Source organism: Arachis stenosperma, chromosome 1 (assembly GCF_014773155.1).
Source record: "Arachis stenosperma cultivar V10309 chromosome 1, arast.V10309.gnm1.PFL2, whole genome shotgun sequence".
Classification (NCBI taxonomy): domain Eukaryota; kingdom Viridiplantae; phylum Streptophyta; class Magnoliopsida; order Fabales; family Fabaceae; genus Arachis; species Arachis stenosperma.
In genome coordinates, this window is record NC_080377.1 from 126,787,736 (window position 1) to 126,843,923 (window position 56,188).

Here is a 56,188-nt window from a genome sequence, read left to right on the forward strand (position 1 = left end):
TAACAAAGAGTGGGGGAAAATGAACCTAAAGCCTTGGAAGATCAAGACAGGAGAGAATAAAACAACTTAGTCAAAACCTTCATTCCGCCTATACCTCAAAGATCTGGAACAGCAAAATGTAGAAACAATGGCCCGATGCAGTAAGGGATCTAACTCGGTTAGTAATGTTAACAATTTCCATTTCCTTAGTTATGTACTTATGTTATCCCATATGAGAGTATTTTATTGTTATGCACCTATTAGAAACTAGAAAGTGCATTTTTCCCCCCCCCCCCCCCCCTCCTCCTCCTCCTCCTCCTCCTCCTCTCCCTCTTTCTCCTTTAGACAAGGCGAATTTGCATGTTAGTTTTCTAGCAGAAAGAGAAGAGAAAAGGGCATCATATTGGACAACAAATAACAGGTAATTTACGGAAAGCATGCCCGTGAACTATTCTGCACAAATATAATTAGAAAACAAAGATAAAGACAACAAAAAACTTGTCCATCATTTCTTCCTTCATCTTTTCCCGCTTTTCTGCAGCAAGCGGCTCAAGTCGGCAAATACCCTTCCTGGCTTGATCATTTGACGGATCAATTTCTAAGATCCTTTTCATATCTGCCAATTATTGTCAAGGAAAAAAAAAGTAGAGAAATGGAAAAAGTCAATTTAGAATTAAGCAGAAAATTAGTAAAAAATTGAATGTCATCAGTAAAAACATTCACTTCCTGAAGGGAGGCAAGTATACTAAGCCCCAATATAAAATTTGAACTCACCAGCAATGGCCTCTTCAAAATGCTCAAGCTTGTCATGGGCTTCTCCTCTTCTTGCCAATGCTTTAATAATGTATGCAGGGTTCAGTTCTAATGCTTGTGTGCATTCTTTAACTGTGCTGTCATATTTTCCCTGGATATATTTGGCAGAAGTCAACAGAAAATCAGGTTCTAAAGTCTAAACTCAATCACCTTCAAATTTAGCAGGGACATAAATTAGTTTATGTCAAATTAGTAAATAGCCTAAAAAGTAACATCAACTTAGTTGACCAAATTTTACCTAATATTTACTCTTACTTTGCGCAAGAGTTCACGGGATAACAAATGCAATTCTAATTAACAGGATAAAAGAACAGCATACCAGTTTCTGATAGCATGCAGCACGATTTGCATGGCAGATCAAACGTACTTCCACCGATGAAGACATGTTAAGTGCAACTTGTAGGGCAAGTTCATACTGGGATAATGCCTCCTCATACTTTCTATCTACAAAAAGTATGGTGGGAGTCACATGCTCCTCTTGCTGAATGATGTCCTCTGTTGCTTCTTTCCCTTGTTTGTCACTGGACTCCTTGGTTTCTTCCTTCTCTTCTCTTACTACCTTTCCATTTCTCAAATAAATAGCCTTGCATTCTTCCTTTGGGTTTGGGATTGTATCACTGGAAAAAAAATTTGTGGATTTTTCCATTCTTTGAGCAAGTTGGCCCATTTGTATCTCTAAATTTCTCATTGAAGCTTCTTGACTCCTGGTGAAAGAGGTGGTGTTTTGTGAAAGTTTTTCCAAGGCTAATTCAAGGTTAAAAAGCCTCTGTGAGTCTTGTTGGGTTGTGTGTGTGCTTTGGGAGAGTTTTTCTAGTGCAAGTTCAAGGTTGGTAAGCCTTTGGGAGTCTTGAGATGGTTGAGTGAAGGATGGTGATTGTTGTTGGTGAGAATTGTTCTGAGGGTGGTTGTTTTGTTGATGGGGGTTGAAGGTATTATGTTGAGGTTGGAACTGGTTCTGTTGATGGTTATTGTTGAAATTATTGGGTTTTTGATTATGATTTTCTCACCCAAAATTTGGATGATTTCTCTATTCAGAATTATAGGTCTTGGAAAAGGGGTCATTGTGATGCTTATCAATGTAATTTACTTGCTCTATGGAGGAGTATCCATAATCCATTCCTTCACTTTGAGATAGTCCATTACTCACAGCATAGGAATTTTCTTGCATTCCTCTTATGTATTGAGTAATTGCATTTAATTGTTGAGATAAAACTTTATTCTGAGCCAAAAGGTATCCAAAGTGAGGCAAGGTATCCAAAATAAGGCATCACCATTCAATCATTCTCTTCATCATCAAAAAGCATCGTGTTTGTGTTTTTGGACTTAAATGCATATGCATGTTTTAAATGCCACAATCAACATCAAGACTTCACTGCTTCAAATTTTTAGTGCAGTTTATAAAACATTGCTTAGTTTCCTTTCTGTCAAAAGTTTGATTATAAATTATTTTGACAAACTAATTGAAAGCACTAGAAAATGAAAATAAAAAAAAATGATCATTACTAAAAAAATTATGATCAAAGGAGAAAGTTGTCGAAAAAAATGCAAAAATTTCCCAAAAGATGAAATTTCGAAACCCAACCAGATTCAATTCCTCATCGATGGAGAGATCATTACTCGGAGAACACCATGCTCCATGCTCCATGCTCCATGCTCCAGCTCCGCATGCTGGTGTTGCAACTTCGGCAGCGGTTGATCGTTCTTGACAGCAGCTAGCTCTGCCATGCTCGCCTTCAGCATCGCTGCCAAGGTCCGTGTCACTCGCAGTTTCAAAACCATCAAAAGCGGCAGTGTTGAATGGATTCGCATTTCGATCTAGAGTATCACGCTGCTCTATCACCACCAACATTGTCTCCTTCAGCTCTCAACTACCATGCCTGTACCCTATTCTCTTCTCTCATCTCTTTAGTAAAATCGTAGTTTTTTTTTTTAATTCAATATTTAGACTCAAAATTAATTGACTAAGAAAATAAAAGTTTATATTTTGAAATTCTGGTCACCACTCAGACCAGCCATCATTGACACCAATAATGGTTGTGGTATAGGTAGGGATGGCAAGCGGGGAAGCCCGCCCCACCCCGTCCCGCCCCACCAGAAGCCCGCCCTTAGGCGGGCTGGCCCGCCCCGCCCTGGCGGGCTAAGCCCGCCAAAGCTCCTCTTTTTTTTTTACTATTAACTACTAAGTAATATATATAATTTCACAACCATGTTAATAAATTTAATAATTTCTAATGGCATAAAAAATTATATTTTTTATATTAACAAACATTAAAGTCTTTGTAATTATAAATATCTAAAAAATATAATTATAAACCAAATTTTCATTCAAAATATAAGTATAAATATTCTCTCCAAAACAAAATAAATATAATCCAAAACATAATTATAAATATTGTCTCTAAAATAACATAAACATAATTCAAAACACTCAATTTTGCCCGCCCCGCCAAAGCTCGCCAAACCTCGCGGTTTAAGCGGTGCGGGTTAAGCGGGCTTTTGTTATTTGGCGGTCCCAATTTTCCAGCCCAACCCACCTTTTTTGGCGGGTTACGCGGGCCGGCCCAGCAGGTTTAGGCCCGTTTGCCACCCCTAGGTATAGGTATGAAAATGCCATACGCTGACATTTTCGCTACACTAATCAGCCAATTTAATTCATTCAAGTTATGGTCCTACATTAAGCGGCACCGTTTGCGATAAAAGCAATGTGAACAGACCAATTTAACCAATTTGATGAAAGCACACCAATCAAAGAAGATGGGTGAGAAACTAGAGATGTTGAGAACTTAACTTTGACTTTCTTATAGTACATATAGCTGCAGTGATTAATTCTAGTATTGACTTTTTATTGCTTTGAAGCGGTGGAGGGGAGCAATACCTCAACGGAAGTTTCAAGATATTCAAGAACAGCAGCAATCTTGGCGTATGTTCAACGGAGAAGGTGTTTTCAGACTCCTCTAAGACTGTCACCAAAATTTTTCCTACAAGGCCTCTTTATTTTTGAGAAGAATGTTGGAGAGGAGGAAGTAGTGGTTTTCATATATAACCATTATGATGCTGACTTATGTTTGAGTTCGAGATTAAAAAAATTTCAAAGTTTATATGAAACACATTTTAAGTAGTTTGTCAAGTTTGTATGAGCAGATAGAGATGTATCATGGAGATATAAGCTGAGAAAGTAGGTATAAGTGTGTAAAATGTGGTGATAGAATACTGATTACAGGAGTGGAGGAAAATTTTTTCTCTGATTCTACTAAGCACAAAAATGTTATCATTGAAGGAGATGGTTTGGTTACGTAAAGTTATTACGTTCATCAAATCTTGGGAAACCTCCAACAGAATGTAAAATGTTCTTCAATTTTTTAGAATGGTAAATTAATATGCACGTTTAAAATTAAACGTGCATATTAATTTACCATTCTAAAAAATTGAAGAACATTTTACATTCTGTTGGAGGTTTCCCAAGATTTGATGAACGTAATAACTTTACGTAACCAAACCATCTCCTTCTTAGTGATAACATTTTTGTACTTCGGGAAATCAGAGAAAAAATTTTCCTCCACTCCTGTAAGCAGCACTCTATCACCACATTTTACAAACTTATATCTACTTTCTCAACTTATATCTCTATGATACATCTCCATCTGTTCATATAAACTTAACAAACCACTTAAAATCTGTTTCACATAATCCTTGAAACTTTTTCAATTCCGAACCCAAACATCTTTTAAGTCAGCGTCATACTAGTCATGTATGAAAACCACTACCTTCTTCCTCTATCATTCTTCTCAAAAAACAAAGAGACCTTGTAAGAAGAATTCTGGTGATAGTAGTCTTAGAGAAGTCTGAAAACACCTTTTCTGTCTTTCAACTTCTTGGTTGTCCTCCTTTGATACTTCAAACAGTTTAATCTTTCTCCCACCGAACAATGTTGCATCTGAAATGATTATCCTATCATTTAATACTCGTTTTTATTCAACCTTATTATTATACCATTTATTCTCATCTATTGCTACTGATTCCAATTGACTGGTCATAATTAAATAAAAATATAAAATTATAAAAATAAAATTAAAAATTAAAATGCATGCGTTCACAAACATATTAATAAATCAGGTATCAATTCTTAGACATAACTAATAAAGCAAAAATATATCCTAAATTAGTCACTAATATAAAATACTTTTTCAATTTAAATGATCAAAAAAATAACAAATTCAAAGTTCAGTGATGATTTTTTTAACAACAAAAAAAATTAACTAAGTGATTATTCAGCAAGACAATCTACACATATTCTAAGGTTCTTTATTACATGGCAGAATCAGTCTATTTTCTCCTCTCAATTTTTTTTTAACAATTGAGGGAGTAAAATGTGATCTCTCACCATTAATTTTGTAAGTGGGACCAAAAATAAATACGAGAGAGATGAATGAAGGGTTAAAGTTCACACTTTATCCCATCAATTTTTTTAAACAATTGATAGGATCCATTCCTTCTATTTGCAGCATTCAAAGGAAAGCAAGAACAGGGCAGTCACAATCTGGGCATTATTAAGTCACAAAACAGAAACACAAAACAAGACATCACCCGCAGCATATCACTACCCAAAAAAATCACAAACCACAAAACAGCAGCAGAACCAATGTGAGTGCGGTAAAATTAAAATAAAATAAGAGAATTCAAAGCTTAATATCAATGTGATAGAGAAGAGAACATAACTATTGTAACTTTAATTCAGTCTATGAAATAATCCAAACCACTACCAAATCAAATAGTTACTTATCGTAATAGAAATCAGAAGTTGCAGAGTTTGAAGCAGAATATTGGTGTTGGTGTTGTGTGAGTATAGTGGCGGGTTTACGGAACTCACGGCTGCGACAAAAGAGAGCAGTTCGACGGCTAGGTAGAGCGCGCGGGTTGGTCGCAGTGTTTGAAGCAGAGCAACGTGGCTTCCAGACGAACACGAATGCAAACTCGAACGGTGAACAGCGAGTGAACGCGAACAGTGAACGGCGAAGAACACGAACGGAGACGCGAACGTGAACGGCAAACAAACGGCGACGGAAGCGCGGCTAAGCAGACAAAGACGACGGACGCCGAGCTCGAGGAAGCAGCCGCGATCGGTGACAGCGAACAGGAGTTGAAGACTTGGATCACGAGGGAAGCTAGATAGACGGACGGATGGCGAACTTTGAGTGCGACGGACGCGGCAGTATGCCACTCCTTGCGGCGGTGGTGTAGGCTTACAGTGCTAGGGTTTTTTGGCTGGGGTTGCTTGATTTCTTTCTGAACGAAAGAAAGAAAGGGGGAAAGGGAGAAAGAAACGAAGCTGCTTCCGTTTTTGTGTAAACCGGGCAGGTTTCGGTTCGGTCCAACCGACTGATTCTTGTCTGCTTCAACGATTTTTCACCGGTTTTTTATACAACGGTTTCACTTATTTAACCAAACTATTATTATTATCGGTTTGCGGTTAAATCGGTTCGGCTGGCCGGTCCCCTTTAATTTTCAGAACATTGTGTTGATCAAGAAAAATGGTCCTGAAAATGAATTTGTCACGATAATTCAATTTGAAGAAGAGGACGTTATAAAAATAGTTCTATTTATTATTAAGAAACCATCATGTGGTCACCAAATATTTTGAGTTGAGTCAAAGTATTAGCATAACAATGTATAAGCAAAGAACAAAAATGTACGAGGAGATTTGAAATTATTGATTATTAATTTTTTTTTTAAATTTAGCTATACTATCATATATATAATATACTAAATTAATAATGTAGGTTTAATTTCGTAGTATAAGGTTAATGTTTTAGAAAGAGAGGGGAAAAAAATCACATGGGATTAAAAAAGGTTTGTATAATTTTGAGTTAAAAATATTAAGCTTCAATTCAATATTTGTGCAAGCTCCTATTTGAATATACAAATATACAAATTAATAACTAATATAAATTATAATTAACATAATTAAAATCAGAAAATAATCAAAATCAGAAATTAAAAATATAAATTATAATTAACAAAATTAAAATCAAGAATAATCAGAATCAGAAATCAGAAATATAAATTATTAGGAGTATTCATGGCTGGGTGAAACCGGGTTTGAAGTGACCTAGACCCGACACGAAATATATACAGGACTTATTTGTTAGACTCGAACCCAACCCTAGATCCGATAAAATCTACACACTTTTGGGCCACGATTATACCAGGTAAAAATCGGATGAAAACTGGGTCGTTAACATTACATTACCTTGATACCTTCTTGTAAATTAATATGTAAAAATATCCAAATTTCCATTACTCCAACCATTATTTGACATGGTAAAATTCACTTAGAAAAATATAACAAGAACCAACCCTTCTCTAAAATTAAAACATAACCACAATCAATATTAATATTGTCTAATAACACCAAATATTTAAATCAATACAAATAACACAATATTATATATTAGTCTAAAGTCTTATGCATTTTAAACATAAAACATTAACTTATAGTCTTATAATGACTAATAACACAAAATATTAAAGTTTACAATACTTAAATTCATCATAAGAATAGTCTTAATTTGTGTATGAGGACCGGGCCACCGGGCCGAGTTCGGATGATCGAGCTATGGCCCGACCTGACCTGAAATAATGATCGGGTCTACTTTTGAGAACTCTTACCCGACCTTAGATCCGGTAAAATCATACCAAATTAGGCTCTAAAATGTTCGGGGTGGGTCAGGTCTTCGGGTCGGGCCATGCACACCCCTAAAATTATAATTAACATAAATCACATAAATCAGAACAATACTATAATAATTAACAAATTTTTCAAAATAAATTAAAATTACAAAGATAATATGATAGATGAACCCTAAAACCACAACTGAATGAATTTAAATAGTAGTTCACATAACTTATCGGGAGGAAGAGCAGCTGAGCGGACGACGAAGATCGGTGACGAGGCATAGAGGCAAAGATGCAGAGACGCTCAGAGGCTCTAAAGCGATGCTGCTGCCTCGGATGGGTCAGGAGGCGACGATGATGTTCTCCTCGGGTGGGTCAGGCAACGACAGCGATATTCTCTTCGACTGGCCAGGCGCGACAATGATCTTCTGCTTCTTCTCCACAGGATGACCGATGAGACTCAGGCACGCGAGGAGAGGGTGGGAGCTTGGCATTGCCAGCGGTGAGGGGGTAGGAGATGGCGGACGGCGGTGGTGACTGATAGTGATCAGGAGCAGGAGGAGAGAATAATTTTTATTTATATGGAAAGACAATAATACTTATGTGTATATATATATATAGGTCAGTTCTCTGGTCGCTATGGATGTGGTGTCTAAAGGTGCCTAGTGGTTGACCAGCTAATAGAGAAGTGACACATGTCATTGTTGATTATAGTGATAAACATCCTCTGAAGCAAAAATGAAGGATTACTTCAATGCTAATAATATACGTAAATTTTAAATATTTACTGTTATGACAAATGGGTAATTTTGTCACAAAAATGGGCTTTTTTTGTTTTTCGTATGGGCTTTCCACTGTCTAGTATTGTTAACAAAGTTGACAGAACCAAGTTGGGTTGGTCTAGTGGTTAGCTCACTAGTCGCTTAAACAAGTGTTGGGGGTCGAATCCCGCCTTGTGCATGCAGCAACCCATTGGCCAGCGGCAAACCCTTAAATGGAACTCAGTACCGCAGCGGATTAGTCTTTGACCTGCCGGGTTTGGGATACCGTGGGAAACCAAAAAAAAAAAAAAACAAAGTTGACAGTGTTGGGATTAGGCTACTGCAACTTGAATGGTAGCATACCATTCGGGATTGGTGAATTGAAGAATCTGGTTTCTCTTGATTTGCAAAGTAACAGCTTTAGTGGCACCATACCTGAAGATATTCAAGGCTGCGAAATGCTCGAAAACTTTGCAGCATCAAACAACATGCTTGATGGGAACATTCCCTCATCTATAGGCTCTCTTAAATCATTCAAAATTTTGAATGTGCCAACAATACTCTCTGGGTCATTCCTAAAACCCTGAGTCATCTTCCAACTTGACATACCTGAATTGCTTGGAAACAAACTCAATGGAGAAATTCCTTCTGAGCTCAACAGTCTAAACCCAGCTCAGACATTAGACTTGTCCGAAAACAACCTTTCGGGACCAATACCACTCCTCAATACCCCTTGGAGCTACTCGACTGTTCCTCAATCCAACAGTTGGATCTTTCTGACAATAGCTTTGAAGGAGAGCTTCCATCCAACCTTGACATGCTGCAGAACCTCACTGATCTTGTTCTCAACAACAACAGCTTTGTTGGATCTTTACCTCCGGAAATCGGAAATATTACTAGCTTGGAAGGCCTTTTCCTGTTTGGTAACTCTTTCCCAGGTACAATCCCAGTGGAGATCGGAAGGCTTCACAGATTGAACACCATTTACCTCTATGATAACCAGATGTCTGGAACCATACCGAGAGAGTTAACAAACTGCACAAGCTTAAGGGAAATCGACTTCTTTGGAAACCACTTTACTGGGCCGATTCCAGAAACTATAGGCAAGCTTAAGGACTTGGTTGTTCTTCATCTGAGGCAGAATGATTTGTCTGGTCCAATCCCTCCAAGCATGGGGTACTGTAAGAGTCCTCAGATATTAGCATTAGCAGATAACAGCTTGTCCAGTTCGATATCACCCACGTTCGGTTATCTTTCAGAACTCTTCAAAATTACCCTTTACAACAACTCCTTTGAAGGACCTCTCCCTCGTTCACTTCTTGCTCTCAAGAACCTCAAAACCATAAATTTTTCCCACAACAGGTTCAGTGGAAGTTTCTCTCCTCTCACTGGCTCAAATTCTCTAACTATTCTGGACTTGACTAACAACAGCTTCTCAGGTCCCATTCCTTCTACATTAGGCAATTCCCAAAACCTCAGCCGTCTCCGGCTCGCATACAATAATCTCACCGGAGCCATTCCTTCAGAGTTTTCCTACCTTACTGAGCTTAACTTCCTCGATTTGTCATTCAACAACTTAACAGGAGACGTGTCACCTCAACTCTCGAACTCTCAAAAAATCGAACACATGCTCCTGAGTAATAACAGGTTCACTGGCCAACTACCTCCGTGGTCGGCAATCTTACAAACACTTGGTGAGCTAGATCTCTCATACAACAACTTCAATGGCAGGGTGCTTTCTGAGCTTGGTAAATGCTCAAATTTGCTTAAGCTCTCTCCATCTACAAAGCAATAGTCTCTCCGGCCGCATACCCTCAATGATTCGGCAATGCAGCAAGCTTTATGAGCTCAGGCTCTCAGAGAATTTCTTGACAGGTTCCATACCAGAAGAGATAGGGGATCTTGCTGAATTGCAAGTGATCTTAGACTTGAGTAAAAATCGCTTCACCGGTGAGATTCCATCTTCACCTGGAAACCTTATGAAGCTAGAAAGACTAAATCTTTCTTTCAATCAGCTACAAGGCAAGGTTCCTTCATCACTGGGAAAACTCACAAGCCTCCATGTAGTGAATCTTTCTAGCAACAATCTTGAAGGCCAGATTCCCTCAACATTTTCGGGGTTCCCAAGAAGCTCATTCCTCAAAAATGAAGGCTTGTGTGGCCCACCATTGGTACCATGCTCCACATCACAGGGGAAAATGCAAATGCAGCTATCAAATATGCAAGTGGCGGCAATCATAGTAGCAACTAGTAGTTTTACCCGTAATGGAATATAAATATTTTAAAATTATATTGGTTTTGTTCTAATATTATAGATTATAGTACAAAAAATTTATAAAATTAAACTACTTTTATAAAAAAATTGTAGGGGACAAAAGTCTCTTTGATTAAAAAGATCAGGATTTCCGTGGATAAAAAATTAAATAATAAGACTTTTAGTTATTATTTTTATGTGAAAGAGTTTGATTTATTACTAATAATTAATTTTAATATTTGTTATCTCAAATTTAAAACGATTTAATTTGTATACTTTTGATTAGGTGTTAAGTTTGTTACACAAATAGAAATAATTAATTTTTATGCTTGCTATTTAAAAATAATATATTTTTCTCTGTATATATATATAAAAATATAATTAGATATTAGAATGAAAAAAATTATATTGATAGTTATAAAATTAACTCAAAATTAATTTTATTTAAACAATTGAATCTTAATTTTAACTTTTAATTATAAAATTAGCATACTTTCTAAATTATATTTAATAAATATTTGAAAGAAGAAAAATAAAAATATAGATTAAAAAGATAAACAGTGAAAATTTAAAACTAAACAAAAAAAACTAAAAAATATGTATATAATAATAATATTTTTTATTTGAATTATATTATTTTGTTAATTTTATTTTTGTAGAACAAAAAGATAGAAAAAATAGAGAATGAGAGAAAAGAGAGAGAAAGATAAAGATGAAGACTGAGAGAGAAGATTTGTTAATTTTGAAAAAAAAATATTTTAATTATAATAAAAAATATCCCATGACACATTTTGATTTGTCAAATTACTAATATAAAATATAAATTACAAATATATATAGAGTGGGAAGAGTAGAGAGAAATAGAAAAAGGGAGAGAGATAGATGAGAGAATTTAAGAAGAAAATTTATTAATTTTAGAAGGAAATATTTTTTCTCAATTTGAATAAGAGAATGTCATGTGGCACATTTGGTTATTAAATTAGATAATAATATACAAATATATCAGAATTATATATAAAGTGAGAAGGGTAGAGAGAAATAGAAAAAATGGAGAGAGGTATATGAGAGAATTTAGGAAGGGAGTTTATTAATTTTAGAAGAAAATATTTTCTCTTAAATTTAATAAAAATGTCATGTGACACATTTTGTTATTAAATTAGATAATAATATATAATAATACAATATATAATATAGTTATATTTTAATTTTAATTTTAATATTTTAATTTTAATTTTAATATAATTAAAGAATGTGATGTTGCACATTTTAATTGCAATGAAAAAATGACATATGGCACATTTTGGTTGTAAAATTAGTAGGAATAAGGAAAGAATTCTTTAATTTTGGAGGAAAAGATTTGATTTTAATTGTAACAAGGGAGTGACATGTGGTACATTTTTGTTGTAAAATTAGTAGGAAAGAGGATAGAACTAGGGGTGTGCATGGGTCGGGTGAAACCGGGTTTGATGTGACCCAGACCCGACCCGAAATATATACCGGGCCTATTTATTATACCCGAACTCGACCCTAGATTCGATAAAACCTATACACTTTCGGGCCACGATTATACCGGGTAAAAACCGGGTAAAAACCGGGCCGTTAACATTACATTACCTTGGTACCTTCTTATAAGCTAGCATGTGAAAATATCCAAATTTTTAATACTCTAACCATTATTTGACATGGTAAAATTCACTTAGAAAAATAAAACAAGAACCAACTCTTCTTTAAAATTAAAGCATAACCATAATCAATACTAATATTGTCTAATAACACCAAATATTTAAATCAATAAAAATAACACAATATTATGTATTAATTAGTCTAAAATATTATGCATTTTAAAAGATAAAACATTAATTTATAGTCTTATAATAACTAATAACACAAAATATTAAGGTTTACAATACTTAAATTTCACATAAGAATAGCCATCATCCATCACTAATAACACAAAATATTAATTGTGTATGATGACCGGGCCACAGGGCTGATTTCGGATGACCCGAGCCATGGTCCGGACTCGACCCGAAATAATGATCGGGTCTATTTTTGAGACCCTTATCCGGGCCTAGACCCGATGAAACCATACCAAATTAGTCCCTAAAGTGTTCGAGGCCAGGCCGGGTCTTCAGTCCGGGCCAGACCATGTACATCCCTAGATAGAACTCTTTAATTTTGAAGAGAAAAATTTGATTTTAATTGCAATGAGAAAGTGACATGTGCCACATTTTGGTTGTAAAGTATAGTTTTTGTCCTCAACGTTTGGGGTAAGTCCTATTTGTGTCCCTAACGTTTAAATCATCCTATTTGTATATCTAACGTTTATAAAAATTATTCAATGTCATCCTACTATCAATTATACTAATTGTTCTTGCCTGGATACGGCCGACTTGTGACTCGTCCTTTGAAAAGCTGCCAGCCGATCTTCTTCTATATCGCTACGAAGCTCGGCGATCAAGTGAGAGTAATGGGGGGAGTACCTGAAAAAAGCACTCCGACGCTCAAGTCAGCTTTTAAGGATTCTTTGGGAAGAGATTATATTTTGAAAAGAGAACATACCTTGATTGAGCCTGATTGCTCGTTTTTATAATCGAAAGGCGGCGATGGCCGCTTAGGTTTGAATTAATTGTATCGTGCGTAACCGACCAACGGTTTTAATGTCATAAAGTCGGCGGGGTAAATGTGAAAGATGGTAACGTGCCGATCAATATGGTAATGTGCCGATCAATTAAGAGGATTGCCGAGTTATAACTCATAGCCGATTTATAACGGTAATATCACAGCCCCCAAGCTTGGCCTGGACTTCGGATGAGTCAGGTTGAGCTTTTAGATCTTCGTGGCTGAGTTATAACTCGGAATATGGAGCCCCCAGTTCAACTTGACTCGTTTGAAATGAAAGGTCTAGTGAGTGACGTGTATTGGGAAGTGGGGAAACACTGTTGCGGTGATTTGACAATTAATGCTTTTAAATAAAAGGTTCGAGTTCCAAAGTGGCTTTAGAACCGTTACAAGTGTTGTTCGAATTAATGGTCATGATTGAAACTTGGAACTGAAGCGGTTTAATTAAATGAAGGTTAAAGTTCTTACCTTTGGGTTACATTTACGGTGGAGTTTGCTGTTGGTTTGTCTTCGTGCTTCTTCAAAAGAAATGAGTGGAAGAGGTGAGTAACCACATTTCTTTACCTTGCAGTTTTCTTAAGTTTTTCTTTTCGAGAGAGAAGGATGAGTGACAAAAAGGGGAAATCTGTAACTAAGATAGTGGATGATGATTCGTATGAGTGGGTTGATTCGGATGTAAAGATAAGGGCGTCGTTGTTTTTTGATAAAGAGAGTGTTGCAAAATTGTCTCTGTCAAGGATAGTGAGGCCTGGGTTTCGGGTCGATTTATTGCCATGCAACCGCATTGATCGTGTTTTTCATAGAGGAAAGGGTTTTGAAAATTTTTATATGTATAGTTGCGTGCTTGAGGAATTATGTGTTAAGCTTCCGTTTACGACATTTGAGTGTAAGTTGTTGACACAAATGAATTGTGCACCGTCTCAGGTTCATCCTAATGGGTGGGCCTTTGTTAAATGTTTTCAAGTGTTGATGGAATTTCTGGGAATTGAGCCTGAGTTAGAGCTATTTTTTTCTCTGTTTCAAGCGAAAGCTGTATGGAAAGGTCTTTGGGTTAACTTGAACAGTACTCCGGGTTTTTCTGTGTTTAAACTGTATAAATCTTCTTTCAAAGATTTCAAAGAAATGTTTTTGAAAGTGAAACCCTTGGACGAGGATTTTCCTTTTTATCTAGATGAAAATTTAGGAGAAAAGTTTCCCCTTTATTGGTGCTGTCAACCTAACCATATCTTGGGTCCCGAGTTTATAACACCTCGGAACGAGTGTATAATTAGTTTCTTGATGGAAATGGTTGATCGGGGGGGACTGATATCTGTTTCAGAGTTGCTTCCCTGGGAGGAAGATAGGGCTTCCGTTATAAGATATTTTGGTGAGATGTTGTTTTGTTTTTGTAATTATAGTGTGTTTTATTTTGGTATTGGTGGACTGTAATTGGGTTTGTTGTTGTTTTTTTTTTTTTTAGGTGGCAGATTTCCAGGGGTTTCGGCGTCGAGCATGAGAGCTTGGTTCAAAATGAAGAATTTTGAGACTTCCTCGTCAAATCCGGAAAAGGTGGAAGGGGAGGCGGAGGTGAACCAGCCGGCTCAGAAGAAAAAGGGGATCATTTTCAAGAAGAGGAAATCTGAGGTCGTTAACTTGGATGGAGGCGAAAAGGTTGGTCAATTGGATGAGGGTGAGAAGGTTGTTCAATTAGATGAATTATCAGCCTTTTCTATCAAGCAGGAGAGACTCCACTCTTTCGTGGAGGAAGGTGACGGGTCGTCTGTCTGGGATAAGAAGTTCCCGTTTAATGTTGTGGCGGACGAGATTGTTCAATCTGCCTCCGATGTTGCCCGGATCGAAGAAGTTGGTGATGTTGGGATAGACCAATATATGCAGGTCGGTTTGGTTTTGTTTTGTGTTTATAAGTATGTATATTTATTTGATTTGAGCATTCTGTGCAGGTTTTAGGCTTCCGCTTGGTTAGTATAGGGCGGAGCCAAGAGAAAAGACACAGAAAGATGTCAGAGGCTGTGGCAGGGGTGGACGAACTAAAAGAGCAAATTAGAAAGAAGGATTCTATGATTGCTGATCTGAAAAAGGAGTTCTCTGTTCTGAAAGAGAAATTGAAGCTTGAAAAAGAGGAGCATGACAAGGCAGTGGAGTCTTTAGGAAAAAAGGTAAATGAGCTGTCTACTATGAGTGAGCAAATTGTTGAAGTTACCTCGAAGTTGAAGCAGATGGAATCTAGCAGAGAAGCTGATGTCATTGATGCATTTGCGGAAGGGTTTGAACGTGCTGTTATTCAGGCAAAGTTTCTGCACCCTGGAGAGGACTTTGCGGCCATGGACCCGAGTAAAATAGTTCAGGATGGTCAGTTGGTGGATGATGAGGAACCTGCTGAGGAAGAGGGTAACAACAATCCAGATAGTTGAAAATGGCATTGTTGGATTTTATTTTTGTAATGGTTAACAGACATGGGAATTTTGTTAACTTGTTTATTTTGTTACCGCGTATGCACTTTTTGATTATTGCTATACGATGGTTGTTTGTTTTTATATTTGTCTGCTATGAATGTTCGGCTTGTACCCCGTATAGGGTTTGATCGTGATGTTTGCGCTAAGGCATTCAGATATGCGCATTCGAAAATAATGCGACTTAAGTTTTGATAGTTCGTTGGTTTTGTACTGGCAAGATTAAAGCAACTATTTTGGAGTAAATGTCTCATAAAACCGACTATATTGAAAGAAATTGACATGTATGCAGTACCTTTACAACTTTGAATAGGTAAGCTAGCCTCGTTAAAACCTCCTCGAGCAAAACCTAAATTTTTGGGAAAAATCTCCAGGTAGGAAAAAGAGTACTAGCATTCTGCAATTAGCTATAGTATTGTTTCAAGGAGTTAACATTCCAAGTGCTGGGTAACTTGGTTCCGTCCAATTGTTCCAAAACATATGCTCCTTTACCGAGTACTTGCTGAATTCGATAAGGTCCCTCCCATGTTGCTGCTAGCTTGCCATGCGAGGGGGGTTTTCGAGCCTCTTCGGTCTTTCTTAGTACCAAGTCGCCGACTTGAAAAGACCTTAGTTTTACCTTTCTGTTATGCCTCTGGCCGAGCCGTTGTTGCAGGGCTTTTTGTCGAATTGCCGCTATGTTACGTACCTCTTCAATTAAATCAAGGTCGGCTCGCCGAGCATCATCGTTGGAGGCTCCTTCTGTTCTCAATGATCCTTGTGATATTTCGACCGGGATCATTGCTTCCGATCCATATACTAGGCGAAATGGTGTTTCTTTAGTTGAGGAATGAACTGTGGTGTTGTAGCCCCACAAGATTTCTGGAACAAGTTCGGCCCATAACCCCTTGGAATTGTCGAGCTTTTTCTTTAGAGCCTGTAAGATAATCTTATTTGCTGCCTCTGCTAATCCGTTAGACTGAGGATGCTCAACTGATGAGAAATGCTGTCTAATTTTCAAATTCTGCAAAAAATTCTTGAAATTATGGTCAATAAACTGACGACCATTATTAGTAACTATATGACTTGGTATACCAAATCTACAAATTATTTTTTGCCAAACAAATGATATCATTTGTGACGATGTGATTCGAGCTAATGGCTGAGCTTCAATCCATTTAGAAAAATAATCGATTGCGACTACTAGGTACTTTACCTGTCTCGGAGCTGTAGGAAAGGGGCCGAGAATATCGATTCCCCAATGATTGAATGGCCAACTTACCATCGATTGATGTAAATTTTCAGCTGGGACATTGATGCTTGGCCCATGCTTTTGACAGTGGTCGCAGTTCCGGACTTTTTTCTTACTGTCGTCCCATATGGTCGGCCAATAAAAACCGGCTCGGAGGATCTTTTGTGCTAGGGTTCTCGCACCAGAATGTGTTCCGCAGATTCCTTCGTGAACTTCGGCTAGGGCTAAGTCGGCTTCTGACCTGTTCAAACACTTTAGTAATGGTCGGGAGTAACCCCGCCGATACAATCTATCATTTATCAGTGTGAAAAAAGATGCTTGCCTCTTGAATTTTTTCAAATCTTGGTTATTCAAGGGGAGTTTTCCATGCTTTAAATATTGTATGTATGGGTGTTGCCAGCTATCAATACTGTCTGTTTGAAAAATGCCGATGATATTTATGCTCGGCTCATGCAATGTTGATTGTAACAATGATGCAGTGTGTGATTGCGTCGTGGCTAGCTTAGATAGTATATCTGCCCTATGATTCTGATCCCTAGGTATGTGAGCAATTTCAATATTTGAAAAGCTATTCATTAGATGTTTTACAATGTCTAGGTATTTTAACAAAATAGGATCTTTTGTTTGAAAGCATTCATTTACTTGTTGAACGACTAGGAGAGAATCACAAAAAACCTGTATGTGGAGAGCTTTTAGCTCTATTGCTAACCTGAGCCCAGCGATTAGGGCTTCGTATTCGGCCTGGTTATTGCTTGCCTTGAAGGAAAATCGAAGAGAATGTTCAATGACAACTCCCTCGGGATTTTCCAGAAGTATCCCTGCACCAGATCCTTGTGTGTTTGAGGCTCCATCGACAAATAGCCTCCATATTGAAATGTCAGAGTTCGAGCTTTCTCCTGTGAATTCGGCGATGAAATCTGCCAGGTACTGTGACTTGACAGATCCTCTTGGTTCGTACTGAATGTCAAATTCAGAAAGCTCAATAGACCATTTTATTAGTCTTCCTGCTAGCTCGGGCTTGGCCAATATCTGGCGGAGTGGTTGAGAGGTTCTGACGTTTATTGTATGGCTCTGAAAATAGGGGCGAAGACGGCGTGCCGAGAAAACCAGTGCAAAAGCGAGCTTTTCCAACCTCGGATATCGAAGCTCGGCATTCTGTAGTGACTTACTCACGAAATAGACTGGTTGCTGTGCTTTCTCATTTTCTGTAATAAGAACAGAACTAACTGCCATGTCAGTAACGGATAAATACGGGTATAGTGGTTCTCCAACTTTGGGTTTTTGTAAAACAGGAGGCTCAGAGAGAAATTTCTTTAAATTTTGAAAAGCTATTTCACAGTTTTCATCCCATTGAAAAGTTGTACTTTTTCGCAAACATTTGAAAAATGCCAGAGATTTGAATGCTAAGCAGGGCAGGAATCGAGATAATGCCGCTAAGCGTCCTGTTAGTCGTTGGACTTCTTTGATGTTCGTCGGACTGGTCATGTTGAGAATTGCTTGGCACTTATCCGGATTCGCTTCAATTCCTCGGCTGGTGAGAATGAAGCCGAGGAACTTTTCGCCTCGGACGCCGAAGGCACACTTTTCGGGATTAAGCCTCATATTGTAAGCTCGGATCTGACCAAAAACTTCAGCAAGGTCGTCGACGTGAGAGTGGCCGGCTTTTGTCTTGGCGACCATATCATCTACATATACTTCAATATTCTGGCCTATCTGTTGGTCGAAGACCTTATTCATCAGTCTTTGGTAAGTTGCACCTGCATTCTTTAATCCGAAGGGCATGACATTATAACAATAATTACCATACTCAGTAATAAAAGCTGTTTTCTCTTGGTCTGATGGATGCATGAAGATCTGGTTGTAACCAGAGTAAGCATCCATAAAACTCAAGGTACCATATCCGCAAGAGTTATCAACTAAAGTGTCGATAGAAGGTAAAGGATATGCGTCTTTTGGGCATGCTTTATTGAGGTCGGTAAAGTCGACACACATACGCCATTTACCGTTGTTTTTTCTTACCATGACGACGTTGGCTAGCCAAGTCGTAAACCTGATTTCTCGAATGAAGTTTGCGTCGATGAGCTTCTTGGCCTCGGCCATGGAGGCTAATCTTTTCTCTGTGCCGAGGTTCCTTTTCCTCTGAGATATTGGTCGGGCTGTAGGATTAACGGCCAATTTGTGAGTGATAACGGACGGATCTATTCCGGGCATGTCCCCCGTTGTCCATGCAAATAGGTCTGCGTTCTCACGCAAGAAACGAATGAGCTTGTCCTTCTCTTCACTTTCGACGGAAGTTCCTATGAAAGTGAATTTTGTGGGGTCGTCTGTGAGGGAGAGCTTTGTCAATTCATCGTTAGGTGTTGGACGATCTTGGAAATCGGCTCTGGGATCTAGCTCGGTTAGCTTCAGGTGTTCGGCACTAATGGAATTAATCCGCTGATCATTGCTTCTTTTGATCGGCTTGAGGCTTGTGTTATAACAGGACCGAGCTTCTTGTAGGTCGCCATGTACTGTGGCAACAACATCGTCCTGCACAGGAAACTTGACACAAAGGTGGACAGTAGAAACAATTGCAAAAAATCGATTTAAGAAAGGTCGCCCGAGAATGACATTGTAAGGGCTAAAACAATCAACAACAAGGTATTGAATGTCTCGAGTTTTAGAAAGTGGTTGCTCACCGAGTGTGGTTTGTAACCACACTGAACCCATGACTGGAACCCGCTCTCCTGAAAATCCGACCAGATCTCCTACAGAAGGTTGCAGAATGTTAGTACTTAATTTCATCTTTTTAAAGGTATCGAAAAATAATACGTCGGCACTGCTGCCTGGATCCAGCAGTACTTTTCGAACTATTAAGTCTCCCAATTGAAGAGAGATAACAACAGGGTCATCCAAGTTTGTGTCGATGCAATTGTAGTCGGCTTGACGGAAAATCATCTCTGGTATGTCTTGTACGGGTCGAGGATTGTTGGTGGTATCTCCGAGAGTCAACATTGCTCTATACGTGCGCTTTCTGGCCGAGCTTGTGCATCCGCCGCTAGCGTATCCTCCGGAGATGCAATTTATGATCCCCCGTGGTTGAGCTGGAGCTTTTTGTTTGTCTCTGGACGACGGCCCCACAGGAGATGGATCCGGCGTGGGAGCATTCCTTTTCTGTATATGCCCTGCAATGTATTTGTCAAGATGTCCTTGTCTTGCCAGGCGTTCAAGAAGATCCTTTGCGATCACGCATTCGTCAGTTGTATGACCGTACTTCTGATGAAATGTGCAGTACTTAGTTTTGTCAACATTTTTTGACTCAGGGTAACTGCCAGCCTTCCGAGGTGGTTTGATTAGTTTGGAATTCAGTATTTCCTTGATAATGTCATCCCTTTTTGTGTTAAACTGCGTGTATGAGTCATATCGTGGGGTAGGTTTAAAAGTCTTTTTGCCATCCCGAGATTTGTCGTCATCTTTTATACTTGCCGACTTTTCAGCTTTCCTGGCCTGCCGAAGCTCTTCGATATCTATCTGCCCTTTGGCCTTCTCACGAAACTCGGCGAGCGTCTTCGGTTTTGATACGGCAATGGTTTCTTGGAATTTCCCTGGACGCAAGCCGCTTTTGATTGCATGTAAATGGACCTCCGGGTGAAGGTCCGGGATTTTCATGGCGATCTTTGTGAAGCGGGTGATATAGTCCTTCAGGCTCTCCTGGGGACCTTGCTTAACAGTTGTTAAGTAATCCGAATCGTGTAGATATATCGCTGATGCCGCAAAGTGGTCCTCGAATTGCTTTGCCAGTTCTTGGAAACGTGAGATGGAATCTGCAGGCAAAGAACAAAACCAGTCAAGTGCAGGACCATCTAAAAAAGAGGGAAAACATCGGCACAAAATAGGATCGGATGCACCGTTAACGATCATAATAGATCGGAACTTTTTGACGTGCTGTTTTGGATCACCCAAACCGTCGTAGGGAGTCAACGTTGCGGGCAAGGTAAATTGCCGAGGAAGCTGAAAGTTCATTATGTCAGCTGTGAATGGCCCTGCAGAATTGTCGGGTTCATTATCTTCATCTTCAGGAGGGACCTCATTATTGCGAGGGCCGCCTCCTTCATCGTCTTGAGGTGTTTCCGATATATGTGTCGGCGCGGATTGCCGTTCGTCGTTTTCTTGTCGCTCATGGGAATCATTGTTGTGTTGGATACGAGCATTAGCCAACTGCTGGATTTGTTGTTGCATCCTTTGATTCTCTTCCACCATACGCTGATTTGCTTCAGCCATCCGCTGGTTCGCCTGTTGAAGCTCGGTAACCATCCTGAGAAGCTCGGATGGAGTAGGTGGAGGTACGTCAGCCATTGGGGCCTTTCGGGAATGAGCAAGGAAAAGTCTTTAACCCTTCGGCCCCACGGTGGGCGCCAAATGTTCTTGCCTGGATACGGCCGACTTGTGACTCGTCCTTTGAAAAGCTGCCAGCCGATCTTCTTCTATATCGCTACGAAGCTCGGCGATCAAGTGAGAGTAATGGGGGGAGTACCTGAAAAAAGCACTCCGACGCTCAAGTCAGCTTTTAAGGATTCTTTGGGAAGAGATTATATTTTGAAAAGAGAACATACCTTGATTGAGCCTGATTGCTCGTTTTTATAATCGAAAGGCGGCGATGGCCGCTTAGGTTTGAATTAATTGTATCGTGCGTAACCGACCAACGGTTTTAATGTCATAAAGTCGGCGGGGTAAATGTGAAAGATGGTAACGTGCCGATCAATATGGTAACGTGCCGATCAATTAAGAGGATTGCCGAGTTATAACTCATAGCCGATTTATAACGGTAATATCACTAATAAATAAGATTATATTTTTCAATTATTCTCACTTGGATGTATTCATTCTCAATTAGGTCTCACTTGGATGTGTTTGATTTTAATATTATACTTAATATTTGTGTTTAGATTTAATTATGTCTCTAGAAAAGTGAATTATGTAAATATTGTAGGAATTAATTTCAATTTTTGATGAGCTATTTTTTGGAGTGGATCATCGATTCTATCCCAGACATTTGTATTCTAATTTTAAGAAGAGATTTTTAAAATTCAAACTAAAGCGTTCATGATGTGTAATTGACGGCAGAATAACATTGAATCACTTTTACAAATGTTAGAGATACAAATAAGATGATTTAAACGTTAGGAACACAAATAGAATTTACTCCAAACGTTGAGGACAAAAATGATACTTATATATATATATATATATATATATATATATATATATATATATATATAATAGATTGTTTTCACTTCCACAGTGATATGTTTGGTTTTATATATATAATAGATTGTTTTCACTTCCACAGTGATATGTTTGGTTATGATTTACATCATGTTGAGGATATGGTGCAATTGGAGGAAAGTTTCCATTTCAAGTTCAGATGGTGGCTGCAAAATGTGCTAATAACAATAGGGAAAGAGAGAGATAGGTCCTAACTTTTTAAATTTTTGATAAATATATTTCTGATAAAATTTAAATATAAAAAGTCTTTAATTTTAACAAACGGAGGATAATTTAGTCATTTCGTCTATTTGCCTCTCATATACCAAACGGAATTGGCTGACGTGGCTGAAACGGTGTCCAGGTGTCCGTTACGGTGCCACGCTGGAAGGGGAATAAAGTTCGAAGGACAAATAAGTCCTTGACGTCATTTTACAAATAAAGTTCGAAGGACAAATAGGTCCTTGAGAATTTTTTTTTCAAACTTAATAAACTCCTTTCCTAAATTCTCTCATCTACCTCTCTCCATTTTTATATTTCTCTCTACTATTTTTACTCTATATATAATTATATTTTATATTAGTAATTTGACAAATCAAAATATGTCATTCGATATTTTTTTACAATTAAAATATTTTAAATGTAAAAGTATACACATTAAATTATTTTAAATTTTAGATAACGAATGTTAAAATTAATTATTAATAAAAAAATTAGACTTTTTCATATAAAAATAATAACTAAAAATCTTATTATTTAATTTTTTATCTGCAGATATATTGGTCTTCTTAGTCAGAAACTTTTGTCAACTTACGACTTTTTTGTAAAAGTAGTTTTATTTTATAAATCTTTTGTGTCATGTATAATTTATACTGTTAGAACAAAGCGAACTATAATTTTTAAAAAAATTATTCTCGTAATGTTATTATGGATAAAAATATCAGTTCTAATATAATACACAAATGCACTAATGCTAACTTAATACATGAATGATGCACAAATGAACTAATGCTAACTTGGTGCATAAATGAACTGATGCTAACTAATGCCACTGGTATGATGAAAACTGAACTAATGCAATTTAACAAATTCTAATATAATATACAAATGCACTAAAACTGAACTAATGCAATTTAAGGAAAAAAAAAAGTAAAAACAGAACAAGTCCAATTTCTGTAATTTTAATACAAATAATTTAAATTGCAGAATACAACAAGTTAACTAGATTTCAAAATACAAGCATAATTTTATAAACTAAATTCTCATAATAGAAGCATAATAGAAGCATAATGAAAAAAAATTCTCAAGGACCTATTTGTCCTTCGAACTTTATTTGCAAAATGACGTCAAAAACTTATTTGTCCTTCGAACTTTATTCCCCTTCCAGCGTGTCATTTCACTCACGTCATCCAATTCTGTTTGGTATATGAGAGACAAATAAACGGAAGGACTAAATTGTCCTCCGTTTATTAAAGTTAGAGACTTTTTTGTATTTAAATTTTGTCAGAAATGTATTTGTCAAAAATTTAAAAAGTCAGACCTATCTGTTTTTTCCGATAACAATAATAATAAAACAGGGAATGGTGAGTATTGGAACACGAACGTGAACTCTTCCTCCTTTGGGTTGATTCCTTCACCAGATAAGAAGAATAATTCAATGGCAACAACAGCAGCAATATGCTTCTTTGATATCAAAAACGAAGGTGTGGATAATACAAACATATAAACTGTTAAGTTTTTTTTCTCTTTTCCCACAAAGTTTGTGTTTTTAAACATTTTAGTTAGCGGGAACAGTACTGGTACATCATCAAACGCTGACTTCAAGTTCAAACACACTAGTGAAAAATTGTGTGATACGCCATTGTTTGTATGTATTCATTGTTGATTCCAAATTTGTGTCTTCTCTATCATTTTCCCACGACAAAGTTCCTAAATATAATAATTTTCAATATATTAAACTGTTTTTGGTAAAAATAAACTTTAGTTGAGGTTTTGTTAACTTTTTTCTTTGTTATACAAAAATGTAAGTCCTTATATTTTAGTTCCCCATAGATATTGTTTTCAATACTTGAATATTTATGATAATTTAATTTTAAAAACTAATATTTTAAAAAGTTTAAACAAAACTAACATTTTCTTGGATATATGATAAATTTCCACCAAATCAACATGATACCATTATACCAATAAGATGAATAGCAAATTAGCAATAATAGTTGCCGACAACTTGATTTAGCAGTATTAAATAAGTGTCAAAAGCTTGTTTAAAAAACTGTGATATCAATTTCAATATTTTAAAGACCAAACCAAGATCTTGGAATTCGGATGAGAAAACCAAACATTTTTTCTAGAGATGAGAAAGCCATGTGCATTTAGTACAAACCGTTTCACATGATCCAACAAAACCATAAGAATGTAACTTGTAAGGATCCAAAGGAATCCCTTTAGGGGGAGTGGTAGAGAAGCTCAACTCTATCCTCATTTATAGAATGGCATTAATTACTTAAAGCTCATAGTATCATATATCTACAAAAAGCTAGATATTAGGATGTATCTTACTTTCATATAATTACAGGTAAAAATAGCTATCTATATAGACTGGGCTAAACTCTCACATAACTTTCACTATATATTATATTCTCTTGCGAGAGCTATATTTGGGGCCAAAAAAATCTGCACATGACCATGTTTATATTTTCACATGAAGAATCCATCCCCATATCATACAACATTGTTTCAAACTAGAGAACCTTCCACCAAAAAAACAAATTCTGGAGAAACAAAGCTAGGCTGCAAGAGGTGTACCATCTACACTACATGTTAGCATCAGGTCCTGGTTGTGCACTTGAGACAAAAGGCTATTATACTCAAGCTTAGCGTCTTGAATTTTGCTTCTAAGCTCTGTCACCTGTAAAACCATGATTCCTCTTGATAGGTCAAAATTGAAAAGGTCGAACAACAAGATTTTCATTCTATGGAAGGTTCTAAATTTAACAGATTCCAAATAAATGCACAAACTGAAAAAAATTGGCTAGATTTCAATCCTCTCGTGAGATTTCTGTACAACTGGGTTAGAGAGACATTGACAACAACCGACTGAGTGGGGCAATTGTCTATAGATAGACATTAACACAAAAAACATATGAACGGTAAAACTATGGGGCCATCTCTAGAAACTTTGGATCCCTACAGGCTACGGCTTCGGCTACACTGTTTTGTCTCTATATTTTGTGGTGATGGTTATGTGAAACTACGATGTAAATTCAGCAACGTCCTTTGATAAATATGAAAAAGAGGGAAGAAAACTGAAAGGGAGTTTTCTGATTGTATCCCAGTACCCTTAACTACCTTGTGACAAAGTTCTTCATTTGTCTTTTCAAATTCCAAACACCTGCAGGCTGCAGGGGAAGGGGAATAAAGAGAACGAGTCTTTGCATCATAGAGCTGCCATGCTATATTTTAGATGCCAAGGCAAGAACAATGGGTGTTGCTCAATTCCAGATAAGGTAAGAATTATAAATGTGGCACGTAGCAACAAGAATTGTATAACTGCATTCCAAGTAATCAAGTACTGGCAATGACTATGTAAGTAAATTTTTTTTTATTCACCTTGCACGGAGTTCTGTGTTCACTTGTATCAAGTGTATAGCGCCTTGGTCTTCAGAACATGCAGTAGTCTACACAAAAAGCAAGGGTGGAAGAACCATTAAAACAAATTTCAATGATTTACAATGCCAGAGCATGAAATCTAAGGAAATCAAGTGGAACAAAAGGAGAAATGGCAGTAGTTCTCCAAATAATAATAATAATAATAAAGGACAAGATAAAAATGACTAGAATATAAAGACTCTTTGTTTGAGTAGTATTACTTGTAATTAGAATAATAACTTGGAAAATGTTTGGATAAAAAAGTTTCCTAAAATAACATGCATGAATATCAACAAACCAAAGTCAAAACATTACAATCAACATTCTAATGCAGCCCTGTATATTCTCATCATTGCAACCAACACTTGTTGAGAAATCCTGTTTCCTTGTTTGCTTTTTCATCTTATGAAGGTCCATAGATCCATGTCTCTCTTTCCTCTTAGTAGGAGATACTTGAACCACAATGAGAAATCATCAGTTTGGATAATAGTGATTAAGCTAGCAATGGGAAATCTTGTTTCTAAAATAAGCAGTTACCTTGCTCAAACGTGCTATGTGGATAGGTACTTTTGTTCAATGCCACCGGTATTTCAAAGCCAGGTGGTTTTGGCGGCAAAGTATCAATGGGGACCTGAGACTTAGGCCTCTTTTTCTGATACCCAAGTAGTTGACAATGACAATCCCTACAAAATTTGATAAGTATCCAGGCATGACAAATATTAATGCTTAACAATTGTTAATTCAACAATCCTCGAGTGCATAAATCGGGAGTATGGATTATACATCCAACAACGAAATGAAAATTCAGACTTGACTGCATTATCGACTATAGAGATTATTTTTGTAACTATATTAGGATAAAAGCATACCAAGTTTGGTACAATATTGTATAAAATGTTTCATTATAACAAACGGTTATCCTCACACTATCACTAATAATTCTAATCTAACTTAAGCAACTATGTAACTAAAAGTAAAAGTACAATTAATTTGAGAGAATACCATTAAACTAGACCTTTATTATTTTAGAGCTAATTACTAAAAGCTCTTTTAATTATTTGAAATTATAAATTATATTAAATATTATATATGATTTATTTTAATATAGTTAATATCCTTTTAACTAATTTAATGAAATTTAAAAGTTGAACAATATATGATCCTCTATTTTTGTTGGTTATTTTGATAGTTTTGCATTTTTCATTATACTATATAATAAAGAAAACTATATTCTAAACTATTCAATATTAAGTTTAACAATACATCAAATCAAACACAACCTCACTATCATACTGAATTCACTTCCAAAAGGAAGAAAGAAATGCGAGAAAAGACATTGAAAAATATTAAAATATATCAATTTTCATAAAATAATGAGAAATGAAGTAATAAAATAGAGATATATAAAATCAATTTGAAGATACCATCATGGATATGATGTAAGATATATTGAAGATATTTTTTGTTAATGGATATCAAGAAATTAATAACACTTCATTTCTAAGAGTAGAATATACAACCAGGAGTATATTATTTCAGCAACCCATGATGTCAAATGACCACCAACACAAAAACACCATACCAGTATTCCCACGTCATTTCAAGCGATGTTCAAGCTTTGCAAACAAGGAAGTCCTCTCAAAATCTTGCTTATTATGAGTAGGCTGAATAAAATCTGCTTTCAGGACACCTGGCACAAGAGTAACATAGTCAGGCACCTATCCACCACAAATTGATTACATCTCTAACAAATAATTATCAGGTGAACACAAGTGTAACATCTTCGATTACATACTCAAATAAAGTAAACTGTAAAAGCACAGTAAATTCGGTCTACTATCATTGTTTGATATTGACTTGCATTCCATTTTATATAAGTTCATTCAATTGAACTTGTTAAACATGTGCTCCCGCAAGAACATATTTATCTCTCATATAAAGAGGATAAAAATATTCTCAAGTTATTTTCTGCTTACCGACAACTCCTCTGCCTCTACTTCTCAGATAGCTCACAACCTGCCAATAAGGCTGTAAATTAAAAAGTTAGAAAAACAATAATATTAATTCATTAAAGTAAATAGAGCTCCTAACCTTAACCGAGGAGATTAGTTTCTCCTGGTATGCTTGAAAACAAAAACAATGAAGTAACGTGTGTTGTAAGATGTGTTGTCCGTGAACCAGTTCCTGAACTTATTTTAAAAACCTAAAATAATAGTCTAAAATTCGAATTCAAACTATATCAAAACAGAATCAAATTATATCTTAATCAAATCTTTTCTAATAATTCTTAACTAACTAGTAATCTTCCTTGTATTTGAAATTCAAAACTTACTGTGTCACTTTGTTGAGATCATGGGCTTGCAACTTGAATACTTGATCATGGGTCAACAAAGCAAGTACTTGAAGTTGGAGAGTTTGGTGAAGGATTGTGATATCCCTGGAAGTTGGCCCATGAAGTGCATTAGACGTAAGAAGGGGCACGTTCAACGCATGGCGTAATTTGCATTTCTTGCATTTCTTGAGGCCTCAGAATTGACAGTATTTGCAAATTCACTTTGCACTTATTTGAGGGCTTGTTTCCTTTCTTGGTTCTCTGGAGATTGCTTCCTTTTGCATGTCACTTTTTTTGGTTCTCTCAGGAGTTTTTTTGGTTGTCCTTTTTCTCCTTTGTTTTTGCCTAAAATCTTTTACAATTTTCTACACATACCAAACCTCAAAACAACTCCAAGAAATATTGATTAAAGCATAAAAATCTCAATTATAACAAGAAAATCACTAACTTTATTCAAAGAATTAATAAAGAAAGCAACAAAAGATGATCATGCATCATTTGGGTTATATTATACTAAAATTAGTGTTGCTGAATCATATGCTATTGTAAACTAGAAGTTTACTAATTCGAATGAGTTCATTATTTGGCATGACCGATTGGGTCATCCTGGGACAACTATGATGCGAAGAATTATAGAAATCTCTCATGGACATTTACTAAAGAACTAGAAGATTTTTAAATTTAGTAAATTTTGTTGTGTTGCATGTTCTCAGGAAAAACTAATTTTAAGGCCATCACCAGTAAAGATCGGATTTGAGTATCTTGAATTTCTAGAAAGGATTCAAGGCAATATTTGTGGACCAATTCATCCACCATATGGATATTTTAGATATTTTATGGTTCTAATAGATACATCTTCAAGATAGTCACACGTTTGCTTATTGTCTTCTCCAACCTGACATTTGCAAGATTACTTGCTCAAATTATTCAATTAAAAGCATATTTTACAAAAATCCAATCAAAATAATTCGTCTTGATAATGCTGGTGAATTCACCTCTCAAACTTTTAATGCTTATTGTATGGCCAATGGTATATGTGTTGAACATCCAGTAGCTCATGTTATACATAAAATGAACTAGTAGAGTCACTTATTGAACGGCTTAAATTGATTGCTAGACCCTTACTTATGAGAACAAATCTCCCACCTCGGTTTGGGGCATGCTATTTTACATGCCGCAACACTTATTCATTTAGGGCTAACAAGTTACCACCAATTCTCTCATCTGCAGTTAGTTTTTGGTCAACAGCCAAATGTTTTCCATTGAGAATATTCGGTGTGTGATATATGTTCCAATTGCCATGCCTAATCGCACCAAAACGGGATTCCAAAGAAAATTGGAGATATATGTTGGATATGATTCTTCCTCTATAGTAAGGTATCTTGAGATACAAACAGGAAATATATTTAAAAGTTCGATTTGTAGATTGTCATTTTAATGAATTACTATTTTCAACACTAGGGAGAAAAATAAGCTTCTTAAAAAAGAATTTAATTGAAATGCATCATCCTTGATGCATTTAGATCCTCGATAAGAACAATGTGAACTAAAATTTTAAAAGATTATACATTTATAAAGAATAGCAAATGAATTTCCTGATGCATTTTCTGATACGAAAAGGATAACTAAATCCTATATACTAGCTGAAAATGTTTCAATTCAAATTGATGTCCCAGTTGGACAAATGGCCACGGAAACAAATACACGCCAAAAGCATGGTAGACATGTTGGTTCCAAAGACAAAAATCCTTAAAAAAGAAAAGAGGTAAATTATAACAGCCTAGTGACGCAAGACAAAAATCGGTTTAGAATTTTCACAAAAATAATCTCATCGAAGTATAGTTCCAAACCGACAGTTGACTCGAATCAAAATTTAATTTGTTTGTCACTTAAGTCAAACCAATAAAAATACCAAGAGTATTAGATCTCGGTTCATCTCTCAAAGGAATTGTAGGAAAATGTGCATATTATTGGTTATGAGATATTTTTGGGGTTTTGGTGTGAAGAACAAGAAAGTAAAGTTAAAACTAAGGAACTATAAATGCTAAAAGATACTCATGACAGGGATTAAGAGTCAAGGTTTCCTATCCTAGATCATTGACCACAACATGGTAATTGCAAAGGGTTAATTCTACTTAGTCATCCTCTAACATCGGAGGGAGAAGTCAAGTGGACATTGTTGATCCAAAAACTAACTAACAACTCTAAATTGCCGATCACATTGGACATCAATGACATCAAGGAATCTAAGTCCTTAATACCAAACCAAGAGCGCTAAAAATCTATTCTAAAACTAGAAGAGGCATTTTAGCAAACACTTAGAATATATAAAAGTAAAATATGGCAAATTGCAAAAATTAATTAATAAAGACTACAACTACCAATTGCAAGAAAATAATAATAATAACTCAAACAAGCATCAAGAAAACATAAAATATCAAATTTCATTAAAAGAAATTGAAATTAACAAGAGCGTTCATAAAACTAAAATTAACATAAACAAGAAGACAACTAACAAGAGAACTCTATCCAACTAAAAAATTAGAACAAGAAAATGTAAAGAAAACTAAGTTAGAACATGATTAGAAATTAAACTAAAACCCTAAGAATTCTAGAGAGAAGTTGGAGCTTCTCTCTCTAGAATTACCTAAAACATGATAAAAATCTAAACTTAATACTACTTGGTTCCTCCCTCTTCAATCCTTGGTTCAATAGCATTAGAAAATGAGTTGGATTGAGTCAAAAATGGTTAGAATTGCGGATCACGTTTTTGCATTAAGTGAGTCGCGCACTGCATGTCATGCGCACGCATGAGGCACGCGTACGCATGACTTATCACAATTCAGAAACCAATTTAGTCAATCAATAAATTAATCATTTATCCAAAACAACTTAGTTCAATCCATAAAACTCACATAATTACCAAAAATATATTTTTGCATCAATATCGATTTATAACAATTCTTTAAAATAAAATGAGTTTAAAGAAAGCGCCGACCCTACCTCGTTTACGACTCAATTATGCGACAAAACTCAGTTTTTCCTCGCCCTGCAACGGCGGAAGCCGTAACCTCTGCTCCAAACTACTTTTGCAGTAACCACAGCAACTCTAATCGCAACATGTAATATCCAAAACTCAATCCTATGGCAAGTAACGCCACAAAAGCTCAGCATATGATAACAAAACAGTGACTAAAAGGGTTTCTAGAACAAAAATGCTTACCACAATTAAAAAGAAACGACTGCCCCAAATATCAGACCGGATCGTTATTGGATTTGGTTCATTAGTTTTTCGGTTGAACCGGTCAGTTCGGTCCGGTTTAAATAACTACGGGACAATAATAAAAATATAAATTAATAATTTTAAAAAATAATAAAATTAAAGATAATTTTAAAATTTGAATAATAAAATTTAAAAAAATATTTTTTTCGATTAGAATTATGTATAAAAATAAAAAATACTTTGAATCTAATTTTTTATCTTTAATTCAAATTAAATACTGTTAAAAATAAATAAACCTAATAATATTTATAGATATTTAATTTGTAAATAATGTTTCTAAATTTTTATTTTGATTTTGTTACACATAATAACAACATAATAAATTTGTTTAATATCTTATTTAATTTAAATTTATAAATTTTATACATTCTAAAAGTTAATTTGATAATTTGGATAAAAATTTTAAATGCTTTATGTCTTACTTTTTTTAGCGAAACTTCAACAACTCATAAAAGTTAACAGAATAGATGGTTATAAATCAAAGTGATAGACAAGATTAAAAGTTGCGATAATAAGATTTGGTAATAATTAATTACAGACTTACGGTCGTGTGAAGAGAAGGTGGAAGGAGAAGGAAAAATGAAAAAGGAGAACAAGGTAATATAATTAATAATAATGACGATGAGACCATGACAGGTATGTGTATAGAGAATAATAGTAAGAGAAAGAATATTGTTTGATATAGTAAGGGATATAATAAAAATATAAATTAATAATTTTGAAAAAAATAATAAAATTAAAGATAATTTAAAAAATTAAATATAAAATTAAAAAAAATTAAATATTTTTTAACAATTGAAATTATGCATGAAGATAGAGAGTGCTTTAAATATAAATTTTTATCTCGACTTTAAATTAAATACTATTAAAAATAAATAATTAAATTTAATAACGTTTATAAATAGTTAATTTATAAATAATGTTTTTAATTTTTTATTTTAATTTTGTTACCCATAATTTTTAATTGAATAATTTTGAAGCGTTTTATTTTTATGGTCAATAAATCTGACAGTTATTCTAAACTCAAGAAGTTATTGATAAGGAGATGTATGATAAATTACGAAAGATTTTTTCTAAATACACAATTTTTATATCCTCCTATTTTGTTTATTAATTATTCTTATAGTTTGATATTTAAAAACGAAAAAAATAAGCATTTTCATTTATTCTATTTTTCACTATTCATAAAAGAATGAAGGCCTTTTTGTATTTAGATTCATATTTTGGCCTATCACTTAAAAAAGATGAAGACAAATATGAATATCTATGACATTTAAGTAAAAATTATCTTTTATAAATAACTAACGTATATTTTGGTTTATATATACTCATTTTGAATCAAGATAATGTTATTATCAATTATTTTTTTAATTATATTTTGGTTTTTAGTAATTTTAATTTTAATAAAATATGATATAAATAAAGTCACGCCAACATTAAATAAAAAATACTTATCTAATAAATTTAAAGAGGGAATGATATATTAACAAAAAATAAAATTAATTTCTTAAAAACAATAAAAAAAAGTGACTGAATAGGCACTAGCATATAAATTCCTTGAAGGTTGTGGTAGGCTTAGAGAAGGGGGGTTGAATCTATGCCTTCCTTTTCGGTTGCTGTTATTACCCTTTTAAAACAAATTTGCAGTTTTGATTCTGTTTGAACTCAGCAGCAAAAATTTATGAGACAATTTATTTTTGTCTCATGAATATCAGAAAACAGAACACAGCAGAGAAGAGAAAAGCTAACACCAGCATGTATCCTGGTTCGGTTGCCTTGTGCTATGCAACCTACATCCAGTCTCCTCCACAACTATGGAAGAATTTCACTATAGTTAACAGTATTACATACACCAATAACACAGGATTGACCCAATCCTTTCTCACTCAAGTTCTAACCTAACTTGACATTGGCTATGCTAATACCTAACTATACCTCTTAGTGCTAACCCAACTAAGAAAGGGATACCTTACAGGTACAAGATACAAGACACTTAACCATCCTAAAGAAATCTGAAAATAACTCTAGGCTTTTCTCTTAAGTGTTTCACTCAGCCTTTTTCCACTCATGGCTTTTTCTTGAGCTTTCTCATAATGCATTTTCTCACAAGAAATTATAGAAAGATAAACTTGGAAAAGTACATTACAATCAGTAAAACATGAAGGAGATTGACTTCATCAACAGCCTCTGTGCCATGCGAAAAACCAAAATAGCAAGCCTCTTATTCAGTTCTTCATACTGGCGGAATGCACCTTTGATTAGGTTACACTGTCCAGTTAGTTGAACTTCTTCAAAGAGCTCTTCTCAGAATAAAACCTCAATTCACTGGTTTTCTCTCCTTGGTTTCTGAATGAACAGCAAACCTCTTTTATCTCCTTGCATGTTGATGGGTTCATCTTCCTAGGTCAACTCCTTGAGCACTGAGCTTTACCAACCCACAAGCTCACTTTTTCTTCTCAAACATCAAAGTAGGACCTTTGCTTCTGACTTTTTCAACTTGACCGAAAGCCATGAAGGAGTAACCGAAATTATCTTCCAATGGTCAACCAAATCTGAACCATAGAGATGCAACTTGGTCCCCAAGAATCTCTTGTGACCGTGGATTTGTAGCAGTGAAGAACAGAGATCAACTTTTCCTTTGAATGCCATTTTCGGATAGAACAGAGAGTTGGGAAGAAAGGATAAAGATCTGATGCATGCAAGATGAGATGGATTACCTTTCTTACGCTTGATTTAGCTTGGAGTTTCTGTTTTAGCTTCTGTGCTTCAAGCTTCAACTCTCTCTCGCTTGCTTTTTTGGTTACCAGCTTAGGGAGGAACCTTTTTCTCTCTTTCTCTTTCTTACTTTTCTGATGCCATGATTTGACTTGATTAGAGAGGAGAGGGACGTTGCACTTCAAGAGGGAGAAGACTTCAATCTTACAAAAGAAGCTTTGTGAGATGGATATAGGTTTGGATTTAATTTCCATTAAGCAACCCGGTTGGCCCATCAGACCCTTTGGCTTTGTTTCTTTTTGGGCTGAGTTTGTTTATTTACCCATCAGCTTTGCTAAATTATTATTATACCATTTGGGCTGCTTAAAATGAATTTGGCCTACAACATGAAATAAATAATTAGCAACATATACTTATTAATATTTAACACTAATTATTTATTTTGCCCAAAAATAATGTTTGTCATCATTAATTAATTTAGTTAATTTCTTAACTCAACAATCTCCCCCTTGATGACAAACATGATTTAAGCAATAATCAAAAGGAATTGAGTTTGAGTAAGGTTTGGAAACTCCCTTTGATATTTGTCATTTGCTTTTATATTGCTCCCCCTTTTCTTTTCAATATTAGCTCCCCTGGATTTATGCTTTCCTTTTTGTCCCTGTTTCACATTGTACTTAAAGAAAGCACAATAAAGAGCTATTCACACTATATCTTGTATAAGGAATATCAAATGAGCAACATCACATAATCAGCCCAATCATCAAGCTAATATCATCAGCATCAGTATTCAGCATGTAGAATCAAATTTTAGTGCAGCAATTAGACAAAAAATTTCAAAAGGAATACTGATAGCTGCATCAATGCCAAAAAATTGCTTATCAAAAAATTACTTATCCTACTATTACTCCCCCTTTTGACATCAAGGGTGGACGACTAGCAAGATCAACAAAAACATTAAGACAAATCCTGCAAGAAAGGTTAGATCACAGTTCAAAGTCCTAACTAAACCATCAACAGTGCAGTAGTATTTAGAGTTATTACAGTCATCCAAAATAAAACAGTGCAACAGTAGTAAAATAAAGAGTATTCATGAGACAAAAAGAGCAGCATCAACAGTTTTCATGAGACAAAATCTAGGCATCAGAACCACTCTCCTCTGAAGCAGCTTCCTCTTCAATATCAGTGGCAACGTCTTCATCATTTTGAAGGTTATCAATGAAGGTCATGAGCAGAGCCACTCTATCCCTCGATTTCTTCAGAAAGTTCTCATGCTTGCTAGCTAGTTTCCTTTGTTCCTTGCTCATGGCAATCAAGTGATTTGATTGGGAGACAAACTCTTGAGCAACATCCTTAACCACATTTAGCAGAGCCGATTTCTTTCCAGTGGAGATGGATGTTCTCTCAATGGAAGGAGCAGGAGAATCCTTAGGAACAAAATCATCATCTTCATCATCTAGGACAACTCTTTCAGATCTAGTGGGTCCTTTGTTCTGTTTCACTGAACCACCTCCCTTTAGATATGAATGTCTATTTTCATATTTCTCATTGGTCAAGTCAACACCAAAATACTCAAAAATACAAGTTAGAAACATGCCATAAGGAAGAGCTTTGTCCTTTTCACTTCTAACAGAATCAAACATGTATCTAACCATCAAATATGCAAATGAAATTTCAGTTTTGGTGAGAATAGCATATAAAACAAGAGTGTCAGTGTATGAAACCCTTTGATATGAACCACTTTGGGGAAGTATAATGTGGTTGACCATTCGGTGCAACTGAGCACGTTCATATCCTAGGACTTTGTGTGTGGGTGTAATGCCATCTATTAAGGAGACATGTTCACAAATACTAGCCAGGGCATCATTGTAAGAAACACCAACTCCTTCATCCCACTTAACTGACGTGTAGGCACAAGGCCCAACATCAGTATACTTCAAAGCTTCACTGATGGTCTCATTGTTTAAAACGATATCTCGTCCCTTGACATACGAATGAGCAGTGCCTTCATGATAAGTCATGTTTGCATAAAACTCTTTGACCAACAAGGGATAAACAGGTTTTTTGATGTCAAAAAAGTGATCCCAGTCCAGAAAAATTAAGTTGTCAACAAAAGGAAAACATTTTCTTTTCAAAGATGGCAAGTCAGCGAGAAATGAAGAGCATAGGGTACGATACTGGATGACTCCCTCATAAAAATCATTATTCATGGCAGATTTGAATCTATAGGGATTATAGTTTGAATGAGAGGTCAAAAATGAGCTTTGTGATCAAAAGGTCCAATTTCTGGTTCTTTAACATTTTTGAGAGGGACTCGAGTGTTACCTCGTTGAGAGCGCATTGGAACCGACCTGGATTTGGGTTGTGTTGGTTCGGGAATAGGTTCCTCAGTCGCCGGACGTTTGCCTTTGGAGGAGCTAGGCTTTGCTGAACTCGGTTTTGAAGAGCTAGGCTTGGAAGGTGTGGCCTTTGGTGGTGGCGTCGGCTTGGCAGAGGCAAGAATCCTTGGAGTGTTTTTGGTCCGAGCCATGGGGTCGCAGTGAGGAGGAGAGGTAGGAGGAGAAGGAGAAGGGGTAAAGGTCCGGTCTTGAGAGTGAGTGGAAGGCTTTGTGGGTAGCTTATAAATCTTCTCACGAGGAGCCCTTTTTGCAATGGTTTTCTTCCTCATTTGGTTAGTTTCAATCTTTTGAGGGAAGAGAAGCAGTAAAGTGAGTGGGAAGAAACCAAAGAGTGTGTGGAGAAGTTATGGAGGGAAGAGAGGGAGTGTTGGTAACCGTACCCAAAAAGTGGATTTCTAAAACCATGCAACTGCATCACCATTTGAAAAGACTTGAAAAGACATGACCTCATAAAAGAAAGATTTTATTGGATTTTGAATTAAAAACATGAAATTAATTTTAAATTTTGAAAGACAACAAAAATTAAACTGAACCAAAGTCAAAAAAAATTAAGTTGGATTAAAAACCATTTCAGGCCACAAAAAAACTTTTAAAGAAAACTTAAACACACAAGTCATAAACAAAATAAGCAAGCAAGAATGTAACATTCATGTTGAGCCCAGATGTGGTTTGAATTAATGAAATACATAGGACAACTCAGATCTGAATTGAGGTTGGCCCAGATTGATTTTTCACTAGCAATAAGCCCAGAACACGCTAACTTGAAGGAAGCGTTCATCACCTGCCCAGAATTGTCTCATACCTGTTCATGAGACAAAAAGCTCCAGCAAGTGCATCAGCATTTTTCAAATAAAGAATCATAACTCAGAATTTCTAGACAAGTCCTAAGCATGCAGAATCTATCCTCAGCTAATGGTTTTGTAAAAATATCTGCTAATTGCTCCTCTGATTTAACAAATTGAATGCAAATGTCCCCCTTTTGGACATGTTCTCTTATTGAGTGAAATTTCACTTCAATATGCTTAGTCCTAGAGTGAAAAACTGGATTTTTAGAAATATTAATGACACTCATATTATCACACATCAGGGGTATATTTTCAGCCTTTAATTTGTAATCAGCGAGCTGTGTTTTTAACCATAAAAGCTGAGAACAACAAGAAGAAGCAGCTATATACTCAGCCTCTGCAGTGGATAAGGCCACTGTTGGTTGCTTCTTACTTGACCAAACATTTAAGGACTTTCCAAGGAAGCAACATAAACCAGAAGTGCTCCTTCTATCAACTCTATCACCAGCAAAATCTGCAACACAATAACCAACTGCAGAAAAATCATCAATCTTAGGATACCAAAGACCAAAATTGGATGTGTCATGAACATATCTAATGATCCTTTTAATTGCCGAAAGATGTGACTCTTTTGGTTTGGATTGGAACCTAGAACACAATCCAACACTTTGCACAATATCGGGTCTAGAGGAAGTTAAGTACATAAGAGAACCAATCATTCCTCTATACCTAGTCTCATCAACATCTTTCTCAATTTCTCCCTTATCTAATTTTGAATTAGGGTGCATGGGAGTTCCCATGGGTTTGGCATTTTCAAGGCCAAATTTCTTAACTAATTCCTTGGCATACTTTTCTTGATGAATGAAAATACCATTTTCAGTTTGATTAATTTGCAGCCCAAGGAAAAAATTAAGTTCACCCATCATACTCATGTCAAATTCACTTGTCATGAGTTTTCCAAATTCAGAACAAAGGGATTCATTGGCTGATCCAAAAATAATGTCATCAACATATATTTGGACTAGGATAAAAGAATCATTAGAATTCTTGATAAATAGAGTTGTGTCGGTGGTGCCTCTTTGAAAACTATTTTTCAAAAGAAAAGAGCTAAGTCTTTCATACCAAGCTCTAGGAGCTTGTCTTAAGTCATAGAGAGCTTTAGACAATTTAAAAACATGATTAGAGTGCTCTTTATTTTCAAAACCAGGAGGCTGCTCCACATAAACTTCTCTATCTATCACACCATCCAAAAATGCACATTTCACATCCATTTGATATAATTTAAATCCACAAAATGCAGCATAAGCTAAGAGAAGTCTTATGGCTTCCATTCGGGCAACAGGGGCAAAGGATTCATCAAAGTCTATTCCTTCTTCTTGGTCATATCCTTGTGCCACTAGCCTTGCCTTGTTCCTTGCAATGCTACCATCTTCTCCCAACTTGTTCCGGAATATCCACTTGGTGCCGGTCACTTTCTTTCCATTAGGCCTTGGAACCAAAGTCCATACTTTGTTCTTATCAAACTCAAGAAGCTCATCCTCCATAGCTTTAACCAAAAAAGGGTCACTGAGTGCTTCCTTGATGTTTTGAGGCTCTATTTGTGATAGAAGGGCTATGTTGGATCCTTCATTTTCTTTTCTAGTAGAAGACCTTGTTTGCACTCCATGAGAGACGTCCCCAATGACAAATTTCTCAGGATAATTCTTCAAGAATCTCCACTCACGAGGTCTGGTGGACTTGGAGGCAGATTCAGTCACCAAGGGATTCTGGGCGCTGCTGGCTGCAGGATTTCTTTCAGATTCATGAGACAAAATGGAATTGTCTCTTGAATTTTCAACATTTGCAGTTTCTGGTTTAGCTTGTCCAGAATTTTCTTTTCCATGATTTTGAGCAGTTTCATCCTCCTTTTGAGCTTGATTTCTTGCATCACAATCTTCCAAAATGCTTTGCACCAAGTTAGTATCACAAAATGTAACATGTATGGACTCTTCAATAATTCTAGCATCTTGATGATAAACCCTATAAGCTTTACTAGTTGTGGAATATCCTACAAACAAACACTCATAAGCCTTTGGTTCAAATTTTCCCAAATTTTCTTTGTTATTTAAAACAAAACATTTGCATCCAAAGATGTGCAAGTAATCTAAGTTTGGTGGGTAGCCTTTCCAAAGTTCATAAGGGATTTTCTTCAAAAATTTCCTTATGATTGTTCTATTTAAAATGTGGCAAGCTGTGTTAACCGCTTCAGCCCAAAGGAATTTTGGAACATTACTCTCACAAAGCATAGCTCTTGTCATCTCTTGTATGCTTCTATTTCTTCTTTCCACAACACCATTTTGTTGTGGTGTTCTTGGACAAGAGAAGTTGTGAGATATTCCAAATTCCTCACAAAAGGTTTCAAACAAACTATTTTCAAATTCAGTTCCATGATCACTTCTTATAGAAGAGATTTTCAAATCCTTTTTCATTTTGAATTTTCTTGCAAAAAGGTTCAAAGGCCGAAAAGGCTTCATTTTTGTGTGCAAGAAATAAAACCCAACCAAACCTAGTATAGTCATCCACAATTACTAAACCATAATGTTTACCACCTAGGCTTTGAGTTCTTGTTGGACCAAATAAATCAATGTGTAGCAACTCAAGTGGTCTTTTAGTAGAAATGTCTTCCTTAGGTTTAAAAGAACTTTTTGTTTGTTTTCCCATTTGGCAAGCATCACAAGTGATGTCTTTGTCAAACTTTATCAAAGGAAGACCTCTAACTAATTCTTTCCTTACAAGTTTGTTTATTTGAAACATACTTGCATGGCCCAATCTCTTATGCCACAACCACTTTTCAGATTCTTTAGAGTGAAGACAAGCTACATTTTGATCATTTAGTTCATCAAAAGTAAGTCCATACATATTATTGAAACGCTTGGCAATAAACATCACTTCATTTGTCTTTTCATTAATAACACAGCATTCAAGCCTTTTGAAAATAACTAAATATCCTAAATCACACAGCTGACTTATACTTAAAAGATTGTGCTTTAAACCACAAACCAAAAGCACATCATCATCAATGAAAGTAGATTGCTCATTACCTACTTTTCCAACAGCAATGATTTTACCTTTACCATCATCTCCAAAGGTCACAAAACCTCCATCATACTTATTCAGTTTGATGAAGTAGGTTGACCTTCCAGTCATGTGCCTTGAACATCCACTGTCCATATACCACATGTCCTTTTTGTTCTTGGATGCTAGGCAAATCTGCATGATGAGTTTCAAGTAGCCTTAGGTATCCAAATTAATTTGGATCCTTTGAAGTTAATCCATCTTTGCTGCCCAAGTGTATTGAAATCACAAACAACATTGTAGACTTTGTTTCCTACAACTCTCTTTTCAATGAAGCATTGTGCATATGAGTGACCAAATTTCTTGCAATTTACACAATGATTTTCTGGTGTGTGTTGCTGAAACTGATATGAATTATATTGCTTGAAATGATTAAAGTTTTGAAATTTTCTGGTTTTTGGAGAAGATGTATTTCTTTTGGCAAACTGATTTTTATTTGAGTTATTCCTCTTTGTGAAAGCATTTTCACCAGAATTTCTTTGAACATTTTTACCTTTCAAAAATGAGGTTTTGTTGTAAAAAATGGTTTCTTGAAATCAGCCTTATTTTTCGAAATGTAGCCCAAACCTGACCGGTTTGAACTCGGACCAGTTCTTGGTGAAGGCTCAACTTCATTTGTGTATTCTTCATTAGATTTTTCTTCACAAGTTGAAACATATCCGATACCTGATTTGTTTGGTATGGATTTGGTATTTGATGAGAGGCCACAAATTTCATAGAGGGAGTGTTGGAAACTACATCTTCCTTGGCTATGTAGCCTAAACCAGATTTTTCAAACAATGGTCTTTGACTTGCAAGTAATTTGTCCAAGTTACTAGAACCTTGAGCAAATTTTGCCAAGTCACCATTCAGCCTTTTAATCATATCATTTAATCTTTCATTTTCAGCAATTAACTCATGATAAGGATCCATAATGTGCTTTCCTTTTAAATTTTCAACTTCAGATTTTAGAAATCTGTTTTCTTCAATGATGTCCAAAGCACATTCAGTTTCCTTTACTTTTTCTTTTAAAAAATCATTTTCAGCTCTTAACACATCTCTTTCAGATTTACATTCATTGTATTTGTCAAGCAGTTTTGATGTATTTAGAGTGAGATCATCAATAATAGCATGCAAGTCCTCAATAGTCAAATCATAATAGTTTACCTCATCAAGATTGTTGTTTCTAGCCATGAAGCAGTCTTTGTCATCTCCCTCAGATTCTTCTTCTTCATTTGAGTCATTTTCAAGATCTTCCCAAGCTGCCTTGAGTACTCTCTTCCTTTCCTTCTTTCCTTTGTCCTCCTTTTTGAGTTTTGGACAGTTTGACTTGAAGTGTCCAGTTTCCTTGCAATGATGACACATCACCTTGCTCAAGTCTATCTTTTGCTCCTTTGAACTTGAACCCTTGTATTTGCCCTTGCTTTCATCACCAATTTCTGCATAGTTTGTACCCATAGCATCGGTTTATTATGATTGAGAATCTCTCATGCTCATCAAGTTTTCCATCCTCATCTAACATTGTACTCTTTTCGGATATCATCCTCTCTTTTGTGGGCTTCAGGTAACCTGGAGTTTTTTCCAGATTTTTTTGGCTGTCTTGCATCTAGACACCTTCCGGTATTCTTCAAAGCTAATAGCACAGTGAAGAAGGTTGATTGCTTTAGCGTTCAGCTCTATCTTCTTCTTGTCATTTTCATTCCATTCAGCTTCTTCTTTCGGAGTCACCACTCCATCAGCACTTGTTTTTGTTGGGATCTTGGGACCACTCACAACGATCTTCCATAGGTTGTAGTCAATGGATTGGATGAAGATCCTTATCCTTTCTTTCCAGTAGGAGTAGTTCTTTCCGTTAAAGAAAGGTGGCCGGTTGTTTGACTGGCCTTCAGTGAGGGTGTAGGCAACTGTGGTTGTGCCCAGGTTGTTCGCCATTGGATCTTTGCGCCAAGCGGTTAAGCTTGATTCTTGAGACCTTAGCTCTGATACCAATTGAAGGTTGTGGTAGGCTTAGAGAAGGGGGGTTGAATCTATGCCTTCCTTTTCGGTTGCTGTTATTACCCTTTTAAAACAAATTTGCAGTTTTGATTCTATTTGAACTCAGCAGCGGAAATTTATGAGAATATTTATTTTTGTCTCATGAATATCAGAAAACAGAACACAGCAGAGAAGAGAAAAGCTAACACCAGCATGTATCCTGGTTCGGTTGCCTTGTGCTATGCAACCTACATCCAGTCTCCTCCACAACTATAGAAGAATTTCACTATAGTTAACAGTATTACATACACCAATAACACAGGATTGACCCAATCCTTTCTCACTCAAGTTATAACCTAACTTGACATTGGCTATGCTAATACCTAACTATACCTCTTAGTGCTAACCCAACTAAGAAAGGGATACCTTACAGGTACAAGATACAAGACACTTAACCATCCTAAAGAAATCTGAAAATAACTCTAGGCTTTTCTCTCAAGTGTTTCACTCAGCCTTTTTCCACTCATAGCTTTTTCTTGAGCTTTCTCACAATGCCTTTTCTCACAAGAAATTACAGAAAGATAAACTTGGAAAAGTACATTACAATCAGTAAAACATGAAGGAGATTGATTTCATCAACAGTCTCTGTGCTATGCGAAAAACCAGAATAGCAAGCCTCTGATTCAGTTCTTCATACCGGCGGAATGCACCTTTGATTAGGTTACACTGTCCAGTTAGTTGAACTTCTTCAAAGAGCTCTTCTCAGAACAAAACCTCAATTCACTGGTTTTCTCTCCTTGGTTTCTGAATGAACAGCAAACCTCTTTTATCTCCTTGCATGTTGATGGGTTCATCTTCCTAGGTCAACTCCTTGAGCACTGAGCTTTACCAACCCACAAGCTCACTTTTTCTTCTCAAACATCAAAGTAGGACCTTTGCTTCTGACTTTTCCAACTTGACCGAAAGCCATGAAGGAGTGACCGAAATTGTCTTCCAATGGTCAACCAAATCTGAACCATAGTGATGCAACTTGGTCCCCAAGAATCTCTTGTGACCGTGGATTTGTAGCAGTGAAGAACAGAGATCAACTTTTCCTTTGAATGCCATTTTCGGATAGAGCAGAGAGTTGGAAAGAAAGGATGAAGATCTGATGCATGCAAGATGAGATGGATTACCTTTCTTACGCTTGATTTAGCTTGGAGTTTCTGTTTTAGCTTCTGTGCTTCAAGCTTCAACTCTCTCTCTCTTGCTTCTTTGGTTACTAGCTTAGGGAGGAACCTTTTTCTCTCTTTCTTACTTTTCTGATGCCATGATTTGACTTAATTAGAGAGGAGAGGGACGTTGCACTTCAAGAGGGAGAAGACTTCAATCTTACAAAAGAAGCTTTGTGAGATGGATACGGGTTTGGATTTAATTTCCATTAAGCAACCCGGTTGGCCCATCAGATCCTTTGGCTTTGTTTCTTTTTGGGCTGAGTTTGTTTATTTACCCCTCAGCTTTGCTAAATTATTATTATTATACCATTTGGGCTGCTTAAAATGAATTTGGCCTGCAACATGAAATAAATAATTAGCAACATATACTTATTAACATTTAACACTAATTATTTATTTTGCCCAAAAATAATGTTTGTCATCATTAATTAATTTAGTTAATTTCTTAACTCAACATTCCTAATAAATCAGATGTAATGTCATTTAATTTATATTTTGTCATACATAAATAAAGATTAATGTCATTTTTTGTTGTCTTTTCAAAAAATTCAGTACAAAATAAGATATCTCAATTCTACAGGTTTTAATTGAATTCGTTCTTATTACAAGGAATCAATTTAATTGAATAATCTTGAATCATTTATATAATTATTTTTATGGTCAATAAATGTGATAATTTTTCAAAACTCAAGAAGTTATAGATGAGATGTATGATGAATTATGAAGGATTTTTTTCAGGTACACAATTTTTATATTCTCCTATTTTATTTATTAATTATTCTTATAGTTTGATATTTAAAAACGAAAAAATAAGCATTCTCATTTATTTTGTTTTTTCACTATTTTTAAGAAAATGAAGGCCTTTTTAAATCCAAATCTATATTTTAGCCTATCACTTAAAAAAAATAAAAGACAAATATAAATATTCATGACATTTAAGTAAAATTGTCTTTTATAAATAACTAACATATATTTTGGTTTATATATACTCTTTTTAAATTAGAATAATATTATTATATTTTTTTTGATAATATATATCTTTCTTTTTGAATCAAAATAATATTATTATATTATTTTTTAAACTATATTTTTTCTGATAATATATACTTCTTTATTGTGTACTTTTATAATTTAACATTTTAAAATTTTTTTATAGTAATTTAAAAAAAATATAATATAAATAAGATCACGTTAATATTAAAATAATAAAAAATACTTATCTAATAAATTTAAAAAATAAATAATATATTAAAAATAAATAAATTTTTATAAAACAATATAAAAACGGCTGAAGAGGCACTCTTGTCAGTTGTCACTCTTGCGTGTTGAACTGCTAGTATAAATAATAAGGAATAAAAAAAATCTTTAAATGGTTGTAGGCTCAAAACGAAGGCCTGCGTTTTCCCTTTCCACAATTTATACACTCCCCACGGGTTCCCTAATCCCTATCACGTGCATTACTTAGAAATTTTCAATAAACCTTGGATATGACAGAGAAGTCACTAATTACGCCATGCAAATTTAAAACTTAACAGCCAAGAAAAACAAGCATACAATACTTCATCTGTTCCTGAAAAGTGAAAACATTAAATAACGGCCCCTCCCTCCCTAACATATGAACCTTGTTTTAATCAATATACTGGGTTGTCCCTAAAAGAAATCAAACTCAAGGTAATTATCAGAACCTTTATGATCAGGTATTGACTTATGGTGAACAGCCTTTTCACTGGCTGATGAAGCTGGGGAAGGAATCTTCTCATACTCTACTGTCTTGGGGATCTCTGGCGGGGTAGCACACCGGATCAATGCCCAATTCACACCTTCAAAAAACGGATGTTGCTTTATCTCAGTAGCCCCTCTTTTATATGCCAATCTATGCTGAGGTTCCTTGACAAGCAACCCCCTTATAAGATCCCTTGCTGCAAAACTGACAATGGGTGCTTCTGGAAACCGCAGAGGCTGGCCTACAACATTAAACAATGTAGCTCGATTTCCAGATCCCTTGAACGGTGTTTTCCCGAACAACAGCTCATATAAAAATATTCCAAAAGTCCACCAATCAACTGCACTTCCATGACCTTCACCCTTAATGATCTCAGGTGCCAGGTATTCGTGGGTTCCGACAAATGACATTGACCTAGCATCAGTGGGTTCTGCTATCAACTCGGGTAGTGGACTCACTTGATTGCCAATTTCAGTTTTGGGTTTCCTTTCCTTCTTTGATTTGCTGGAAAAGAGTCGGGGTGAAAAACATGTAGTAGGAGCAACACAAGAAGGCTGGATGCAGGATGGCGGCTCAATACATGCAGGTTGGACACAATAACCAGGATTCTTTCTTAAAGGCTCAGAATCTGTAGATGAGGTTTTTACAAGGGTTGGACTAACAGCACAACGGAGGGAAAGGTCAAAGTCAGAGAGCATAATATGTCCGTCATCCCTAACAAGTACATTTTCTGGCTTAAGATCACGGTAGACAATCCCAAGCATGTGAAGGTACTCCAAAGCCAGGAGGACTTCTGCCACATAAAACCTGCATGGTAGAGTAAATTAACAGTTGCTGTCATCATCTCAAATAAACATCATGGCCAAATTTCACCTAAAATTTTTAAAATTTCTGTTGCACTTGTCACTGTTACTTATTTTGATCAGGCTTTTAAGAAGAAATGAAAGTAAACAAACATAACTCAATAGAGAATGACTCGTGACCCACTAAGAATCTATGTAAATATAATTCAAGGAAATAGAATTTTAAAAAATTTGAAAAAATCAAGGGGAAAATATGAAGTAGACTACAACTAAAATATCTTGGAAAGGGGTATTAATCCCTAATGTAATTATCAGAAGACTCGAGCCTAGCATTCTTCCTAGACTTCAGTGAGAAGGCAACTGACATTTTATCTAAAAAACTGGGTCCAATTTTCACAAAAATATTTACAAATATTACAAACACAAGAGTGAAACAAAAGCAGGATTTAAGTTTAACATACTTTACTGCCTGCTCAGGAAAATGCTTCCCTGGCTGCTTCTGTCTAAGAGTATGCAAGTCCCCACCAGGGCAGAATTCCATTACCAAACACGAGAACTTCTCTGTCTCAAAATGGGTATACAAAGTCGGAAGGAAGGGGTGGTCCAATGACTGAAGTATTTCTCTTTCTGTCTGAGCACGGAGTAGTTTTTTACGACTAGCCAGGGATGCCTTGTCCATTACCTTCATTGCAAAATAACATTTAGTTCCGCTCAGTTCAGAGAGATATACACTGCCAATATCTCCACAACCCAACCTCTTCAGTAGCCTAAAGTGACCTAAACCCAGTACCCCATCTCTAGCTCGAACAGCTTGGATGGCTTCCCATCTCAAATCATTAGCCTTGTGAGGCTTGTTAATGCTGCTACTAAAGCTGCTGCAGCTACTCTCATCGCTCACATCACTACTTGTGCTCCCTCTGCAAATACTGCTCTTACCACTCTCAACAGGATCAGCTCGATCACTGATCTTGGCACTTCCACTGGTCTTTGCAATACTACTAGCCCCATCACTTATTTTGGCCGAAACAGAACTGTTCTTCACACTTCCATATACCGATGACTTTTTCTCTTGATCAATAAGGTTTTCCTGAGAGCCTCTGGTCTCATTAACAGCCTGTTCAGAACCAGAGGGTCCAGAACCAAATCTTTTACTCAGGGAATCAGACCCCTTTTTAGTTGAACTTCCCAACTTCTTGTCTTCGGAAGTTTCCCCAGTATTCTGCTTCAATGCGTTTTGTGCAAGCCTTGATAAATCTCCAGAAGCAGCCAGCTCAGGCTTGTCCGCCTTCGGAACCTGCAGATGAGAAGGCTTGGTGTCTTTTGTTTCTAAGGTTTGGATCACAGCTGTCCTGTGATGGTGTTTTGGAGGAGCTTTAGTGCTAGTCTTGGAGTCCATCAGAGAAGATAAGCAGTTCCAATTGAAATCAAATATAACAAGTTCATGGCTGAGAAGCCATTTATTTCTTCAATAATAAGCAACAACCTATCAAGCGCATCAACAGCATCAAACAGTTGTCAGCAATTTAACAGAGTTTTTATGTGAAAAGCATGCTTGATTCTGACCACAATAGCATGTGAAAGAAACTGATCTCTCATTCTACCATAACCGGAGTCAAAGACATAAACACGGTTATCATCACCGCACAGCTAGTTTGCACTCAATAGCAGAGAAATAGATCCAGTAAGCAGTAAACAACATCAGTGACAATTAAATAAGCACATTAACACTAACATAACTAAACTAGCTATTATTCATTTGACAAATGATGACACCCTATATGTATTCTAGAAAGAAGAAAACTTGAGGCATGCAGAGCATGATCACCAGATTAGTAAAGCCACAAATAGTGATGCTTTATGAAAAACATGCAATCACTTTTCATGTTTCCCACTGCCCTAAAACATAACAAGCAGTTAAAACAAACTGCCAACGCATCCCTCTATCCCACACAAAAAATGAAAATAAAACAAAACAAAATAAAATCTTAGAACAAACAAATAGAGTTGGAATTGAAGTCCCAACAGCAAAGCAAAGAGTCGTTGAGAATAAGAGGTGAATGCATATTTTTGTGAACATTGGTAAAGCTACAAGAATTGAGATGGGCGAAGGAGGGAAAGGAAAGAGAAGAAGGGGGGTAATTGAATGAAAATGCGATCTTCATGAAAGGGAATGGAAGGGGTCAAATCTGAAGCAGATCCGAGAAGACGGAGATGGAAAAAGCAAAACTTGAAAGGTAAGGGAGCGTAAAAGGATACACAGAAATGCAAAAGGGGAAAGTTAAGTATGCGCAGAAAAGAGTACCTCAGCAGAAGGGTGAGAAAACTGAGGGGCGTTGGTTCAGCCGTGAAGGGTAGAAAGCTCACAGTGTAGAAAGGGAGCTGCTACGGTGCTGATGCTGATGCTGATGCTGGCGCTGGCGCTGGCGCTGATGCTGATGCTGGCGCTGGCTCAGAGAGAGAGAGAGAGAGGGGGAGAGAGAGAGAGAGAGAGTCGCGACATTGGAGTGGGACTTGGCCTGCTGGATGGCGGACTAAATTAGTCAGAGAGAGAGAGAGAGAGGTCAAAGGGTAAAATGGTAAAGAAATTTATTCATTATTATTATTATTATTATTATTATTATTATTATTATTATTATTATTATGAGTTCTTTTTTTAATTTGCCTCGTTTAGACAAAAAAATTAACAAAAATAAAGTCGATTATACTTTCTAATACGAAAAATATATAAAAATACAAAATATATACTAAAATTAATTATAAATATATTTATATATAAATAATTAAATATATAATTTAATTTATTTTTTAATATATGTTTTATATTTTATTTTTTATTTTATATTATTAATTAATTTTAATATACACCTATTATAATTAAAAAATATATTATTAAGAATTTATAAGGACTCAAATTTATAACCATAACCAATATAGGAATAACGAATTTGGAAAAAATAAAAGAATACCAAAGTCAATGAACAATATTACTACAAGAATAAAAAGGAATTTTTTATTTTTAATATTGGAGTGGTAGTGGTGTTTTTTTTAAATGTGGATTGCTGTGGTGTTATACTCAAATGTAAAATCGTTTAACAAGAAAAGTAGAAATCGGACCGTCCGATTTATTAGAGGTACAGAAATCGGACCGACCGTCCGATTTCTAGAGGTACACAAATCGGACCGTCCGATTTGTAGAGGTACATAAATCGGCCCGTTCGATTTGTGGAAAAAAATTAAAAAATTTGAGGTACAGAAATCGGACCGTCTGATTTGTGATAAAAAAAATTAAAAAATTTGAGATACAGAAATCAGACCATCCGATTTGTGTGCTTCTACAGTTTTAAAAAACACAAAAAATTACTATGTTAAGGTATATCACCACTTCTACTTTCATAACAAAAAAAATTAGCCAATAAAAAGCATGCACCTTATATCTAAGTATTTAACCTTTTTTTTCATTCGAATAACATTTTCAACTCAAAAACTATATTTTAGGATAATTTACATTATTTTTGAGATTTGCCTAAATACTTGGTAGAGATGGCAATTGGTAGGGATGGCAATACAATGGGTAGAAGTGGATTTTTGTCTTATTCGATACCACCTATTCTACAATAACTCACATTGAATTCGTCTCATATTTATCGTAAAAAGTTAAATTATAACCTATCTCCCTACATATTCCTATAATTATTAAAATTTAACAAATAAAATTAAATTTTAAAATTTATATAACCATTATTATATACATAATATAAACTAAAATAAAAATTTAAATATAATACAATGTTATTAATTATTTTACCGGAGCGAATTTTACCTAAGTCCGACCCCGTCCCGTCCTGTTTCTGTTAAAAACTCGTCCCGGTGCGGAAAACGAGTAATTAAGCAGAGTAGATACCCGCGAGTTCGACGAGTAGTGTTATCATCCCTATACTTTAGTAAATCTAATAAGTTTAATTCGATTTATTTGTATCAGATGCATATAGTAAATTGATTCAGCCTAATTCAATACATATTACAAAATATATAAAAAAAATAAAAAATACAAACTATTGATTCTTTTTTTACAACAAAATACTCTCCTTTTTATAATCAAATCATGCATACTCATAATAAATTAAAATTATTTTATTTCCGTAGTTATCCTAAATTAAGCATGTCAAATTTTATATCAGAATTTTTATTATTCACAAATAAATTTAAAATTATTTAAAAAAACTCAATTTTAATAAAACATTTGTGAACAATAAAAACTTTTTCAAATTTAATTTTAAATTTTAATACAAAAATATACTCTTCTAATATAATATTCTTTAACTACGAAATCACAACTAAATATATAAAATAGTATATTTCTGTATCCACGTTTAAATCCGTGAATAATAAATTTTTTATTTAAATTAAAAAAAAAAAACATAATGAGCATAAGGGTGAGGGAAATCCCAAATAGACAATAGTAGCTATCAATATCATGATTATGTTCGCATGAAATCACCGGATGGAAATACATATTTCCATAAGTTAAGGCGACATCAAGATTTTGTGTTACCTAAATTGGGCGCCTGCTTTCACTTGCAGGCAATAAAACTCTCTAGGCAAATTAAAGGACTAATTGTTGATGAGAATGTTTGGATGATCCAATGAAAAGTAGATCAGACCTGTATTACTGAATCATCTCAGCTATAAGTTTAGGTGGTCCATCTAGCTATACTAGCCTAGCATTACAAGTTTTGCTTATTTATATACAAAAAATACCAAGTGCCTTTAATTATTTAAATGAAATTATTAAATTCCATCAGTATTTTCTCCAAAATTTCCATATATACAGCAATTAAGTTGGATATTCTGATTGTCTTTAGAATAAAAGCCAAGCAGGGCCCAACCTCAAAAAATGAGATATAGGTCCTGATGGGACAAGGAATCCCTCAAGCATCACTCAAACCCTAGCCATATGTAGTGAGAAAGTGATGAGCAAGGATAATACTTATTATGCGATATGCATTAGTAATAACTAATAAATGAGCTTAGCTTTTCAGCATAGATTGAAACTGATTAATTTAATGACTGCAGTGCAGAATACTTTAACAAATTAAAGTAGTAGGGCTTTTTTTTTTTCTTTTATATTTTAAGATATGTGGTTTTGCATTGGCACGAGTTTATGAGGTCCAAATTGACTATGAAATTAAATCTATTTAATAATGACAATCAATCTGGTCGGAATTCATTTTCTCATATGAATCAAGCTGCTAGGTACTATCCCAATGTCTTAGTCTTACTAGAAAGCACTACTTTTCCCATATGATGCTCCCTTAATCTCTACCACAAAATGAACACCATTCTTTCAGCAGGTCCCCTTCAAGCATAAATAAAATGTTTCCAAATGGTGGATTTACTGATTTAGTATATATTATTCATGATTATAGTTATATATACGTATGAGCATATATATACATATACACTTGAGTACTACAAATAGGAAAACGCGAGCAGATAATTGAGATCCAAGTGTCTATTATAAAACGACAATGGATCAACTTTGGATTGTGACTCCAATCTATTAAATGCTTTGTTTGATTGCCAATGTATTGGTTCAAGTCATTGTCTAGAGTCATTCAGCCATAGCCACATAGAGAGGAGGGGAGCAGCGAAAAGGAAATTACTTGTGACCTTTGGCTTCTGCTTAGGGGTAAAATTAATTAATTAGCTAGACAGGATTATATATTTTTAGTGGGATTTTGATAATTAAATTATTTCTCTCCACCGCAGAGACCATAATAATGATTAATGAACTTCATTTCATGGAAAGGTTGGAGTGTGTGGACAAATGCATCAACAAATACTAAACTTAATACGATCTCTTATACATGCATGCACAGAGGTGAACCCATGCCCACATGCAACTCTTTTAATTTTTTTTAATGAAAACTAGCATATATATTGAGGTACGTCTTTGGTGGCTAAGGTTATAATGACTAAGAGTGGCTAAGCTTTGACTGACCAATAAACACATGACATGTGAAGAGTTGGATATAAGTTGTTAGTGAGAATAATTGGAACTTATTGTTAGTGAGAATAATTGGAACTTATTGTTAGTGATGACTACAGGGCAAAAAGTAAATAAATTGACCAAAATGATGTGTATATTAGGTGAGCTTTTTATTTAAAAGAAAAAATTTGTTAGTATTTTTTAGTGGATAATTCCAAAACTTCAATGGTTGGGCCTTAATGTGAAAATTCATTATAATGTTGGATCAATAAGAAGTCATGAACTATTAATCAATGAGAATAATAATAAAAAAAAAAAACAAGAACTAAATCATGTGATATTCATGTGAACTCCTACTATTAATATATATGTGGCGTGAATTATATAAGAGTATAAATTTATAAAATGTTTAAATTTTATAAGAAAATATTATTATTTTGAATAAAAATAACTATTAAACAGTATTATTGATATTATCATAGTTATTATTATTTTTGTTCTTGTTATTATTGATATTATTATTATTATTATTATTATTATTATTATTATTATTATTATTATTATTATTATTAAAAGAGAAAGTTTTGGAAGTTAGTAATTTTTAATATTTTTGTCCATTTTTTGGTCGATATAAATACTAAATTATTTTTAATAGATAAATTTAATTAATTTATATTTTTAAATTCTAAAAAATTTGAGTGCAAATGGTAATGATTAATGTGTGCAAAACTTTGATAAATATAAGTGCAAACTATATGTTTATTGTGTACAAATTATAATCGACTAAGTGTTGGCAAAAAATGATAATACTTGTTAGTCATGTCGTAGCATTGTTTTTATTAAAAATTTTCATAATAGTTTTATGAATAAGATTTACTTTTTTACTTTGTGAATCCACTAAAGCTGGCATCCGTAAATCTTGAATTCATAATGTCATACTTTCGATAATTTACTTAAATAAACTAGTTGAAAATCAATCATACTAGATTGTCTTAAAATTGAATTCACTGTTAATTTTTTTGTCCTCTCAATATTTATATAAAGCGTGGTCCTTGTATAGAATTTTAAACAAACAAATATAAAAATTGCAAAATTACCACGACTTGTGAAGTAAATTTGTTAGTTTTTATCAACCTTTATGCTTTTTTAAGATATTAATTTCTTATTTTTTATTTAACTAAAAATTCTTTATTTTTTAATTTGTATATCCAAGATTGTGCATATTATTTGTTAATTCCTCTAACCCGAATGCAACAATCATCTTTGTCCAATATTGGTCAAACTCCTCTACCTTAAAATGATCATCCACTAGCAGCACAAAAATCATTATCCTTGATGTTCGAAGCAGCACTCCGCACTAGGTGCCAAGTGCAAAGTCGATGCGTGGCATTAGGAAATTATGTCCTAATAGCCTCCTTCATTGACTCGTCTCCATCTTTAACCAGAACTTTAGGCTATTTTTTATGGATGAATTTAAGGAAAGTGCCTAGCAGCCACTTATAAGATGGAATTTTCTCGTTCTTCAGCAACCCTAAACAAAAAATTATTGCCTGTCAGTGGTGATTAGTGCCAGAAAATATTACCAAAGGCCGATTGTATAGATTCTTCCTATATGTCGAATCAAAGGCCAACATGTCACCAAAGCACTCATAGTCATACTGCATCGCCCCGTCCGACCAAAATAATGCAAGTAACCAAGGTGGTTTTCGGGACAATATGTGTACATCACAATAGCTAATGGATCTACCTCAGTTTTTTCCTTCAGACTTTTTTCCTTCTAATATAGTTGTAAACGTCCTTTTTTATGAAGTGCAAACTTCGATAACCACTGGACAAATATGCAAAGAATTCCATGATCTAACTGGTCTGAAATCCTGCTTCGTGCATACTATAAATGTGGGCTTTACCACCTTCGTTGATGTTGTGGTCGACTGCCAAGACATTAGTGAAAGCAGGCAAAGTTAAATCATGATTATGATCTTGAACAAATGTCTTCATCCTCCACTTGTCACTCTGTTTGTCTAAGAACACAACAAACTTTGCATTGTAGTTGGTCCCAGTCTTCGCCTTATACGCCCTCTTCCTATCTACCCCGCAAGCCTTGTCGATTGCAATAGAAAAACTTCCTCACGACATTGCCTTCATCATCTTTAATGGAATCCCCTTTTCAAACAACAAATCCAGTCGCCTTTGCATACTCCACATATCTTGCATAAGCCTCTTCAACCCTATGAAATTTAGTATCAGCCAATGCAGTCGTGGTTGAAAGCATGGAAGTCTCCACATCATCACTTATTTGACCGCCTGAACGACCTGGTGACTCCGATCAAGTCACTTTGCCACCCTCGTCCCCTTCACCAAATACATCAACTCTCTCTACTGACTCACTCTCCTTGCCCACTCGTGATGGTGACTCTAACCCCTTAGAGACATCTTCCTTGTCGGACTCACTACTACTCCATCCATCAGTCTATTGACCCAAAAAGTCTGAGTTTTCTTTGCTGCCACTATCCATTCCAAGGCATTATTAAGTATTTATATTATACAATTCAAAATTAAACACACTGACAAAATCGAAGATAACATAAAACTCTAACATTTGATTCACAATATCAATGCCAATTCAAAAAAGTATAATTTTCAATTATACTAAGAATTCCAATTCTCTTCAAACTAAATCAGATGAAGAACAAAGTACTAATTGGCTTTCCTAATTCTTTAAAGATAATTTAAAGTCTTTAATACGTGGAGGGCTAATTATACAAAAAGCAACAACTTTATATATAAGAGAATAAATTCATCAAAGAAAAATACAAGTTCATTTTATTTGCCTCATCAATTCTTGTGATGATTCTGGAAAAAGAAGATATTTATTTGAACTAAAAAAGAGAATAAAGAAGATACGTAAGAAAATTTATTTGAACTCAGATATTGGAGAGGAAAGAGTACTAGTAGAACTAAAGCATAACTCAAAAGTAAAAAGTTAATTTTATGCGGAACAAAAATTGGAAATTAAAATAAAATAAAATAAAATAAGAAAAACTCAGATACATACATTAGATATTAAAATCTCCTTCAACCTTCCAACAAAAGAAGGAGAAAAAGAAGATAAACAGAAGGTTAGTTTGAACCCAAGATATCAGACAAGAAAGAGTACCAGTAGAACTAAAGCATAACTCAAAAGTAAAAGATTTATTTTGTGCGAAAAAATTGAAAACTAAAATAAACTAAAATAAACTAAAATAAGAAAAATTCAAATAGATACATTAGATCCTAACTTGCAATGTCATTTGTGAAGAAGTACTCAAATCTTCTTCAACCCTTTCAACAAAAAAAGAGGAGAAAGAAGATAAACATGGGATTTATTTTAACCCAGGATATCAGACAAAAAAGAGTACTAGTAGAACTAAAGCATAACTCGAACATAAAAGGTTTATTTTGTGCAAAAATAATTGAAAATTGAAATAAAATAAAATAAATAAATTCAAATAGATATATTAGATTATAACTTGCAGTGGCATTTGTAAAAAAATACTCAAATCTCCTTTAACCCTTCCAACCGAAGAAAGGAAAAAAAGATGATAAATAGAAGAGTTTATTTAAATCCAAAATATTGGAGAAGAATAAATACGAACTAAAGTATAACTCGAAAGTAAAAGGTTTATTTTGCGTAAAAACAATTGAAAATCAAAATAAAATAAAATAAAGAAAACTCAAATAGATAAGTACGATTATAACTTGTAGTGACATTTGTGGAGAAGTACTCAAATATCCTTTGACCCTTCCAACAAAAATTTCTAACATAAACACTCTTTATTGCTAATGACTCTCTCTAAACAACCAATGTAAACGAATAAGCCATATATACATAGATGGTGTGATACATAGATCTTCTCAGCAACAAGAAGCTAACAAACCAAACCAATAATACTTTCTAAAGATAGGAAGAAAGTAAGGAAAAAATTTGATTCATGAATGCTAAAACATGTACACACATTATTGTTAAACTTTTTGTACAATCACATGCCATATTTTGGTACTCTATTAAATTTATTCATGTTGAAAACCAACAAAAGTAAGACACTTTCATTGAAGTTTCAATAATAATCCAAAGATGGCCAATTAATATGCTTCCAAGATCCATACTCATTCAAGATACTAACAACAAAAACAGAGAACTCAACAACGGCGGCAGAAAGAAATA

At 35.1% G+C, this 56,188-nt stretch overlaps 4 protein-coding genes and 1 pseudogene across 6 annotated transcripts; 1 reads left to right on the forward strand and 4 right to left on the reverse strand.

Annotated features, from left to right (window-relative positions):
- Positions 1-297: 297 nt before the first annotated feature.
- LOC130962230 (uncharacterized) lies at positions 298-4,160 on the reverse strand. 2 transcript variants are annotated; one of them, XM_057888388.1, is made up of 5 exons: positions 3,668-4,160; positions 2,375-2,676; positions 1,112-2,011; positions 754-883; positions 298-595 (listed from the first exon to the last, which is right to left on the reverse strand). In XM_057888388.1, the coding sequence occupies exons 3-5, from the start codon at positions 1,478-1,480 to the stop codon at positions 447-449; spliced, it is 648 nt and encodes a 215-aa protein (XP_057744371.1). In that variant the 5' UTR covers positions 1,481-2,011; positions 2,375-2,676; positions 3,668-4,160; the 3' UTR covers positions 298-446. The 2 variants fall into 2 exon arrangements, with proteins under 2 accessions (XP_057744371.1, XP_057744378.1); XM_057888395.1 differs by lacking the exon at positions 2,375-2,676.
- Positions 4,161-7,756: 3,596 nt separating this feature from the next.
- Positions 7,757-22,209, forward strand: LOC130934297 (LRR receptor-like serine/threonine-protein kinase GSO1; annotated as a pseudogene).
- A 2,288-nt stretch (positions 22,210-24,497) lies between these two features.
- Positions 24,498-28,170, reverse strand: LOC130971991 (protein MICRORCHIDIA 6-like). 2 transcript variants are annotated; one of them, XM_057897147.1, is made up of 8 exons: positions 28,007-28,024; positions 27,766-27,890; positions 27,651-27,702; positions 27,257-27,364; positions 26,212-26,357; positions 25,990-26,126; positions 25,636-25,703; positions 24,498-24,934 (listed from the first exon to the last, which is right to left on the reverse strand). In XM_057897147.1, the coding sequence occupies exons 4-8, from the start codon at positions 27,271-27,273 to the stop codon at positions 24,931-24,933; spliced, it is 372 nt and encodes a 123-aa protein (XP_057753130.1). In that variant the 5' UTR covers positions 27,274-27,364; positions 27,651-27,702; positions 27,766-27,890; positions 28,007-28,024; the 3' UTR covers positions 24,498-24,930. The 2 variants fall into 2 exon arrangements, with proteins under 2 accessions (XP_057753130.1, XP_057753137.1); XM_057897154.1 differs by lacking the exon at positions 27,766-27,890 and having other exon boundaries at positions 28,007-28,170.
- Positions 28,171-36,255: 8,085 nt separating this feature from the next.
- On the reverse strand, positions 36,256-36,672 carry LOC130934305 (extensin-like). The gene has a single exon (XM_057863893.1). It carries the CDS (start codon positions 36,670-36,672, stop codon positions 36,256-36,258), a length of 417 nt encoding a protein of 138 aa, XP_057719876.1.
- An 8,296-nt stretch (positions 36,673-44,968) lies between these two features.
- Positions 44,969-48,487, reverse strand: LOC130971706 (serine/threonine-protein kinase D6PKL2-like). Its single transcript, XM_057897126.1, has 3 exons — positions 48,298-48,487; positions 46,457-47,478; positions 44,969-45,999 (listed from the first exon to the last, which is right to left on the reverse strand). Exons 2-3 carry the CDS (start codon positions 47,389-47,391, stop codon positions 45,120-45,122), a joined length of 1,815 nt encoding a protein of 604 aa, XP_057753109.1. The 5' UTR covers positions 47,392-47,478; positions 48,298-48,487; the 3' UTR covers positions 44,969-45,119.
- Between the last annotated feature and the right edge of the window lie 7,701 nt (positions 48,488-56,188).

What these genes read in the sequence shown, in the direction of transcription:
- LOC130962230 (XM_057888395.1), bottom strand. Translation starts at nt 1,480, where the DNA reads ATGAGAAATTTAGAGATACAAATGGGCCAACTTGCTCAAAGAATGGAA. An exon ending in CTGCATGCTATCAGAAACTG is followed by an intron (nt 884 to 1,111) that starts GTATGCTGTTCT and finishes AAATATATCCAG; the next exon opens with GGAAAATATGACAGCACAGT. An exon ending in TTTTGAAGAGGCCATTGCTG is followed by an intron (nt 596 to 753) that starts GTGAGTTCAAAT and finishes AATAATTGGCAG; the next exon opens with ATATGAAAAGGATCTTAGAA.
- LOC130971706 (XM_057897126.1), bottom strand. Translation starts at nt 47,391, where the DNA reads ATGGACTCCAAGACTAGCACTAAAGCTCCTCCAAAACACCATCACAGG. An exon ending in TTTCCTGAGCAGGCAGTAAA is followed by an intron (nt 46,000 to 46,456) that starts GTATGTTAAACT and finishes TCTACCATGCAG; the next exon opens with GTTTTATGTGGCAGAAGTCC.
- LOC130971991 (XM_057897154.1), bottom strand. An exon ending in ACATAGCACGTTTGAGCAAG is followed by an intron (nt 26,127 to 26,211) that starts GTAACTGCTTAT and finishes TTGTGGTTCAAG; the next exon opens with TATCTCCTACTAAGAGGAAA. An exon ending in GCTGCATTAGAATGTTGATT is followed by an intron (nt 25,704 to 25,989) that starts GTAATGTTTTGA and finishes CTTTTTGTGTAG; the next exon opens with ACTACTGCATGTTCTGAAGA.
- LOC130934305 (XM_057863893.1), bottom strand. Translation starts at nt 36,672, where the DNA reads ATGAGGAAGAAAACCATTGCAAAAAGGGCTCCTCGTGAGAAGATTTAT.